This window comes from Tasmannia lanceolata, unplaced genomic scaffold, assembly GCF_043159265.1.
Source record: "Tasmannia lanceolata isolate RefF3 unplaced genomic scaffold, GAP_Taslan_0.1 ptg000008l, whole genome shotgun sequence".
NCBI classification, from domain to species: Eukaryota; Viridiplantae; Streptophyta; class Magnoliopsida; order Canellales; family Winteraceae; genus Tasmannia; species Tasmannia lanceolata.
Window position 1 is genome coordinate 1,465,776 of NW_027518685.1, and position 60,948 is coordinate 1,526,723.

General features: G+C 37.8%; 2 protein-coding genes, 1 non-coding gene and 1 pseudogene across 4 annotated transcripts; 2 read left to right on the top strand and 2 right to left on the bottom strand.

Annotated features, from left to right (window-relative positions):
• The first annotated feature begins 6,451 nt into the window (after positions 1-6,451).
• On the top strand, positions 6,452-16,159 carry LOC143883870 (uncharacterized). Its single transcript, XM_077387190.1, has 9 exons — positions 6,452-6,704; positions 7,069-7,832; positions 7,941-8,129; positions 8,259-8,367; positions 8,489-8,547; positions 8,629-8,803; positions 8,925-8,998; positions 12,130-12,475; positions 15,570-16,159. The coding sequence occupies exons 1-9, from the start codon at positions 6,587-6,589 to the stop codon at positions 15,806-15,808; spliced, it is 2,073 nt and encodes a 690-aa protein (XP_077243305.1). The 5' UTR covers positions 6,452-6,586; the 3' UTR covers positions 15,809-16,159.
• Positions 16,160-17,587: 1,428 nt separating this feature from the next.
• TRNAF-GAA (transfer RNA phenylalanine (anticodon GAA)) lies at positions 17,588-17,660 on the bottom strand. The gene has a single exon. It is a non-coding gene; the product is annotated as a tRNA-Phe (tRNA).
• An 18,422-nt stretch (positions 17,661-36,082) lies between these two features.
• Positions 36,083-36,442, top strand: LOC143885601 (uncharacterized). Its single transcript, XM_077389806.1, has one exon. It carries the CDS (start codon positions 36,083-36,085, stop codon positions 36,440-36,442), a length of 360 nt encoding a protein of 119 aa, XP_077245921.1.
• Positions 36,443-36,964: 522 nt separating this feature from the next.
• On the bottom strand, positions 36,965-60,256 carry LOC143883871 (double-strand break repair protein MRE11-like; annotated as a pseudogene). The gene is made up of 24 exons (XR_013252577.1): positions 60,014-60,256; positions 59,225-59,269; positions 58,742-58,877; positions 57,849-58,005; positions 53,979-54,069; positions 52,547-52,666; positions 52,396-52,464; positions 52,196-52,287; positions 51,978-52,080; positions 51,810-51,896; positions 51,637-51,699; positions 51,496-51,567; positions 51,005-51,082; positions 48,356-48,418; positions 48,195-48,258; positions 45,689-45,771; positions 44,536-44,649; positions 44,225-44,302; positions 44,061-44,132; positions 43,669-43,921; positions 42,707-42,837; positions 40,476-40,661; positions 38,249-38,331; positions 36,965-37,547 (listed from the first exon to the last, which is right to left on the bottom strand). The product of XR_013252577.1 is annotated as a double-strand break repair protein MRE11-like (transcript).
• Between the last annotated feature and the right edge of the window lie 692 nt (positions 60,257-60,948).

A 60,948-nucleotide genomic window follows, 5' to 3' on the forward strand; every position in this document is an offset into this window, starting at 1 on the left:
GCCCCAAAAATCATTTCCATAGCACAACCTATTTACATTATGGCCCATCATATGGACTGTTTGGATCACGCCATACTGCAGGCCGTCCAGCAATTTTTAAAAAATAAGGGACTATAAGGGCTTACACAGTATAAAATCTCCCCACCATTCTATAGAGTGACTCCAACCTGAGAGGGGATATTGCCACGAATCGCATTTCGAGAAAATAATCAATTTTAATCTTGAATTTTATCAACTAGAACCTGGATTTTATAATCCAAGATTATAAAATCACAATTTTGGCTGATTAAATCCAAGTTTTTGCATATAATTTTATAAATTTATACTACGTAAAAGTGATTTGCTTAAAATTCAATTTTTTTAGCTTAAAATCTAGGTTTCGGCGTATAATATTATTATAAATGGGATTTGCTAGGGATCTGCCCTCCTTATGTATAAATCCTTGCTCCGCCACTTCCCATGACTAGGTTGTACTTTCGTGACTCGGTTGTGAATGCCGTTATTTCCTACGTAGTACAGAGACAAAACAGGCAACCGTTTGTTTTATCAGCTGTAACGCAGAGAAAGAGACTTAATAGGAGCCCAAATATGAAGAAATAGGTGCCCCATGCGACACGGGTTAGAGCATAAGCTAGTGATGCTTTCGGCTACCGGTGCTTCACTCTAACCTCGCAGAAATAATATTAGAGTATAAAACTCGGACTTCAGATTAGAACTTGTCTTAGATGAATGATTGATGGAGTTTGACTTTTTCTAAGTATTTCTGTTTGATGGGAACTGGGTGGAGATTCGAAAGCAACAGATGTACTTATACGATATGATCCAACCGTGGAAGGAAGTAGCACTCGGAGGAGAACTGTATAGTGCACAAGGATGGATAAGCAAAGCTTTCGAATGATGAGTTGTACATAAGTTGGCAGTTCCAAGCAATAATTATGTATGATGCCACTATATGAGAAACTCTTCGATGGACTCTGAAGAGGTGAGGTTATGAGACATTACATGTTTCCTATATGAGAAGCTCCGGATACTTCAATGAACACAATACTCAATCACAAGATTGTTTTTCTTTTTATTTTTTCCTTGTACTTCTCCTACGTAGCCCCAGAGATCCCACCCGTTATTTACATTTCCTCGTTTGTTTACATTTCAATGCAATTTACATTTTCAGCATCTTACTCTTCCTCACACACTTATAACCTTTACGGCTTTACGTGTTCGACAACTTTACCTTTCTAGAACAATTTACATTTCCAGCAAAATTTGCTTTTTCTTACCTATTCCAATGACCTAAGCCTACGTTCTACCTCTATTAAAACATTTGTCCTGCAAACTTACTTGGAGTCAAAGGAGGGAAACCCAGACCTCCATAATCACTTGATTCAGACAAGTGACCAAGTCAGCAAATGATGAACCTCGGTTCTAAGTGATCACATGGTTGGTTTGGTGCTTGGAGTCGAAAACTCGAAATTGGCCAAAGATGTGGAACCGTGATTGGTTCTGGCATGCCCATACGCATTGATTGTCAGCCAAAAGAAGTCCTTGGACAAGCTAAATCTCACCAACAGTTTTAAAATCTGGCTTTGAGCTAAAAAACAGCCACAACAAATCTTAGTCAATTTATTGAATAGTATGAGCGAGTACTCAGTTGGCTGGGCCACTACTCATTTGATGCGGTCGTAAGTAACTCGAGAGAGAGTATGGATTTTGGCTCTATAAGGGCCAAGGTAAAAAGAAGTCGACAATAACATTGGAGAGTTTTGAAATTATGCTTTTAATTACTAAAGAAAATCAAATAGTGTTTTAGTTTTACTTCGTGGAGTGAAACTCAGACTCGAATGAGTTCTTGGCCAAGTTTAAATCAAGTCGACTTGGGAAAACTTAAACAGAGTTTTGTGTGAACTCTCACTGATTAGTTAAATGTGCGGCAAGGTAATCCATTGAATTGTAATTCATTAGTGTCAATCCGGCTTGCTGTCAACCTTCGACCTACGCCACAGACAACAGGTTAGGGACCGACCAGAGTCGGAACTCCGGGGGAACCCTCCGACGCTTTAGTGGCTTATAAAGCCTCCGATTCGTCACTTTTTGTGGACCCACATAGGTGGACCCGCTATACGAACCAATGGGAGGCTATATAAGCCACTAAAGCGCAGGGAAGCTCAGCAGCGCACGCTTTTCTCTTTCGAAATGATATACTAGCCCACTTTTATTCCTGAGTCACCCCCTTCTGTTTTTAAGTTCATGGCTAGTGTTTAGTTCTCTGTTGATGGAGTATGATTCCTCTCCCTATTAGTCCCCTTCCTAATAAGGGTGATGAAGGCAACCTCGCAGATCAACGGCCCCTATCATCCACACGTGTGTCCTAAAAGTCTTCCACGTGGCTGATCGACTTAATTCTCCCACGAGCCGGTAGTTAATTAGGAAAAATTATTAAAAAATGCAAAGTTTTACTTATATTGTGAACAAAGGGTAGGGATTTTAAATTTATAAAAGAGGGTCTATCAGGTACGAAATTTTGGGTTTTAGGACAAATATACCACCTTGCTTTTCCCACCACTTTTTGAGCTCTAATCCCTATGTATTCTCACCTTCCCTAAGCTTTTCCAGCGTAAAAACTCCATTGGCAAGTTATCCAAGCTCCATTGCCATTGTAGTTCCCAAAAAAAAACTCCATTGCCAACGTTTCCAAGCTCTATTGCCAACGTGATAAAACTCTGATTTTCGTCGGATTTCTGACGTTTGTTTCGGACTTCCGACTCGGAAGTCCGAACCAACCTTCAGATTTCCGACGAAAACCAGTTGATTTGCCATTTATACTGGCTTTCATTCGGAAGTCCGACCATTGGTTCAAACTTCCGACTCGGAGTTTAAGGCAGGGTTCCCTAGTGGTTCCGGGGTATAAAATGTGGTTCCCTGGTGGTTCCGGGGTATAAAATGTGGCTCCCTAGTGGTTCCGGGGTAGAAAATGTGGTTCCCTAGTGATTCCGGGGTAGAAAATGTGGTTCCCTAGTGGTTTCGAGGTATAAGATGTGGTTCCTTAGCAGTTCCGGGGGATAAAATGTGGTTTCCTATTGGTTCCGGGGTATAAAATGTGGTTCCTTAGTGGTTCCGGGGTAGAAAATGTGGTTCCCTAGTGGTTTCGTGGTATAAGATGTGGTTCCCTAGTGGTTCCGGGGTAGAAAATGTGGTTCCCTAGTGGTTCCGGGGTATAAAATGTGGTTCCCTATTGGTTCCGGGATATAAAATGTGGTTTCCTAGTGGTTCCGGGGTAGAAAATATGGTTCCCTAGTGGTTCCAGGGTATAAAATGTGGTTCCCTAGTGGTTCCATGGTATAAGATGTGGTTCCTTAGTGGTTCCGGGGTATAAAATGTGGTTCCCTAGTGGTTCCGGGGTATAAAATGTGGTTCGTGGCACAAGATGTGGTTCCCTAGTGGTTCTGGGGTATAAAATGTGGTTCCCTAGTGGTTCTGAGGTAGAAAATGTGGTTCCCTAGTGGTTTCGTGGCATAAGATGTGGTTCCCTAATGGTTTTGGGGTATAAAATGTGGTTCCCTAGTAGTTCCGAGGTATAAAATGTAGTTCCCTAGTGGTTTCGGGATATAAAATGTTATTCCCTAGTGGTTCCGGGGTATAAAATGTGATTCGGAAGTCCCCGTCGGACTTTCGAATATTTATTCGGACATCCGAATATAATCCAAAAGCATAACGCATTCTACTGTCTGCGTTCACACTTTCGAATTTTGGTTCAGAAGTCCGAGTCGGACTTCCGAACAATTATTCGAACTTCCGAATTTAAGCCAGAAAGATACCCCATTGTTCTATCTTAGTTCGGACTTCCGAACAATGATTCAGACTTCTGAATCAAAGCAAGAAGAATACCCAATTCAATTGTTTCCCTTCGGACTTCAGACTTTTGGTTCGGAAGTCCGATCGGACTTCCGAGCGAGTTCAAAAATGGCAAAAAATAATTCCCATGTGCTTAAAAACCAATGACACAGTCATAAGCACTTTTACAACTAATTTCATACTATTAGAATACCGGAACCACAAGTAGCACTCTTGGAACCATAATTTAGACTCTTGGAACCACTTAGCACCTCAGAACAACTATAATATGGTTCTGAAGTAGTTTCGGGGCTAATGTAATGGTTCCAAAAGGTTTAAAACACTCATGATCAGTTTCAAAACCAATGTCATACTATTAGAATGTCCCAACCATAAGTAGCACTCTTGGAACCACCATTTAGACTCTTGGAACCACTAAACACCTCGGAACAACTATAATACGGTTCCCAAGTGGTTCCGGAACCTATGTAATGGTTCCAAAAGGTTTAAAACACTCATGATCAGTTTCAAAATACTATTAGAATGTCCCAATCACAAGTAGCACTCTTGGAACCATCATTTAGACTCTTGAAACCACTTAACACCTCGGAACAGCTATAATATGGTTCCCAAGTGGTTCCGGAGCCTATGTAATGGTTCCAAAAGGTTTAAAACACTCATGATCAGTTTCAAAATACTATTAGAATGTCCCAATCACAAGTAGCACTCTTGGAACCATCATTCAGACTCTTGAAACCACTTAACACCTCGGAACAACTATAATATGGCTCCCAAGTAGTTCCAGAGCCTATGTAATGGTTCCAAAAGGTTTCAAACACTCATGATCAATTTCAAAATACTATTAGAATGTCTCAATCACAAGTAGCACTCTTGGAACCATCATTTAGACTCTTGAAACCACTTAACACCTAGGAATAACTATAATATGGTTCCCAAGTGGTTCCAGAACCTATGTAATGGTTCCAAAAGGTTCAAAACACTCATGATCAGTTTCAAATATACTATTAGAATGTCCCAATCACAAGTAGTACTCTTGGAACCATCATTTAGACTCTTGGAACCACTTAACACCTCAGAACAACTATAATATGGTTCCCAAGTGGTTCCGGAGCCTATGTAATGGTTCCAAAAGGTTTAAAACACTCATGATCAGTTTCAAAATACTATTAGAATGTCCCAATCACAAGTAGCACTCTTGGAACCATCATTTAGACTCTTGGAACCACTTAACACCTTAGAACAACTATAATATGGTTCCCAAGTGGTTCCGGAACCTATGTAATGGTTCCCAAGTGGTTCTGGAACCTATGTAATGATTCCAAAAGGTTTAAAACACTCATGATCAGTTTCAAAACCAATTTCATACTATTAGAATGTCCCCATCACAAGTACCACTCTCGGAACTATAATTTAGACTCTTGGAACCACTTAACACCTCAGAACAACTATAATATGGTTCCCAAGTGGTTCCGGAGACTGTGTAATTTTTCCAAAATGTTTAAAACACTCATGATCAATTTTAAAACCAATTTCATACTATTATAATGTCCCAATCACAAGTAGCACTCTTGGAACCACCATTTAGACTCTTGGAACCACTTAACACCTTGGAACAACTATAAAATGGTTCCCAAGTGGTTCCGGAGCCTATGTAATGGTTCCAAAAGGTTTATCAGTTTCAAAATACTATTAGAATGTCCCAATCACAAGTAGCACTCTTGGAACCATCATTTAGACTCTTGGAACCACTTACCACCTCGGAACAACTATAATATGGTTCCCAAGTAGTTCTATGTAATGGTTCCAAAAGGTTTAAGACACTCATGATCAGTTTCAAAACCAATTTCATACTATTAGAATGTCCCCATCAAAAGTACCACTCTTGGAACCATAATTTAGACTCTTGGAACCACTTAAGACCTCGGAACAACTATAATATGGTTCCCAAGTGGTTCCGGAGACTATGAAATTTTTCCAAAATGTTTAAAACACTCATTATCAGTTTTAAAGCCAATTTCATACTATTGTAATGTCCCAATCACAAGTAACACTCTTGGAACCATAATTTAGACTTTTCGAACCACTTAACATCTCGAAACAACTATAATATGGTTCCCTAGTGGTTCCAGGGCCTATGTAATGGTTCGAAAGGTTTAAAACACTCATGATCAGTTTCAAAACCAATTTCATAGTATTAAAATGTCTCCATCACAAGTACCACTCTTGGAACCATAATTTAGACACACTTGGAGCTATGTTTATCACCCAAGTAGTTTAGTAAGTAATGGTATTTTTTTTCCCAAAGAACAATGGCTGTTTTTTACGTTGGCAATGGCTGTTTTTCTCACGTTGAAACTTGCTTGGGGAAGAAGAAAGAAAAGAAAAGGTGGTAGGTGAAATAGCTTTGGGATTAGAGCCTACATGGCTTAGGGAGGTATTTTCGTCCTAAATGGTCTATTTTCGTACCTATGGCCCTATTTTTTATAGATTTGAAATGTCCACCGTTCATAATTTAGTTTCTAAGAGGAAGCTTAAACTTAAGGGAGCCCTTGCAAAAAGAGGTGAAAGGGCTCCCCCATTGGCTGGGGAGCCCTTTCACCTCTTTTTTGGAAGGGCTCCCTTCAGTCTAGAATTCCTCTTTTTAAAATGATTTTCCCTTTATAGATATCGGAGGAAGCTTGCTTAGGCTAAACGTCAGTCTTTCTCTCTCGCTCGTTCCCGCGGACTTCATTTCTCCATGGCTTCGGAGAAGCAACCAGAGGCCAAGAAGGCGAAACTCGGCATTGGCCCCACTAATTCTCAGAAATCCGACCCCAAATCTTGTGTTGGACTCAATCCCGCCGATTGCAATCTAGGTAAACCGATTACTCTTCTTCAACTGGAAATCCCCCATCTAGGGTTTATCTTTTGTTAAATTTCCTTTTGAGTTTTCTCACTTATGCCTTACCTTACTCGAATTCTAGGGTTTCTGAAAGATAGTAACTCCGTTTTTGCGTCTTTTCTTCTGTCTATTGCCTCTGATATTGAGGAGTTTCTTGTTTTTCAATTTATTTTACTAGATTTCAATGTGGAAGGAGATGGTCTCCAAGTTCTTATGCCCTACCCTACCCGTACTTGAATTCTAGGGTTTCGGAAAGATAGGAACTTTCCTTTTTTTGTGGCTTTTCTTCTATTTCCTCTGATATTGATGAGAGTTTTGATTTCAATTCATTTTACTAGATTTCAATGTAGAAGGAAATGGTCTCCAAGGTCGCGCGCTTTGTGATAATGGGTTTGCGTATTGCTGGTCTGGTGCGCGTGGAATTATCGGTATAACCGGAGGGAAGTATTGCTTTGGTTGCAAAGTCATTTCGGAGCAGACCGTTAATATGGAAGATACTCCTGTGGATCAACAACATGTGTGTCGTGTCGGTATCTCGAGAGGGGATGATGAGGTTGGAAACCTTGGAGAAAGCGCCCATAGCTTCGGCTTTGGTGGTACAGGGAAGTTCTCGAATTCGGGGAAATTTTCAGATTACGGTACGAAGTTTGGTGTGGGTGATACAATTGTTTGTGCCGTGGATCTTGAGACTAGGCCATTGGCTTCAATTGGATTTTCGAAGAATGGGAAATGGTTGGGGATTGCTAGACAATTCGATGCAGGGCCACGGGGTCTTGGGGTGGTGAATTGTCCAGTGAGAAAGCTACCATGGGAGTGTGCATTGTTTCCGCATGTTCTGTTGAAAAATGTTGTGGTTCAGGTGCAGTTTGGTGTTGATGATGGATTGGTTCCAGAAGAAGGATATAAGCCTTGGAGTTCAGCAATTGAAGATGGAAATGCGATAATGGGTCCCTCGTTTTCTAGTCCCAAGGATTGTGAAGTATTAATGATGGTCGGTTTGCCTGCTTCTGGCAAAAGTACTTGGGCAGAGAAATGGGTGAAGGAGCACCCCGAAAAACGCTATGTTTTGCTTGGAACAAACCTAGCTCTGGAACAAATGAAGGTTTGTGGTTCTAGAAGTTTATATTATTCTTTGTCATATTCTACAAAATGAACTACTGGTATATATCGATTTTATTTCCCGTATCATCTCTTCTTGTGCTTTCTGCAGGTACCGGGACTGTTGCGTAAGCAGAATTATGGTGAACGTTTTGATCGCTTGATGGATCGAGCCACATTAATATTTAATACGTTATTGGCTAGGGCTGCTAAGACGCCTCGTAATTACATTCTCGATCAAACAAACGTTTATAAGGGTGCTCGTAAACGTAAAATAAAGCCATTTGTAAACTATCAGAAGGTAGCTTCCAAAACTTGATAGCCAGTTTTATATGGGATTTGGTAGCCTTCATCTTTGATAAACTTGTGCGTGTAAATTCCATTTTAGAAACACACAAACTGCTGATTCCCATGATATGATGTATATTAGATTGCAGTGGTTGTTTTTCCGACACCAGATGAGCTGAAGTTTCGAGCAGAAAAAAGATTTAAAGAAATGGGAAAGGAGGTGCCTGCAGATGCAGTGAATGAGATGTTAGGTATCCATTAACATTTCAAAGAACATAGTGCTTGCATTTTTTTATTTTTTATTTTTTTCAGCACAACTTATGTTTTGAGTATTGGGGGTCCTAAATGTGGCCTTTATTCTGTGCTTGTCAGCCAACTATGTCTTGCCAATGAGTAAGGACATGCCTGGTGCAGATGAGTTTTTTGATGAGGTATTTCTTCAAGAACTTAGGCCCCTTGGTTTTATTTCATCAACCCCAATACTTCATTGACACCTGGATCAATATTTTAAGGTCATATTTCCGGAGTTGAACAGGGGAGAGTCACAAAGACATTTGGATGAAATGAAACGTGCACTAGGATCTACTTCCAATTTGAATACAAAGAGCGATTTCTCATTATATTCTCGGGAAAGTTCGGTGCAGTCATTTAATAGCCCTTCAGCCCAGAACCGGGAAGCTTTATCAGGTTTTCTCTCTAGAGTTCATGGTGTTTTAGTTGTGATTAGCTCACCTTCTGGTCTTGTTATCCTTTTTTGCTGTATCAAATGGACGTATGGATGTTCTGACGATTATATCATATGTTGCAGCGGTTGGCAGGCACTGGCAAAATTCGCCTTCATCTCTCCCACCTCCACGATATGATCTTTCCAGTCCCCAACAAGTAAGTGGCAATTGTGGATAGTATCTTAGGTTTTCCATATTTGAGTTATGGAATGGGCTCCTTTTTTCTACTTCGCTTCATTATGGAGGGGGTTCTTGGGATACAATAACTGGTTGGCTAGTAATGATAAGCGATAGTTAGTCCTTTGTTTATTTATTCAAGTTTTACTTCTATAGTGATCCCCTATTCTTTCATTATTTTTTCCTCTTTGTAGCTTGATTCATTTCCCCTTAATTTTCATTGGCTGGAAACACCCCAGATGAAGTTTACACATTTGCTGAACCAACTATTCTGCAGTAGAAGCCAGCCGCAACAGTAACCAAACATGAAATATGTGATATCCTTCATTTTACAACCACTGACTCCTAGAAAATGACCAACCAGAATCACAGATCCACCAACGTCACTAGACATCATGTCATTATGGTTCATGAATATTGCCCAATTAATGTCTTGTAATGAAGGACAGCGGACCATGACCAATTGTTAAGGTGCTCATTTTGTATGTTATTTGACCATCAATCTCAAGTGATCCAAGCAGATGCAAAAATCCATTGTCATTGTATCCCCTAAATTAGGAAATACCCTTGTGGTGCGTACATCTAGGATTAGTGTATGCTTATGACTTATGAGACTGGAAATTTGTGTTATACACCTGCGAAAGAATACAAAGACCTGTACATGTGAATCTAAGCAGAGATCATTCCTTGGAATCGAACAAAGGGAAGCTCGTAATCAAAGAGATTGGATCTGTAGTAATTGCGGGACATGGAAATTTTGTTGGCTGGAGTTCTGTTCTAGGTGCAGGTGACTTTTTCAGGCTTTTGCTCCCAGAAGCGTCCTGGAGATGGTGAAATCTAAACGTGAGAGGTCTAGTGAAGCCGACATAATAAGAGAGTGAGAAAAATGCTACTGAAAAGTAGAGAATGCGCGTGGGAGATTAGATTTACGGGCAATGTCATTTTTCTAGCTTCAGGCGTCATGTGATATGCAATATATATGGTAAGATCTACTCCAAGGTTGCCAGAGCGGGAGTCGAAAGCGGGAATCGAAGGCTCCCGGAATGGTCGGAAGCAGGAATCGTGAAGTCACCGGAGAGTCGTCGGGGAGTCGCTAGAGATTCATCGGGGAGTCGCTGGGGAATCGTTGGGAGTTGGAAATCGCCAAGGAATCTCCAGGGGATCGCCGCAAAATCGCGTTCCACATAACATTAAACCGCGGTTCCCAAAAGTGGGAATCGCGTTTACGGAGAATCATAAACCACGATTCCCAAAAGTGGGAATCGGGTTTCCGGCGAATCCAAACCAGGATTCCCAGTTTTTGGGAATTCGAGAAGAATCCCATTTCGGATTCGAGAATCCGGGGAATCGAGGTTCCCCATTCCCAGGGAAGAATCCTGCTTCCTTGATCTAGTCTAATAGGGATATGAATGCTTCGGGGAGCTTAGTCCAGGACGGGTGTCATTTTGGCAGTTCCTGGGCATTTCCTATAGATCCCCTTCTGAGTCTCATAGATCAGGGTGGAAATAGGGTTGTTCCAAATTCTTCCGCAAAGCAGGGTGAGTTCCATCTCTTCGATTAGTAGATGCCAATCTTGAAACTGAAGAATCTCTGCTCTTGTCTCGTATGGCTATTATGATCATCACACCTACAATTGTAACAGCCACAAACACCTTCCCTTCAACAAAGATTTTCATTAGTTTCATGCCCCTTTGTCCCTTTTCAACTATTTCAGGTGCCCTTTCAACGACCCTTTTCAACCCTTTGCTCCTTTTCAACTATTTCTGGTTCCCTTTCGACCACCCTTTTCTTTCCCCGTTTCCTTCCAATTTACCCAATACCTCACCATTACCTTTCCCTAAGTAAAGCTTCCACTGCACCAGGTATCAAAGCTCTTCCACCACTATGCTATTCAGTGTTACTTAAGAGTTGTCTACATTCCTCCCAAGCAAAACCAAAAGAATATAGGGATTTGCCACACGCCACTTGACGCCCCCCCCCCCCCCTTCTCTCTCTCTCTCTCTCTCTCTCTCTCTCTCTATCTCTCTCTCTCTCTCTCACACACACACACACACACACACACACACACACACACACACAATAGACTCTGAACTGGAGAATCTGAAATTGGGTTTACACCCAAGTTCCCTTAAAACAACACCTGAAATACCCAACAGTTTAGTCTCCTGGATACTGAATATAAAGGGCTTATGAACATAAACAGCTCCTTAGTGTCAGAAATAGTGCTACAACATCATAGGGGCACTAACTATTATGAAGATCTGTCAGGGCCTGTATGTACCACCAAATCATAGAGAAAGAACAGTGTTGCGTTGTCTCCTCTTGTTTCCACTTGAAACATTTATCTTAGGTCTCAGGTAAGAGCCCTACTGCGTTATTACAGGTATCGTTGTTATCTCTAAAATCCAAATGGCGAAGTGCCCATTCTCAACACAGCTACACCAAACCAAATTCCCCCCACCTTATCATAGTTGCTCTTGAGACTTTGATATGAGTGCGTAGATCAAATACCGTAAGGACTTCAGTCCACATCATGCATCTTGCAGATAACTAAACTCGGACATGATAATGGCATCTACTACACCAACATTTATATAGATTAAATTGTGGGAGGCTATTCCATACAAATGCTTGGGGGGAGGCTATTCTCTCCAGCCATTTGATGCTATTTTTTGGAGATCTTATTTATTTTTTGCCTCCCTGTCTCTGTTGGAAAGTCTATGTTTTTATAAAATTAGATTCTTTAAGGCTATGTTTTTATAAAATTAGATTGTTTATTCAGGAAACATTTTAGTTCCAGTAGCATACTGGAAGAGTGATTGGAAGATATAAGGTTCTGTGTAATGTTGTTTCGATATGAAAAAGTAGAATTATGATTTTCTATGAGGTACCTTTAATTTTTTGCTTTGTACTTTGATATTCTTCGTTATTTAAGATACTTTATTTGCTTCAGGTGCTTTAAGTTGGTGCTGAATAGTTTCATTGACTTTTTAAAGAGAATGTTTTATAAAAAAAAGTTGGTTCTGTGGCATACTGGACGATATATTGGGGCAGATCTGTACTTATTACTTTGTAGATTTTGGAAGCTAATGTGTGTCTTGGATGCTGCAGGTGAGTCCAGCATATTCTGGGATTGGTTTATATGGAAAACCTGAAGTTTCTTCTGGCGGGCACCGATCTGTTTCAGGTGACCCTAGTCTGTCCCTCCCAAGGGATGACTCTTATGGGAATTATTCTAATTATGGCAGGAGTTCTCTACCTAGAGATAACCCTGATCCCTATGGGAGCTATGGTGGGTTTGACCGCTACAGCATACGTGACTTTGAAAGTCCAAGGGGTTCTGTCTCATACAACAGTCCTGGTGCACACCTTGGAGATCCTAGAATGAACCGAACTGATCTGCAAGCTCCAACGGAACCTCCATTTGAACATCGTAGTCCTTTCTCAAACACATATGGTGGGTCTTCTAACCTCCTATCCATCTTCTTCTAATTACCGGACCTATTTCAGATTTAACTTTTCATTATTGGCTTATTGCACATGCGACATGCTTGTTTTTTTGCCAGCACTAAATTTCCCTTTCTCTTGTTTGTTTTTTATTAATAAGCATGACTTTCCATATCTGCCGTTAATATCACATTGCTAATTAATGTGTCCCAAAGCATCATGAAGCAAAAATAAGAATATTGTTATCTCGTTCCATTTAGGTTTTCACTTGGAACATTACACCGATCCTCCTTACTGGTCCATATCGTGCCTTTCCAACGCGATGAAGCATCACAATAATGTAATTAATGATTGCAATAATTTAAGTGACATTAGAAACTACTCGTATAACTCCTCGGTAGTCTATCTTCCATTTGCCCCCTGGTTTAATCCATGGCTAATGATAACCTCTTAAGGTAATTTCGAGAATATGATCCCACCATCATATCTAGCATGTCATGTAGTCTGGGGTATCAGAAATCAATATTTAATCATGATCTTAATAATTGCATGCTATCAACACACATGCACCAACTTGCCAACTTCCATCCTCAGGCATATCAGTTGCCAATGTCTCCCCAATAATCTTTGGTAAGAATCCATATCCACAACATCATATAACACTTAATCTTATTCAAGATAGAAAAAGAATCAAGCAACACTTAGAAACCCTTACTACTCCTGTAAGCAATTGCTGGTGGGAAAGGCCGGAAAGGCGCTCCCGTTATCTTTATTAAGAGTCCAGTCCAGACCAGGGGGCATTGCTGGCACAAGGCCTAAGACCACGCGGTCAGCCTCCGACCTGGGTCCAGTAACCGGCCTAGGCGTCAACTCCCTTTCTGAGCCAAGCAACCTTGTAAAGTTAAGTATGTGATTCTGTCTTTAGCTTTGGTTTGTCGACCATGAGCTGCCCTGCCAGACAATATTCGCACAACTTCTGCTATCCATTGTCAAGTCACACGCATTCTGGTTCACTGGCATTGTGTACTAAATATAGTGTCAAAGCTAATCATTAGGTTCCCATGCCTTGTATATGGCTCGCCGAGACCTTCACTTTCTTGTGCATAAGTTGTATCATATTTTAGCATATCCAAGTTATCATTATATATTGTCTTTTCACTAGTTTATTATTCTCCATAACATTCTTTACCTATGTTTAAGAAATTTAAACAAGGGCAATCTGATGACACGTGCCCCAGCTGGTAACACTTGTAGCATATGAGCTTGGGATTATTGTGGTTTAGGAGAGCAATTTAGCTGCTTGCTCCACTTATTTAACCACATCTAAATTAGGAATGAAACTAATGGGTTGACTTGGAGGAGTCTTACGGTCCATAGAAGCTGTGTTCTATCTCCCCGTTTTATGCTTCTTCACCTTAGGCAGCATGATAGGTCTCCAGGCTCTGCCCTATTTTTATTAATGAATCTTTGCCATTAAAAAAAGGATTCTTCCAACTGTGCTTCCATTTTTCTTTGCTAACTGAACTGCATTGGAGACAGTCAAAGACTGGTTGTAACTTGACGAGATTGTTCATGCTCACCACCCCAAAACATAACACGCCATGAGTTGATTTTCAGTTTATCAGATTATAAACTGGGTTTGAATGAGGCAGGAATGACTTGTGTACTCCTTTACGGATTTTTGTCCTTGCCTCGAGGTTTGGGATTATCACTGTTTAAAAACCTGTTTACTCCACAGATTTATCCTCAGATGAATCGTTTACTCACCTGAGTCAATGCTTTTATTTTCCTCCAAGCCTGGTTGTCCTATCAGGTCAATCAAAACTCCTTTGACTCGCTCAAGCTAGATCACCTCAATCATTGATTCATCTTTATTACTGCTGCTGGGTTGTATTTCCCTTTTTTTCTAAGACAACTAGCATGCACGTACAACCAAGTTTTCCAAAATTCTGAACTCCATATGAACTTGATAAAGGCCCAATGTTATTTTGACTCAAAACTTGGTTGAGTATTGCACCAAGTTTTGACTTTAAAAAGCTTGTTGTATTCCAGCTCTTTGAATTCCTTGAATGCTGAGTGTCTACTTGGTCACTTTTTTTTCCGTTTCTTTTCAAGTCTCCAGTGCACTCAAGTGAGTTATCATGAGTTCTGTAAAACGGGTTCTTTATTTCAAACTGACTATCAATGAGTCAACTCAGATAGTTTCAGCCTCCACTATATGGATTACTGTTCTTCAAGCTTGGATGCTTGTGACCCGATGCTTACAAGCCAAAACAATATGCAAAAATGCAGCTAAGCAATGTGATTGGAAGGTTCGAACTTTCCAAATATGTGCATATTGTGGAATATCTCATTGTGGTTTCTTTCCAAATCTGTGCATATTGTAGAAGATCTCATTTTCTTGTTCCTCTTAGTACTCTTACCGGTGGTCCTTACCATTTGGCTGTAGACATTTGTATCTCTTTAGTAATTGATTGAGAGAATATATCGCAATCTAGGGATTGTTATGGTTTCCAGTTTAGTGAGAAGTAGAAATTTACTCTTTGAAGGGGTGCAATGATAGTTTTTTACTCCACGTGTAAGTTTTGTGTCATTAATTACTTCCGTCATTAGATGGATGGGTGGTAGTAGACCTCATCTGTGGATTCGCAAAATTTATTGATGAGATCAAGATAGAGTGGAGAGGCTTTCGATTGCTTTCTGCATGTACGTCGTTCGGCTACTAGTGAGGCTGATCGGCACCAGTGCTGGGGTGAACCGAGGGTCTTTGTAGATTTTTTATTATCTTCCTCTATGATCAGGTATCTAATACAATTTGCACTAGTTCAAAAAACCAAAACACTACTCCCGTTAATTAATCAAAACTTATATTGAAAAAAACATTCATTAACTCGGTTGTCCAAAAAATCTGGGTTTTTTTTTGTACTGGCAAGGCATTCTTTAACCTTCCTGGTTATTACTGTAGAACTCAAGATTCATTTAGTTGGAGTCTGGTTATACCCAGCAGGATTCATTTCTCTACTTGCATATGCGATAATTTCTGTATTGTTATTTCATCCCCAGTAAATCACTCCCTTGGAAATGAAAATCAATGGTTTTTGCAGGTTCTCCACGCGGAGTTACACCCCCAATGTCTTCGCCTTTGTATGGGAACTCCCCGTTCACACTGCCTCCGAGACCTTTGCCTTCGTATAGGGACTCCCAGTTCACACCTCCGAGGCCTTTGCCTTCGTATGGGGACTCCCAATTCACACCTCCAAGACCTTTGCCTCCGTATGGGTACTCTCCAATCAGTGAACGAAGGCAGTCTGATGGATATCCTCCAAGTTCCAGGTATTACTAACTCTACAAATCTTAGCGAGAGGCCGCCTTGTATTGAACTGAAGCTCATATATTCCCTTTTATACGTTCCCAACAACAACCCATAACTGTTTATAATAGTGTTTATGGGGCAAATATCTCATTCTTTGAAAGGGGTAGAATGGTTTGGAGCTGTAGGGTGAGTGGGTGACTAGTGATGGGGATGTGTTTTCAGCATGTTCCGCTTTTGTTGATTAAATATTCGCCCCATACGGAGATCTATTTAAAATAAGGGATTTGCTAGCGTCCATCGCAAAAGGCATTTCCCGGCCGCGAAATGCCTTCTGCGATGGATGCTAACAATTCCCTAAATAGAGGTTTATTTTTCCTTGTACTACTTTGCATCATATTCATATCCTCACTTAGACCTGGCAAACGGGTGGGGTCGGGCCGGGTCAACCCGCGGGTGATGCGGGTGCGGGTCAGGAAATGACCCGCATTTTTGCAGGTCAGAATTTAGGTGACCCGCGCGGACCGCAGGTGAGCCGGGTCAACCCGTGGGTCACCCGCAAATTCAAACAGTTGTTTATTTTGGGAAATGTTATCACTGGATTTTGATGAGGGCGGTATGGCCGGCACCGTGGGATGATCCAAACCGTCCATTAGATGGCCCACAGGCTAAATAGGTGTTGCCCCAAAAATCATTTCAATAGGTTGATCCTAACCTTCCGATCTATAGAGGGTTAGGATCAAGTGATCAACCCTCTAACATTCAAATCGGAGGGTTGGGATCAACCTATGGTGCTAGCCATAACCTATTCAGGCATCAAACCCTTAAAAAATAGATTAGCATGGCAAAATCACCATCATTTGCATTAGAAAAAAAAGCCATCTAACTAGATTAGCATAACAAAATCACCACCCTCAAAATAGCCAAGTGACCGGCGGGTTGACCCGACCCGTGTTTTTGCGGGTTGGGTCACACACGGGTTAGTTTTGACGGGTCACTAAAACTCAGTCCCGTGCCCGTAAATGGGTCGGTTCGACCCACAGGCACGGTTTGCCTTTGCCAGGACTATCCTCACTCATGCCCTCTTAATTCTCCCTCTCCCATTCTCCCTACGCCCCTCTCTCAACACTTGGTAAGCAAATATTCCATGACAAAAAAATTCATGGTTGCAAACATGGCCTAAATCTGAAATCGGTGATCGCAATGCATTACTTGCATTGTGGACGGCCCGTGGAGCTGTATCTCTAGTTTTTTTTAAAAAGGTGCAGCAGGGCCTACATTAATGGATGATCTAAACCAGTAAATTTTTTTATTTTTCGAACCTACTAGACGTGCAACTGTGCAAGATACTGAAAATCGGAGGATCTATATTCTTTTTTTTGGTGATGATCGGGATTTTGATGTGGTGGGCCGCAACAAAAAAAGGTGTAGCAGGGCCCACATGAATGGATGATCTAAACCATTATTCGTTCGCAGCCTATAATGAAAATCAGAGGGTCTAAGATCTTTTTCTTTAATGCCCCAGTCTAAAAAATGAATGGTGATGATCAGGTGGGCCATAAACAAAAAAGGTGTAACAGGGCCCACATTAATGGATGATCTCTAAACCATTGATTTTTTGTAGGTACTAGATAGGCAAGAGAATGAAAACCGAAGGGTCATAGAACAAGGCCTTAAAAATGAAAACAAAATGGGCCTATGGAGTTGGCCCCGTCACAATGGACTAAATAATGAAACTCGTCTAAATAAAGGCCTCAAAAATGAATGGGATCTGGTGGGCCATAGCCGATGCTAATCAATGGTGTCGAAAAATGCGGTGAGCGTGGATCGAACACGCGACCTTCAGATCTTCAGTCTGACGCTCTCCCAACTGAGCTATCCCCGCTTTCATGCTACTCTCACCCATGTTTTAAATTATTACTTTAAAACATTGTTTACTTCTTAAAATGTTGGCTTAATCAACCTGTCCAGGGAGATATCGACCGAATAGAAAGATTGGATTTGGGAATAAAACCAAACTTTAGGAAAGGTTGGGGATATCATTTTCCATGGATTTTTTTAAATAAATTTTTTTCCAAACCTACTAGATTCGTGGACTATTATTTTCCACGAAAATAAATTTCCCTAGATCCAAACACCCCCACCATGTAGGAGAAGCATGATAAGTGTCAGCCTTGTTTTCCTTTCGGAAGGTTTTCTCTTTACCTTTACCCAATCTTATCCTGGAAAGCTGAAAAGGATAACTTTTCGTATCGTCAACTTTTTCCCGAAATGTGTTCGGTGTCTTTTTTAATTCGGTGTTTTTCCGACGTTTGCAAAAGTCCAATACTTTAATGAGATGGTTCATGGTACTAGTTAGAGTACCAATAATTCTGAGCATGTTTCGATGATTCGTATAGCCTCAGCCCTCAGGCTAACGTGGATCCCAAAAGAAATGAACCGTGCATGGTTATTTATAAGCTTGTTTTGAAGATCCCGATATATGTGGCATGTTGGGCCACATCCAATAACGATATATCGGCCAAACTAGAGGAAAATCCAGGCCCTTATATTCCTTATCCAATCTAACGTATGATATCCTGGCACTCGAAGGGAATGTTTTTTATGGAAGTTAACCAGAGTCTGGATCCTTTGGAAGGAGAAAAATGCACGTACCTTGACTAATAGAGCCAAAAAGCACCTATTCTTCATATTCCAGGATCACTTCTCTTGTTATATATCTTGGGTGAGATCTCTTCCTAATTTCACTTTGTTCTCGGCGATAGACATTAAACGTTGTTTGAAGGAAATATGCTCGCGCAAGGTTCGTAAAGAGAAGGTGGCTCCCAGACGAGCTCCCCTGAACCTGGAGAGGTGAAGCTTAACTTTAATGGCTCTAGCTTGTATAATTCGAGTCTGTAGGCATAGGTGGCCTCATAAGAGACAACAAGTCGAGCTTGGTTAAATAGGCCTTCACGGGATAGACAAACTTTTGGCGGATAGGAATATGCATTCTCTCATTGTGGAGGGAGATTCCATGAACGTGATCAGATGGCTGAATAGGAGATCGACTCATCTGGGTCAGCCAACAGAAGCAAATTGGCTTCCTCATGACGGTGTAGCAAGATCAGTTCTAGAGATTATTTTCTTTATCATTTCCACCCTTAATTGATTGTCAATGTTCTTATTTTGTGATCTTGTTTTTTAATCTTTTCTTAATGATCTTCTCGGCCGTAGCTTTGCCTCTTAATAAATTTCTCATCATTTCAAAAAAAAAAAAAAAAAAAGCCTTGATGGTTTGGTTCAAGAGCCTAAGATCATCTGATCATGATCAAGGTGTTCTCAAATGTACCTTTCATATCAACGGATCCAGTTGCATAAACAAGACAGTACTCATTAAGTATCTTTCAGGAAAGGGAGATGATTTTTTCACCCCCGTGCACGATGAGCCCCTCCAACATGAATTGTGGGCAGACTTTAACGCCTTTTGACGTCAAATCACGTTCAAAGGGGGGCACATTATCCTTCTTCTTCTTTTTGTTGGGGAGGGGGGGGGGGGGGGTTGCAGGTTGATAAATTGAGATCGGTCTATCGGTCCATCTCAGCAGTCAAACTTATCATTGGCCAATCTATCTATCTATTAGGCCGCTTCTATGGGTGGGCCATTCCCCCAAAATATCTCACATTAGTCGCGGATCTTCAAGGTCTATGATACGATTGTGTTATGGTTGTCCCCAACAACCCTCTTATTATTGCCTTGTGAGCCTAAACATTGTGTAGCCCACCGCATGTGGTAGATGAAAAATGGGCCGTTGCTTTCAAAAAGTCTATCCACATCAGCAACCACCGTAGTCCCCACTGCATGCTGTTCAACTCTATACTTGTGTCATATCTGGAGCAATGGAGGGGTGGGATTTGCCCTCAGCGACAACACCCACCCCCCATCTCGTTGTCATTTAAGCCTTTGTTTCCTGGCCAACAGGCACCTAAAATGACACTTGGTCATTTCATAGTTTGGCAACTATGAAATGTTTTTCCTCGCATAGAGAGGGATAGGAAGAATGGGAAACGAAGACAAACGAGTAACAAGTGGTGAGAGAGGGGGTAAAAGGAGTAGGAAAGGAAGATAAACGAGAAGCACAAAAAGATGGTCCTAAGTGGCTGAAAAATACGAGATAAAATACTCTGTTTGGATTAGTTCTTCTTTTCCCCATTTTTCGGCCACTCCTCACCCTCCCCTCTCAATTCTCTCCCCCTCCCTCTCTCCTTTTGTAGACTTATAAATGATCAAATTGTTAGGTTTTTTCTATGACTTAAAATTAAAATTGCTTTAATTACCTTTTTCTATTTTCTCTCATTTTTTGGTAAGTTACAAATGGGAGAGATTTTTGGAACGTATGAAACATCCTCTCTTTTAATATCTCTAACGGCTTTCTCTACTGACATATAGATATGTGTGAGAAAGCACGCCTGCTTCTTCCTAATATCTCTTCCCCAAAAATATTAATTTCTCCCTTTGAAAACCCCCCCGATGGATTTTTCCTTTGGATCTTTATCTTTTATTTTTATTGTGTTTGCGATATGGGTGATTGACGAGTTCGTGAGATCAATTCTCTGCACGGAAGAGATCTTGAAGGATGGTTGAATCTTGGGAGCTAAACGCCGGTGAACCCAGTTTAGACGAAGGCGTTTTGACTCTAAAGAGAGCGCCATTTCTGACGTGCCTCAATCCTTTCAAACAGGCTGTTTCTAACAGTTTCTTGATCTATATATTTTAATTAATTTGCTTGATTATGGTTAGATCTAATACTAAATATTAATAGAAAATTCGTTAAAAAAGATTTCTTAACAAATTTCTCCATCAATTAACACTAAATCTATCGGCGTAGGAAGCTTTTAAACACAGGAAAACTTAATTTTTCTTTCCCACGAGCTTAAGCCAAGATCCTAGTTACTAGATTTCGATGGTGACGAATTTAAATTCTAGAGTTTTAGAAAATTTTACCACAAGAATATCTGGAAGATAATTGGGGGTGCAACTTGGGTTGGGTTCAACCAGAAAAAAAATCACAGGTTGGGTTGTGTTTGAGTCGGGTCGGGTTTGGGTTCGGGTTGGGGAAGTTGAACCCGAGGTGCGGTCGGGTAGGGTTCAGGTTGAGGTATCGGGCAATCCGACCCGCATCATAACCCGACATTTAAAAAAAAAAATTACCTTTTTTCAGTTTTGTATTTTTTAGAACATAAAACCTTAGATGGATCTTCTCAATTGGAAGATCTCCTATATGGAGAATACACATTCCAGTTGACCGAGCCTAATTCGAATTGTTTTGTTCCGAAGCAAAGATATCCACGGGGGCCGGTTCGTCCTATTCAGATATTCCCGACCAAGAGGTACTGGATTCTCTTTCGGATAGGCCCTGAAAGGAGAAGGAAGGCTAGGGGAAAGAAATGCAATCACCACTTCAAGCATGATTACCAGCAAGATCTAACCATAACAAGGTCAACCCGACCAGAATTTGGAAATCAGTCGGGTTCGGGTTGAGATATTAATTGTTTAAGTTGGGTTGGGTTAGCTTCCATTAGGTTGAGAGCCGGGTACAGTCGGGTTCGGACGATTTAAAGTTTTGGGTTCGGTTCGGGTTGGCTTCAACCCAACCCAACCCCACCCGACTGCACCCATAACGATAACAATTGCTTGATCCACTTCCCACTTGGTGTTCGATGTTTCTCAAAGTAGTGGCTCGTTGGATTGCATGGACAATGGCAAAGGAAGAAGAACTTTTCTTCTTGATGGAATCCAATCCCAAAGTTCAAAAATCAGATGCTAGAACCTTTGATTTCTAGAGTTTCTACAAACTAGAAGAGAGAGAGAGAGAGTGAGTGATGGAAAACGTTTAAGCACAAAAAAGCTTTTGGAGTAATTGGTTGTTTCACATGGTATGAGAGCTTCTTGCCTTCTTTCCGGTTCAAAAAACCCAACAACTCCTTGATATTAAAAATCCCCGTGAACCCATCAAAAAATAAATCCACGTGCACGGCCAACCTAAAAGAACGGCCACATGTGCCACACGGATAGCCGACCAAAAAATGAGGGGTCATACGTAAGGGGGAATGCTGACCTATAAATGATCAAATAACACCAACTCTAAGAAGATATTTTCTCAAGGCATATACATCTTCCAGATAATTATTCAATTTAATTGATAGTTAACACGTGGATAACACAACTTTAAGGGTGTGCTAGTTGCAGTCCAGTGCGATGCACAGGGCGAAGAAAAATTAGTATTTTAAAAAACTATCTATAACCCTCTCTCTATCTACAGAATTGCAATTTTTTTTTTTATAATTTCGTGTGTATCTATTCATAGAAGTCCAATAGGCATTTCTCTCCATAAATATAGCGTGTATCTAATCTATACACACAACTTCTATGTATTGTCTCTATTAAGAGAGAGAAAAATATACATGCCAGTTCTGTGTATAGACCCTTAATTTTAGGCGATATTTCCATTTCTTGATTTTAGCCTTTTTTTTTTCAAATCCAAAATAAGAAGCGTATTTTACTAATTTAGGAGATTTAATCTGTGGAGAGATATTATTTTAATCAATCCTTGATTTTTGGCGATTTTTCCATTCCTTGATTTTAGGCGTTTTAAATTCCGGGTGCCACATCCCCTTAACACGTTTTTAAATTTTGTTATTAAGGTTACGTGTGATAGAGGAATACGTGTGAAACGGTGTGCCACATCCCCTTAAATCCGTTATTAAATTTCGGAATGCAGTGGGGGTGACACGTGGCGCAGCCTCAGCTTTTCACATTTAGCTTTACATATATAGATATAGATAAGTGATAGCATGTTTTAGCTTTATGGTTTTGTACATTTTTATTGCTATAGAGTTCTTAGCAATTTTATTAGTGGTGCATCTTGGGTCGGGCTCAACCCAAACCCGACGGGTTCAACCTGATTTTGGCTCGGGTTGGGTTGGCATTTCCTCGGGTTGGGTTAGGAAAAGCCAACCCGATTTAATTTCGGGTTGGGTTAGGGTTGAGGCCTCTTGGCAACCCGAGCCCGCCCTCCGCCCTCTAATTTTGTCTTCATTTTCTATGGGTTATTGTGTTTTTCTATTTGCCTGACCCCATTTTGGTTAGATGGGTTGGGTTAGGGTTGAGAAATTTAGAGGCGGGTTGGTTTAGGGTTGACCATCCACAACCCGAGGCTTGGGTTGGATTGGGTTAGGTATGAGGGAATGCTATATCAGGTTGGGTTAGGGTTGGCCTCAACCCGAACCAACCCGGCGCAAGTTGCACCCCTAAATTATACCCATTTTTGCTAACTAGTCGAGTCAACTCAGATGAGTGTTACGTCCTGATAAGTTTTAGAACTACACTCAATAGTGATTGTTCGCTTAGTTGTTCTTTTTCTAAATAAGACAACAAAACGCATGCATTTGTTTGTTAGTAGGGTTGCAACTCGGGTCAAGCGGGTCGGATTTTCAAGAACCCTACACTACCAGAGAAATTATCTTATGTTGGGTCAGGTTGAGTTTTTAGGGGAAAATCCGAGAGTTTTTATGGGGAAAATCTGAGATTTAAGTCATCCAAGACAAAACTACTTTTTCACATCACAAACCTGATGAGCTCAATGAAAAATATATATAAATGTACTAAAAAATAACTTGTCATGTTACTCAAGAGCTAAGAAAGTCATAGTACACCTATAAGAGTTGGGTGTGGTTTCACGTTTTTTTTCTTTAAACCCAACCCAACTTGAGATTAGGTTGGGTTTCTCAACCCCAAATGAACAACCATGATGTCAAATTCAGCTTTAATTCAAAAAACTTACACATTTAATTAACAATGCATGATATTTTGAATTATATGGTGTATGCATGTAGCTGGATGTAATGTGGTAGACAATGAACAACCATGATGTTTTATCAACAACAGAAGCCCACTTTTTAATAGACTGTTGTTCGATCAAATATAAAGGGGGCACTTCGTAACCCTGCACTAGACTTTACGCTCGGGTGCCTCAGCTGTCGAATAAAATATCAAGGGGTACTTCACGCCCTAGCATCATATAAAAACTCATATATCATTCATATTTCTAGTCTTGGGAAGTTTTGCATATGTCAAAGGTACAGTTTAATGGCAGACCCAAAAGTGTCATTCTATAATACATTGACAAGAGGAAATATCTTTCTCCTCTAATCAGGTATACTAGGGAGTTTGCAAAACACACAGAGAAAGTAGTGTGTCCTTTTTCCATTATCAAATGCATGTGAATGGCCATACTAAAATAGTGGGAAGGACTGGCCAGGCAGTACCATTAGGATCAATTCTAAGATCCCACATGGGGACATCTAAGTGCAATCGAGACGGTTGAGGGATCAGTGCCTTGATGGATCAACAGATCAAGGTGTTCGAAACAGCATTGCAAGACTTGTGGCCACCGATCCACGTAGATGTTAGACTTGACTAGTAATTTGTGTTGTGTGTGGAGTGTGGACCACCACAGGTAACTACTTAGGTGTGGGACCCACTAACTTAGAAGCCATTCCTTTTTAATAACGAAAATATCAGAAAAATGTACTTTTTGTCTGAAATTGTTAGAAAAGGGGGCTGATTTCTAAATTACCAACAAACGGAGGAGGGAGAAAACTTAGCCCAACTCAAGACGAAAATACCACATTTCCCTATTGCCAAAGCTACCCATCCAATCATCCCTTTGCACGTTTTTCAACAGTCACCTATACTTTGTTCTCATGATTGCTACCTTTTTAACTTCTTCAACATCTTTTCAAAGCCAAAATAGAGGTTCGTAGTGCTAAATAGTGGTTCTGGCTAAATAGTGGTTACTTAGTACTAAACAGTGCTTGGGAGTATTAAATAGTGGTTCTAATTAACTAAATAGTCATCCTTAGTGTTAAAACAGTTCTTTGAGAGTGTTAAATAGTGGTTCTTGTTGTTAAAATAGTAGTTCTTGTTGTTAAATAATGGTTATTGTGTTAAAACAATGCTTAGGAGTGTTAAATAGTAGTTATAAGATGCTAAATAGTGGTTCTTAGTGTTTAAATAGTGGTTTGGAGGGCTAAATAGGGGTTCTTTATTGATAAAATAGTAGTTTGGAGTGTTAAATAATGGTTCTTTAATGTTAAAACAATGGTACTTTGTATTAAATAGTGGTTCTTTAGTGTTAAAACAGTACTTGGGAGTGTTAAATAGTGGTTCTAATTAACTAAATAATGGTTCTTAGTGTTAAAATAGTTGTTTTGAGTGCCAAATAGTGGTTCTTAGTGTCTAAATAGTAGTTTGGAGTGCTAAATAGGGTTCTTTACTGTTAAAACAATGGTTTGGAGTGTTAAATAATGGTTCTTTAGTGTTCAAACAATGCTTGGGAGTGTTAAATAGTGGTTCTAATTAACTAAATAGTGGTTCTTACTGTTAAAATAGTGATTTTAAATGCCAAATAGTGGTTATTAGTGTTAAATAGTAGTTTTTTCAACGTCTTATGTAATTGAGTGAACATAATCATCAATTTTGACTGTACAGGTTCATTAGTTATGCATGGAGTGAATAAAATTTGCATTTTTCAATAGATGTCTTTGTTATTGATCTATTTTGTAATTGTGTGAATGAGGGGACTGCTATTTTTTTGTTTCGAAAACCAACTTTGAAGAAATTGTAAATGAAAGGAGATGTGGCATCTATTTGTTCTCACAAGATATTGTAAGTGTGTGAAAATGAAAGAATTCACTAACTTGCCATTGTAAATACACAAATGTTTGTGTATGTGGCATCTATTTGTTCTCGATTCAAAACATCCAATTAAGTGGGACATTTCTGTGCGAATGATTTTTTTTTTAAACTAGTCGACCTCTTTGCGTTTCTTCTCAACAACGAGCAAGTGAACTAATTGTTAGAGAAATATTGTCAAATAATCTATCTTTAAGAATTTTCTGTTAATATTTAATATTAGATCTAACCACAATCAATCAAAATAAAAATAATTAAAATATATAGATCAAGAAAAGGTTAGAAATAGCCTGTTTTAATGGATCGAGGCATGTCAGAAATGACGCTCTCTTTAGAGTCAAAACGCCCCTGTCTGCACTGTGTTCACCGGCATTTGGCTCCCAAGATTCAACCATCATTCAGGGTTGTTTCTGTGCAGTGAAATGCTCTCACGAACTCGAATCACCCGTATCGCAAAAAACAATAAAAGATATAAACTAAGAAAAACCAAAAACAAAGATGTGGGGGGTTTTCTACATAACTGATTGTTTTGGGAAGAGATCATTCGAAGAAGGCATGCTTTCTCACACTTATCTATATCAGTAGAGAAAGCCGTTAGAGATATTAAAAGAGTGGATGTTTCATACGTTCCTAAAATCTCTCCCACTCCCCAAAATATCTCATAACGTTTTACAGCTTGTAACTTCCCTAATAAATAGGAAAAGATAAAAACAAACTTGATTTATTAAATTTTAAATCACTAAAAATTCCAACACTAAACAAGTCGACCTACTTATTTAGTCGACCTATAGGTCGACTTGTTAGCATCTGTTATCAACAGAGACTAAAAAAGTCGACCTACAGGTTGACCTGCATTCCAGTTTTTTTTTTTTTTTTAAATTGCGTGAAACCCTTAAAACCGGTGTAATCAAAGGGAGTGTAGAGATGGAATTGATCAAGGGACCCAAAGTCGATGCAATCGGAGTACAATAAGGAGGGACGCCAAGATTTATACGGGCCACAAAATTACTTCCTCCAACTCTATACTCTTTATACAGGCCCAGAGAATTAATCACATTATTGTCAAAAAGCATCATCACCAGCTCAAGGTCATCATCATTTTCAATATCATATAGAATGATTTGAAATGAGTCTAGGATATACCAACATTTTATAGACAATGAAACTTTAGTTCATATAGTCCCAATTTTGTTGTGATTAGGGTCACTAATTCTAAGAATTTAATTTTTTTTATTCACTATCAGAGGCATCTTTTCCCTCTCAATGTATTTGAATGATATTGCATCCTTCAAGTATCCATCAACGTGTAGGATAAAGGAAGCCCTTCCCTCTACCATATTTACAAACCTTGAAAGGCTAAGATAAGAATGAATGAACCACTATTTTAACACTAAGAACCACTATTTAGTTACTTTGATCCAATATTTGTTACTTTGAACCAATATTTTAACACTAATAACCATTATTTAACAATCCCAAGCAATGTTTTAACACTAAAAACCACTGTTTTAACCATAAGTACCACTATTTTAACACTAAGAACCATTATTTAGCACTCCAAACCACTATTTAAACACTAAAAACCACTATTTAACACTCCAAACCACTGTTTTAACACTAAAGAACCTCTATTTATCACTTCAAACCACTATTTAAACACTAAGAACCACTATTTACCACTCAAACCACTATTTTAAAACTAAAAATCACTATTTAGTTAATTAGAACCACTATTTAACACTCCCAAGCACTATTTTAACTCTAAAGAAATACAATTCAACACTAAGCATCACTATTTAAACACTTAAAACCATTATTTAGCACTCAAAGCCACTATTTTAACACTAAGAACCACTATTTAGCTAATTAGACCCACTATTTAATACTTCCAAGCACTATTCTAATACTAAAGAAGCACTATTTAACACAAAGAATCATTGTTTTACTCTCCAAACCACTGTTTTAACAGTAAAGAACCCCTATTTAGCACTCCAAACTACTATTTAAACACTAAGAACCACTATTTAGCACTCAAAACCACTATACTAAGAACCATTATTTAGTTAATTAAAACCACAATTCAACACTCCCAAGCATGGTTTTAACACTGAAGAACCACTGTTTTAACACTAAAGAACCACTATTTAACACTCCAAACTACTATTTTAATACTAAAGAACCCCTATTTACCACTCCAAACCACTATTTAAACACTAAGAACCACTATTTAGCATCTTATAACCACTATTTAACACTCCCAAGCATTATTTTAGCACTAAAGAACCACTATTTAACACTGAGAACCACTATTTTAACAACAAGAACCACTATTTAACACTCCCAAAGAACTGTTTTAACACTAAGGACTACTATTTATTTAGTTAGAACCACTATTTAACACTCCCGAGCACTGTTTTAACATTAAGGAACCACTATGTAGCACTCCGAATCACTATTTGAACAATAAGAACCACTGTTTAGCACTATGAACCTCTATTTTGGCTTTGAGAAGATGTTGAAGAAGTTAAAAAGGTAGCAATCATGAATACAAGGTAGAGGTGACTGTTGGAAAACGTGCAAAGGGATGATTAAATGGGTAACTTTGGCAAGAGGGAAAGGGGGTATTTTTGTCCTCAATTGGGCTAAGTTTTCTCTCTCCTCCCTTCTTTGGTAATTTAGAAAACAGCCTCCTTTTCTGACAATTTCAGACAAAAGGTACATTTTTCTAATCATTTTCCCTTTTTAATAATAAATAATTTTTAATAATAAATAATAGGGAAAATTCTAAAAAAGGGGATTTTTAACTGAAAATCTCAAAAAAAGGTTGAGTTGGCTAAATTCTCAAAAAGGGGTGAAACGCATCCCAAGGCATGTTTTAAGACAAGAATGCCCTTGAGTTGCTTTCCCCTCCACCTTTTTGAGAAATGGATCCCAATGCATTTCACAAACCCTATTCACCTTTTCTTAGCTTCTTCTTCCCCACGCCAAATGTTGAAACTCAATTGCCTTTAGTAAAACTCCAATGTATAGCCCCCTTCTAGGATGAATTCAGCCCATATTTTTCAAAATGGACTATACAGTCCATACCATAGGATGATCCAAACCGCCCAATTGACGGGCCACAACGTAAATAGGTTGTGCCCCAAAAATCATTTCCATAGGATGATTCTAACCATCCGATCTAAAGAGGGACTAAGATTATGGAAACTTCTATAGATTGGACGGTTGGGATCATCTATGGAAATAATTTTTGGGGCAGAACCTATTTATGTTGTGGCCCATCAATTGGGCGGTTTGTATCATCCTATGGTGTGGACTGTACAGTCCATTTTTAAAAATACGAGGTGAATTTATCACTACCCTTCTAGAAATTGTGTTCATCTACATAAATACGCTTGGCTTTTGACTTGGTGGTAGGGAAGACCTATTGTTTCTTCATGAGAAAGAGTTTTCATATGGTGTAAACCCATATACTCCAGCATTTTTCAAAAAAGTATTGTACGGGTCACACCATAGGATGATCCAAACCTTCCATTAGATGGGCCACAATGCAAATAAGTTGTGCCTAAAAAATCATTTCCATAGGGTGATCCTAGCCCTCCAATCCATAGAGGAAATTCAAATTATGGAAACCTCTGTAGATTGAAGGGCGAGGATCAGCCTATGGAAAACATACTCAAAACTTCAAACAACATTTCATGTTATGTATTTTTGTTTGGATAAAAATTGTCCATTCTCTCGAGTTTCTTTCCACTTTCTCTTGATCCCTAACTCTAAGCGCTAACTATGTACAATATAAGTACGACTTACAACACTTTGATGGATGGTTCCCACTTGACTCAAAATAACTTGTGACCCGGACTCAGAAACTAAGATCCGAAAAGCACTCCAAAAAGGATAATGGATATAATGAAATACTAATAGAATGTATGAGCCACTATTTATACCCTGGAACAACTATTTATACCTCAAAACTACTACATAGTGGTAAATAGTGGTTCCGAGGTATAAATAGTGGTTCTCAGTGTATAATTAGTGATTTTGAGTGTTTAAACCAATATGTATACACTCATTCTCACTTTTTATAGTGGTTTTGACTATAGTTGTGGTTCGTAGGAATCTTGAAACCACATTTAGTGCTTGGAAGGATTTAATTGTTGTTCCTTTCATCTAAATGTGGTTCTGAGTGTTTAAACCACTGTTTATAAATTCATGACAACTTTGAGACCCAATGAAATACTATTAGAATGTATGAACCAATATTTATACTCATGAACCACTATTTATACCTCAGAACCACTACATAGTGGTAAATAGTGGTTCCTAGGTATAATTAGTGGTTCTGAGTGTTTAATCTCCTATTTATACACTGATTCTCACTTTTTATACTGGTTTTGGCTGCATAACCTTTTATTCTCACTATTTATACTCTCGGAACCACTATATAGTGGTTCAGAGGTCTACATGGTGGTTAGGACAGTATAAATAGATTACCTAAATGTTTAAATAGTGGTTCTGATCTTCTACATATGGTCCTCATTGTATTTCCACATTCAGGACCACTATTCAAACCATTGGAACCACTACTTAGTGGTTGAGAGGACCAAATACTGGTTCCCACATATCAACAGTGGTCCCGAGAACAAAATATTGCTTCTACACATTTAAATAATGGTTTTAATTGTATGGACATGAGTTTCATCCTGGTTTACTCTAAATAGAAGGGCAATAGAGAGATAGAGAGATGATGACAATACACCATAGCATTGTAAAGAGGATGATGACAATAACAAATGCCTAACAAGACCATAACAAATAAACAAGATGATAACAATACACCATAGCATTGTAAGGAACATGTTAAACCTAAGAATATGTATGACAATGAACCTACCAGAGAACCTTAGGTTTCATAGCCAAAGAAAATAAAGAGATCCAATAAAAATCTAGATGTTCTCAAGGGGAGTTTCACCGGTCTGCAATGGAATTAATTTCAATGGAGTTTTACAACAGGCAATGGAGTTTCAGCAGTTGGCTTGGGGAAGAAGAAGGTGAGATCCAATAAAATCTAGATGTTCTCAAGGGGAGTATCACCGGTCTGCAATAGAATTTCAATGGAGTTTTACAACAGGCAATGGAGTTTCAGCAGTTGGCTTGGGGAAGAAGAAGGTAAAAAGGTAGAAAGCGTAGGTGAAATGCATTGTGATCCGTTTCTTACCTTCTTGGAAGGGAAAGCAACTCAAGGGCATTTTTGTCTTAAAACATGCCTCGAGATGCGTTTCACCCCTTTTTTAGGATTTAACCAACTCAACCCTTTTTTGAGATTTTCAGTTAAAAATCACATTTTTTTTAAGAATTTTCCCTAAATAATATGGATTTGCTAGGGCATTTCTCGGCAGACTTTTGCTACTTACGTGTGGGACCCTGTGTAGCTGTTCTCTCTGCAAAAGTTAGCCGTGTGTAGCTGTTCTCTCTGCAAAAGTAAGCCGTGAAATGCCTTTCCGTGAAGTTCCCTAGCAAATCCCTAATTAAAAATATCTCTTTCTTTCCTTCATCTTCTAGACAAATAAAGCAGTCTGGGTCCTCAAAATATGTATGAAGGCCCATATTGCCAAACAATAATATACATCTACCACATGCATCTTAGTATTATCTAATTAAATAATTGGTCCTAGCAAGAGGCAAGTTACTAGATTTTATTCCTCCCTTGAACTTCAACCTTCTTTTCCCATTTTTTAAATAAAGAGTGAGAAGATTCCCCGACCATCACGAAGTGGAGGAAATTTAGAGGGGGAAAAAAAAAAGGGAAATGCTATCAGCACTACTGTATTTTGATGAGGGCACTCCTCACTTTATTAAAAGTATGGTATGGATCCCACCATAGGATGATCCAAACCGTCCATTAGATGGGCCACATCCTAAATAGGTTGTGTCTCAAAAATCATTTCCATATGTTGATCCTAACCCTCCGATCTGAATGTTAGAAGGTTGATCCTAACACTCTATAGATCGGAGGGTTAGGATCAACCTATGGAAATAATTTTTGGGTCACTGCCTATTTAGGCTGTGGTCCATCTAATGGGCGGTTTGGATCATCTTATGGTGTGGGTCATACCGTACTTATAATAAAGTGAGGAGTGCCCTCATCAACATACAGTAGTGCTGGTAACATTTCCCAAAAAGAATTTCCAAGGAAAAATGGCATTCTATGAAAAAAATTAATTTCTAGAGTGTAGGATTTCAATTGGGAAATGATTTCAACACTGCAGTGTTTTTATATGGAGCGAAAGTAGAATGTCGTTTTGCTTTTTAATTGGGATTCTCAGAGCTTTTGGGGAACTGTGAAAACCTTTTGACTGCCCATTGAAAGGAAAACGACAAGCTACTTTCGCGTTAAAATCATTTCCCTTTCAAATTTCCTATAAAAATAGCTAATTTCGTTTTATTTTAGAAAGTAGAGGTTTTTGCAAATGAGGTCTTCGAATTTACTTTATTGCAAAAAGATAGTTCCACAATTTTCAAACAATCACTTTTGCGTGGATTTTGCAAATCAGGTGAATACATCAATTTATGACCAAAATACCCGTCGTAGATTTTATTTTTTTTTATTTTTATTTTTTTACTCTTGACAAGCCCCAAAATGTCCTTACATCTGAGATGAAATTATCTTTTAAAAAGACCAAAATACCCATGATGCTCACGGATATGTTTTGATAGGGCAGGTCACACCAAGTCAACTCAAACCCATGCATCAGGTGGGGCCCACCAATTTTCCTTATGTTCTTATGGGGTAGAGCCTATGTATAGAGTAGGGTTCACAATTTAAAAGCATATGTTGTGATAGGGTGCGCTGGTTGTTTTTACACCTATGCATCGCATGCATAGGCAAATAATGCTATGATTGGGTAGGTCCCACGATCTCCACCCGAGCCCATGCATAGAGTAGGGCCCGTAATTTTTGTCGTTTCATGTATAAGAATGCTAGTATATACATAAGGGCATTTTGGTCTTTTTAAATACAAGGACATTTTGGTCTTTTTATGAGTAAAGAAATCTACAATGGGCATTTTGGTCACAAACCAATGACATGATCTGATTTGTAAAGTTCTCTCAAACGTTACGACTCTATTTGCAAATAAAATGAAGTAGAAGACTTCTTTTGCAAAAACCCCTAGAAAGTATTCTTCATCTAAAATGAATTGGAAAACTCATTTTTCAAGGAAAAAATTTTCCCACTTCCAAACACCCGTAGTGATAACATTTTACAAGTGACACCGACATTTAATGATTGCGTTTTTTAATTTTCTTTTTAAGGAGGATTAAGTATTTGCAAGTCCTATGTAGGGTCTCCGACATTTCCATAGCGATAGCATTCTATGAGTGAGTAAAATGATCAATTTCTCTAGATCCATGTTGATTCAATTCAACTCTAGGATGAACGATAAAATCTTTGCGGCCTCAAATCATGTAAGACACCCTTATAGGCCGTTTGGATACTTTATAATCCAGGATTGTAAAAACCTAAATTTTATAAGTTAAAACCTGGATTTTACGTTCCTAATTAAAAATGTGCGGTTTTATATTATAAAATACAGATTTTAGCTTGTCAAATCTAAGACTTTACAATCCTGGATTATTAATCTTTGTATCTAAACGGCCCCTTAAGTTCCTATGTTTTATAACTTAAACCTCATATCCAGGGGCGATGCCAGAAATTTTGCACATGGGGAGCAAAAATTATAGTAATTTTTTATCTATCTTGAAATTAAGATGGAAAAAATTTCTATCTGAAATTTTGCACAAGGGGGCAAAAACTATAGTAAATTTTGCACAAAAAAAGGAGATAAAAATGGTAAAATTAAAATTTTAAACTTATTTTCTGTCTTAGGGATGATTGGAAAGGGGGGCATATTTTTAAAAAAAGCGGTTAAGTATTAAAAAATTATTAAAAAATAAAGGCATATTTTTTTTTTCCAAAAAAATAAGGGGGGCAATTGCCCCCCTTTCCTCTCATGTGGCATCGCCCCTGCTCATATCGGCTAGTACACAATCTCTGAAACTTAAGGGCTGTTTGGATATGTGGATTTTAGAATCCAGGTTTTAGTTTGAAGGCGGTATAAAATTCTGGATTTTACAATCCATTATCCTGGATTTTAAGTAAGAAATCCAAGTTTTAGAAATCTCTCCCCCATCTTGAGATTTCTAAAACCTGGAAACATGGGACGATCTCCTACTCTACTCTCTCGCTCGACGAAAAGAGGAACGAGAAATCAAAATATGACGGACGGTCTCCTTCTTCTCTCATCTCCCATCCAGGATTTTGAGGAAATCCAAGATTTTAAAATATTGATATACAAACGGCCCCTTAAGGCCTTAAATACTCTATTTAACCTAAACCTTTAGCCATTATCCTTACTATAAATCTCATTGTTAGAAACTTAGTATTGAAATCTATGGTTTTTTTACTATACCTTTGACCTTAATGTTATAGAACCTTTTTTTGAAAACTAGGCTTTATGGAGGTCTAATGATAAAGTCCTTAATCTGCTACATAAATCTTTATGAAACATTTAAATACTATTCATCAAATCCTTTATCTTTCAATGTTCTAGAATTAATGGTGTCAACAGGCCATACCAAGATATAAGCTAATAATTCGGAGCAGATAACACGTCTTTACAAACCGCTGAGAAAGAACCCATTATTATTAATCTTTTACTTTGCTTGAATTCAACTTCTTACACCATTGTCTAGATGTCCAAGTCCTAAGCCCATGATATCAACCCAAATACCCAAAACGTTTACCCTTAAATTGAAAATTCAATGTAGTGTTATAAATTTGCATAGTAGCTTATTCTCAAAGTTTCAAGTTGCCAATATCTCAAGGCACCCTCCATATCCCTTACTTTTTCTCTTAGCATGAGTCAAATTCATGGCCCATTTGCTGTTGTACACAAAAAGGAGTGGGGGAAGCTAAAAGGAAATGGCCATCCCATGTTGTTAAAGGGATCTTGACGGGAAGATATTGGGAAATAAACATGACTAGATAGAGATATTCCCAAAAGCAAAATATTCCAGCGATGATGATAGTGCCCCGAGTCACCCGCACTAATATTACTATAAAAATGCCCTAGCATTTCCATCTGAGTTACCAAATTGCCACCCATATGCTTCTTAGACTGGGGTTACAGACATAAAAGTTTTGATAGAAAGTCATGGGTCTTATAAGAAAACATATGCTAATAGGTTTGAAAAGATACACATTTAAATCAGGACGCAAATAGAAAGTTGAGGTTTAAGATAATTCAAACTCATCGAGCACCTTAACAATAGCATATATTCAGGTTTTAGCTTATAAAATCTAGTTTTTAGCATATAAAATCCAGTTTTTAGTTTGTAAAATTCAGGATTTTACAATCCTGGATTATAAAATCCTTGTGTCCAAACGGCCCCCTTTATGTCGGAAGATCTATGAATCTATGATGCATGGGAATGGGCGATAACATGATTCGTACATTTTAATTAAAATTTACTATTTGTTCTAAATAGAGATTAATCAAGTCAATATTTTCAATCTATGAAAATATAGTTGGTTGGGATAGTGGAAGTTATTCCGACCCATGTGATACAAAAATAAGCCATGAATGTTGGCTCTTAAGCATTTATAAAATAGGTAAGAGAATTGGAATCTACACCCATAAATTTAATACAACTCAACTCAACTCAACTCAACTAAGCCTTTGTCCAAACTAGTTGTGTTCGGCTAATGAATCCTTTAAATAAATTTCATGAAGAAAGTGAATGGATCCACCGGGTTTTAATTGACTAAGTCTGATCCTGACACTAGTTGGGTTCGTCTGCATGGATCATTTTCTTCTATTCTATGCTATCCAAGGTCATGTTCTCTGTTCTGTTATGTCTGAGAATAAACTAATTAGTAGTGTCTGAGGATTCTCTTGAGAATGCTAACATGAGCCAAAAACAACATTAACCTATTTTTAGTAAATCTTATTTAAAAGGAAGGGCATTTCTGTCTTTCGCTCGAAATAATCACGACCTCCTTTCTCCTCTTATATGCCCACCCTCGAACCCTTTTGCACCCAAGAAACCAAAGCCCTCCTCTGTTTCACACAATCTTTACTCTATTCTCCTCTCTTCCTTCTTTCGACAGAATGGGTTCCATCTTTAAGGCCATTTCTCTAAAAAATTGGCCTTTAAACATCTCATTCTTCTTCATTGAAGGTGAAGTTCGAGCAAATTGGGAGAAGAAGATAGCCTCTGTTTTCCATAAGGTTTTAATCGAAACCGTTGGATTTCTCACAACAATATGTCTCTCTCTATCCCCTCTCACTTCAAACCCTCTCTTCTCTATTTTTGTCGCACTCTCCTTTTTAATCCTTCTCTATTTCCCTCATCTCTTTCTTAGCCTCGTCTTTTCACCCGTCTTAATTTCTACCGGATTTCTCTTAGCCATCCTTCTCCGTTTCGGAACTGCCCAAAAGAACAACACCCAGATTATTTTTCGGCCACAAGTCCAAGAAATCGGTTCAAAATGCGAAACCGAAACCGATATGAAGAGGCATTTTTCCGATACGTTGATGGAATGGAATCGAAGAGGGCCGTTGGAAGTAATATACGAAGAGTACGAGGGAGAGGAGGAGGAGGGAGAGTCGCCGGAATGGGAAAAACGGAGAGTGGGAATCGCAATTTATTACCCGGATTCCGATTCCGGGAGTTCGTGGGACGGTGAAGAATTCCCGTTGGATTTTCCAGTAATTGAGGGGTGGGATTCGCCGGAGAATCTCTGCTTCGTGTGGGAAGAAGAAAAAGAGGGTTTGATTGAGATTCCTTTGGGAGGGAAAGGGAAGGTAGGGTTTGAAGTGGAGGAGGAGAATCTGATCGAGATCGATCTTTTTTCCGTCGGAAATTAGGGTATCTCCGGCGTTACACCGGCGAGTTTTAGAGAGAGAGAGAGAGAGAGGGGGGATGTACTTGGGTTTGTCTTTTTCCGAGACAGGATCGACCAGATGAGAAAGTTAGGGTTTTTTGGACGCTTATGTATTGGATTTTGAGGGGTTTGTTTTAATTTTGTTTATATCGGTGTTGATTATATCAATGTTCATGTATACATCATTCAAAGATTAAGGATCTGATTAAGACAGTAATCTCTGATTTAAGTATTAAATAATTAACTCATGTAAAGTCTCCCTTAGATGCACTGACTATGACAGTGATTTGGCTATTCTTGTTGAATAATATTATTCTCTTCAAATAATTTATATGTTATGTTATTATGATGATTGGTGTGCCCGGGGGCCATACCAGACTATCAACTTAGTGGGCCCTATTTAGATTAAAAATGGCCTAAATTCAGATTTGATTTAATCCTAACCATCAGATCGAGATGTTGAAAATGAAAAATCAAACAAAAAATAAAAAGTATCTTGACATGATTATGATAGCCAAACTTCCCAATCAGGTATTTTACAATATAAAATGTCAAAACAAGGGGGGTCAAAATATCATCTCCCATGGGCAGTTGTAGGTAACTGACGTTCCGGAAGATGTGAACTAGAGAGTTTCAGACCTCAAAAATATTTGAACAGTTAAATCAAGTTTATGGCCGAGGAGCAAACATCCTTTAGATCATCAGATAGGAGACATTTGTGTTGTATCGAGAATCAACGAACGGTGGCGATCATACTACCATCACGTAGCATAAAAAAAAAACACACACACACACACGCACGACTGCTCGCCCTGGCGTAATTACCATGAACATAGTTGTCCCATCATCGTCTTTCCTTCTGGATTCAGCTTGAAGATTGGGATGCAAACCTCTCGAAAGGGGTTTGTGTTTGAAGGAGAAAAAGAAGAAAGGAAATGATTCTGAATGAAGGGAAATAGACGACGATTTCAGAGAAAAAGCAGCATCGAACCCACTGATAAGACCGGGGTTTTCTGGTAAACTTATGTTTCCTTTGATCAAAGTCAAGAAAGTAGATTTGTCCATTTGCCCCGTCCCTATAACCTTCCCTGTATTGGAAGAAAATGAAACAAAACAATTATTTTTCTAGTAACTGGAATATGAAAAGAAAATTTGCAGCTAAATTAAGAACAACTAAAACATCTCTTTGGGATAAGAAAGGATTAAGAGAAATTAAAAGAAAAATAGAGGCATGGGTAAGGATTACAACTAGCAGTAACTATTTTTCTGATGACCAAAGTACTCCGTGATAGAGTACTCTTAGTAAAACTCTAGCCATATGGTTAAAGACATCAAATCCAAACAGCATAAAGAAGACAACTAAGTAGAACTACCAGAGAAACCCATACCATAAAGATGTATGATCAGTAGTAGTAGTAGTAGTAGTAGTAGTAGTGGTAGTAGATTACAAATATGACCTTAACTAACAAGTGTATACAATAACAAAAGGGCATAATAGAAAAATTATCTTACGAGATATTGACAAATAACTGGGGATAATATGCCCACTTTGCCTAGTAATATTGGCAGCTTGTAGAATTGATATGTTACCGAAAGCTCAAAATTAACTGTACGACTACAGAAATAAAATATCAATAGGTCACTGCATTCTCTAAACAGAGTATTGTATAGTAACCACAGAAAAATTGCACGCATCAGTTCCGATAGCTTGCTTTACTACAAATGATCCTACTATAGAATCTTAGAAAACCTTTCTACAAAGGTTCCATGTATGTGACATATAAAGTACCTGAAGGCTAGTGTTTTCTGACAGCAGGCGAAACCAGTCAGCCATCATCTGTTCCTCAGAAGAGAACCATAATTTCGGGTTACCTACAAGTTTAGAAAGCAAGCTAATCAGGTCCAATGACACAGTAGGCAGCACAAGAGCTCTTGTGAACAAGTGAATGTTTTTTCCAGCTACGTAACAAGGGAATCCAATTAAGCACCTGTTTGGAATTTGGATTGCAGGAATTTTTCGGAAATTTTGGAACACATGAAACAATACTTGAGCCTAGGTGCTTCAAGTTTTATATAGAGGGACCTTCAATATATGATGATATCCCTCTAAATAAATCAGTCATATCATTTTTCTCTAAATTATGTAAAGGAAAAAAATCTCAGGAAAAATATAATGTATCATTTTTCCAATTCTTAGGTAATATGAACACTTCTATTTAGCCTATACATTTTAAGTTTATAGTATACTTTTATAGACTCAACTCAACTAAGCCTTTGTCCCAAACTAGTTGGGGTCAGCTAATGAATCCTTTAAAAAAATTTCATGAAGAAGGTGAATAGAACTACGCGGCTCAAATTGACTAAGTCTAATCCTGACACTAGTTGGATTCGTCTACATGGATCATTTTCTTCCATTCTATCCTATCCAAGGTCATGTACTCATATAAATGATTCGATTCAATATTGTCATGTAATGGTACAGACATGTCAGAGTGTGGAGCTCGACGGGGTCCATATCTAACATTTCATGTCTGCCAGACACCGAAATGTCCAAGTTACATGGGTTTTAAAAACATGTGTAGCATACGAAATTGTACGAATTCCCACTCTTCAAGTAATATTTTGGTTATGCCAACTGAAATCTATATTTAAATTGGGTCTTTTGAACCCAAATTACAGTAACACTTCGGTTATTTTTCAAAAAATATATATATAGGAAAGCTGTTCATCAAGGAGTGAACAACTTCTCGCACAAAGAAACAAAAATTAATTTAAGAAAATGGTGTTGGTCCCCAAAATGTGAGCTGCATTCTACATTGGCTCTAAATTATTTCGAGAAAGCCGATGGTCATTCAAATTGGAGATAATAGAGGTCTTTTTCTTTCTTTTAAACAGAAACATAAATTTATCAAACTAAACAACGATTAAGAAAAGGCGATGCAGTCAAGATGAACGATCTGCTCATCAAAGAAGTGGTAAGATAACATGGGTTACCGAAGATGATTACACCATTTACATATACCAAATTCGTGAGTTCCTTCTGGAACTCTGAGTGTGTGGGATTCTAGGAGCCACCTTAAAGTTTAGAAGCTCATATCATCCTCAAACAGATGACCAAACAGAAGTGGCGAACCGAACATTACGAAATATGCTGCAATCTCAGTTGAAAGTAATAAAAAATTGGGATTTGGCCCATTAAAAGATTGAATTTGAGTTCAATTGTTCCAAGAATTATACCATAGGGTTCTTGCAATTCTAGTTTGTTAGTAGAAATCTGCAGGGACCACTTGATCTTATACTTATTCCTAGTCTTGGGAAGGTAAATATGAAAGTGGAGGAGATGATTGAAGATTTGGTCGTTATTCACCAAAAAGTGCGGCCTAATATTGAGGCTAGCTGCGTGAAGTACAAGGAGCTTTCCAATCATCATCATCAAGAACCCAAACTACCATGATTAGGTATTCAAAATAAACTACCATGATTGCGTATTCTAGATTTAGAAGGTATGGCCATTTTTACTTTTTATTTATTTATAATGAAGTGGAAGGTAGGGCCACCCCCAAGAAATTCTATATTCATAAACTTACCCTCAGATACTGTGCTCATCAACATGCAAACTGTGGCATAGCTAGTTAGTTCCAAAATGAAATGCAACAAAGAGTAAGAACAGGCAAGGTGGGAGTGGCATTCTCAGAAAAAATAAGGAAGCAAGACTAAATAGAAGGGATCCACAGAAGAACTTTGACTTTGAATGACAAATGTATCCAAAGAGAAACAATAAGGGTTCTCTTAGTAGTGGACTTGAAGGGGTACAGGTATTAGTAGTCCATGGAGAGAGTGACAGATGGTTCTCTTAAAGAAGCTGGAATGACCGTGAAATTCTAGAGCAGGAGCAGCACCTTGGATAAAATATTTCTCAAGGTTGAAGAACAATGAAAAGAAAAGACAGAAAGAAATGTAAAAAGTGTTTCACTTACCTATCATTCAAAAATAATAATAATAAAGGTTTCAATTACCCGAGGTTGAGCTTTCGTAGATTTGTTTGACATGTTGGCATCATCATCGTCATCTTTGTTCATGAACATGCTTTGGATTAAAGAGTTACCCGATGTCCTTCCCCGTTTTGTGGATGTTGAAGAGCCTCTGCCCCTTCCCCTTGCAGTTCTTTTGCGTCCTTTATTTTGTGGAATATCTTCGGGTTCCTGTGATACAAAATGAAAAAGGAAAACAAAAATAAATAAATTTTGAAATGCTAATAGCACACAAACTAAGAAAAAGACAAGCACTTTAAAGATCAAAAATGAAAAACATGCAGAAGGGCAACGAGTGGCATTTTCTGTGAGTAACAGTATTCCTGGCCCATGAGATGCATGGTGTAAAATGGTGGGCCCACCCTATGCATGGGTTTAGGTGAAGATGGTGGGACCCACCCTATCAAAACATGTGTAAAATTGTGGGGCCCACCCTATACATGGGCTTGGGGTGACGATGGCAGGACCCACGAATCAAAACATGAGGTGTAAAATAGTGGTCCCCATGCTATGCATGGGTTTGGGTAGATATAGTGCACCCACTCATGGGTGTAAAATGGTGGCCCTGCCCCATCAAAACATGAGGAGTAAACGGTGGGCCCCACCCCATCGAAAACATCAGCTGTAAAAGGTATGCACCCACTCATGGGTGTAAAATGGTGGCCCTGCCCCATCAAAACATGAGGAGTAAATGGTGGGCCCCACCCCATCAAAACATCAGCTGTAAAAGGTATGCATGAGTGTAAAATGGTGGGCCACGGCCCCATCAAAACACAAGGTGTAAAATGCTGGGTCGCAACTATGCTATGCATCTACAACTCAACTCAACTAAGCCTTTGTCCCAAACTAGTAGGGGTCGGCTAATGAATCCTTTAGAAAATTTCCATGAAGAAGGTGAAAGGATCTACCCGACTCAAATTGACTAAGTCTAATCCTGACACTAGTTGGGTTCGTCTACATGTGTCCAATTCTTCCATTTCTATCCTATCCAAGCTCATGTTCTCTATTATGTTCCTAGCCCTCAAGTCTTTCCTCACTGTTTCTACCCAAGTTGTTTTCGGTCTGCCCCTACCTCTTTTTACTCCATCAACTTGGCACGAGTCAATTCTTCTCACTGGAGCATCCAAAGTCCTATGTTGGATATGCCCAAACCATCTTAGGCGGTGCTCTCTCATCTTCTCCTCAATTGGTGCCACTCCCACCTTTTTACGGATGTCTTCATTTTTAATTCGATCTAACCTTGTGTGGCCGCACATCCATCTAAGCACTCGCATCTCTGCTACACTCATCTTATGCACAAGATGCTTCTTGGTGGCCCAACATTCCGAGCCATACAGCATGGCTGGCCTCACAGCTGTCTTATAAAACTTTCCCTTCAACTTGGTAGGTATTTTACGATTGCACAGAATTCCTGAAGCATGCTTCCACTTCAAATGAAGTAACGACATGCCCGTATGTCACCAAGACATGCGTGCATTTGAAATGCATGACATGCCCGGAAAACATAGAACGATAAGTGGATGATTTGAAGTTAGCATGAAGTTTCTTTAAAGAATTGCTTTGGAAAGTTAGCAAATTAGTAAATAAAGTCACCGTAATTCAAACTGCTGACATGCCCGCATGTCAAATGCATGACATACTGTAAAGAACAGTTTCTTTTGAAAGTTAGCAAATTAGTATATAAAGTGGATCCCTTCCCGCATCACAAGGGATCACTGTGATTCAAACTGCCGGTGAATTCCGTAACGACATGCCCGTATGTCACCATAATGACATACCCGCATGTCAAATGCATGACAAGGGATCACTGTGATTACTGACAGTGAATTTCATAATGACATTCCTGTATGTCACCATAATGACATGCCCGCAAACATTTAAACAAATAAGGGTACAAATCAATGCAAAAAAAAATGCAGGTGATACTATCCCAGAGTTCAAATCGTGTGACTATAACTTATGAAAGTTACAAATAGCACATGTTAGATATTCTTAGTTTCTCACCATCATGTATTCATGGAGACTTGGTTACACATGATCTCCAAAAGCAGTGTCACTCCAACCAAAACAATTAACGCTAGAATAACTTATGTGCCCCAACACGCACCATGTCTAATTTCACCATGTTACCTTTAAGTTTAACTCTTTAAGACATGTTAATTATAATGGTTAATGCCAAGAAATATTGATATTTATCCCTATAGGACAATTCATACCGAATTATCAACTTCCTTTAACTCATATTTCTCTGATCTATCACTTGAGGCGGAATCCACATTCTCTCCATCATCTGCAATACTTTGAACAGAAGCAGATGCAGCAACTGATGCAGGCCTGCAAAAAAGAACTGTATGAAGAATAATGCTGGATTTAAGTTACAGTAAAGCAGTTTATATATTCCTCACATAAGGTCTGCATGCAAAATTCATAGAGGCAGCTGCACACAATGTCCAACAAATAAGCTTACTGGAAGAGGTTTAGATGCACACTGAAAACAAAAGGCCAAATAAAAAATAATTTATTGATATTAAACTGCAAAGTATAGATGTGAAGTGATCTAATTCAATGGCCAAAAAAGCAATTGAAGATATCGTTAAAAACAATTGATTTTTAGGGCTATGGGAAATCCAAGGGGGGCACATGAATGTTTCATATCAATCAAGGTTGGCCTCGTATGTGTGATAGATGGAAGCATGGTAATACCCCACATAGCATTGAATCATTCCCCGTAATAAGTGGGGAAATAATATGGTGTACACCCCTATTTTCCTAAAGAACAACAAGGGCGGATATAAGTATAGGTATATGGACCAATTTTTCAATGATCCAAACCATTCACTTGACAGTTGGCATGGCTGTGCCCAAAAATCCGTGTCCATCTGACAATACCAACCAATATTATTGTGGGGTGTAACAATGGAATGCTCAGAAAATTTAAAAAAAAACAGTGGTAAATAAATCTTAAAAAATTGAGGGGTTAGGATTGTCGATGCATGAGATTTTTGGTCTATGATTCATTCATTCTAGGGCCCACCAGATGAATGGTTAGGATCACCAAACTGCTGGACCTTACATGTACTTCTGCTGCCAGTATTTTTCCTTGTAAAAATGAGCACGGAGATCATATAGCTTCTTAGAACTAATTCAGGTTAAATTCAAAAAGAATACACATACAAACCTCTTAGATTGGCAACTTGCATAGTTGCATCAAGTGTCGTTTGCTTTAAACTACCATAACCTCTCCCCCTGCCTCTCCTTCAATCTCCGGTTCTACTAGGTTCAGATGGATCACGAGAGGACTTAGATGTTGCATATGAACCTTTTCTGCCTTGACCGGCGGACTTCGAGCTTGAGAAGACCTGCCTTGTATCTTCGTCGTCACTAAATGAACGAGAACTTCCACGACCTGTTGTATTTTTACCTCTGCTATCCTAGATAAAATTGCATACAGAAGTTCAGAACATAGCATTGGAACGTAATATGGAAGAAGAAAAAAACAAGGAGGTGAGAAACAATTTCTCTAGACATACAGATAGATCTCTAATGCAATCTCTATAGAACTGAATTCACCTGTAAGATCTGTGAACTGGATGCAACTTGCAGGGTTTCCTTAGAGTGCACTGACCTTTCATTTACACGTTCCTGTGGAAGGGAGAACTCAACTCTTTGAAGGATATATTTAGAAACTAGTCCACATGTAAGGTAAATGCAAATCATTATCAAAAGCTCCTTGCCTGCATGTATTTTTCCACTTTAACAATAAGATCTTCGGCTTCAAATTTTGCAGTATCTGACTCCTTATAAATTTTATTCTGTTTAGTATGAGAGAAACAAATGGTCAGCATAGGCGAGAAACTCACCTTATCACCGAAAGTGGCATGTGGGATAACTCAAAATTATCGGAATATAGAAATTTTAACAGGAAAACTAACAGTTACTATAGACAGAGAATTTGCCTTCTCTCTGATAGTGGCATTTTGAATAACTCAAATAAACTATCTGAATAATTTCACAGAAATTTTAACAGAAAGCAACAAAAACTCACACGTGTTTCCTCAAGATTGTACTGCAAGCAAGAGTAGAAAGCCATTTTGTCGTCCTTGTTAACAAATTCATGCAATGCAACATCTAAATCATTAACTGGAAGGATCTCCATTTTCTGCAAAAGAATGGAAGAACAGTACAATGAAAGTATTATTTTGTTGGGTGCTATTTTTTTAATCATAAGAAATAGAAAGTATCATAGCCCACACTTCATCTCATTAAGATAAGGTTCACTCTTCATCTCACAATTATTTTAGAATAAAATCTGAAACAGTGAAAAATTATATAGTGAGTAACATCAGATGCAATATCCAGTGATAACTTATTGATCCTTCTCACGGAAGGCACACCGCAGACAGATGGGTCTCAAACTGTATTTTTATTGAAATTGGACTGACGTGGTATTGTCCTTCTAATTACTAAAAAAATATAAGAACCTAAATTGTGTGTGGACACTGAGGGATAAAATGTGGATGCATGTAATTAACAAAAGATTTCAATCATAGGAAGAATCGTAGCTGAAGTATAAGAAAGGTTTCAATCATTAAAGACAATTGGTATTTAAGCATTCCTCCATGGGTGAAATGGAAGCCACAATCAGGGTTTCATTATGGTCAGAAGTCAGAACAGGTGGATGGTGGATGGGTAAATGTGATTGATACTTTTGACATAAACAGGGTCAGAAAAAAGTAGTATAAGAAAAAAAAACCATTTATAGTCCAGAAAAACAAGGCATCATGTAATTTGGGAAAGGAAAGGAAGTATGCATGTATCGAGGTTCAACAGATAGCATATTTGGTTTCTAACACTTTCATCAAGAAACAAACTACCACAAAAGACAAGCTGGAAAATAAAGGAGTGCATTCCCCAAGGAAAGGAAGTATGCGTGTATTTCTAAATAATAATGATATGTACTTCAGACCTTGGTGCATTCATGGCCTTCTGGCTGCGGGTTTATCTTATATTATCTTCTTCTCTCGAGTATATTACCAAAAAAAGCATTAAAATATTTTTAACACCAGAAAACAAGGAAAACTATATTATTGCAAGTTGCAACTGCAGTTGATCAGACTGTTGTTCAAAAAGAACAGATAACAAGCATGTCCAAAGAAATGATAAAACTATAGAAAACAGGAAATTTTGAAATAGATTACCAAATTACTTTCAACAACTAAAGCCTCTATATTTTGTTGATTTAATTCTTCTAGACGAAGCCATTCTGAATCGTCAAGCTTATCTACAGTCCAGAAAGAAACAATTCAAGCATCATCTCTCATTAATCAAGATGGATTAATAACAATAACAGGATTATATACGCATTAAAAATGCAAATAATTCTAATTGTGTGAGAGTCCATTATGTCCTAAAAGATAGCTAGCTCCCCTCAAAATGGTTATCTCCTCACCAATTAAAACCATAAAGAAAACTAGCACTAAATTCCTTAAAAATCCAACATCAGCAACTCCAACAATATCAGAAGGTAACATAGGCTCTATACTGTATCTAATTTGCTTCTGGAATAAAAACTATATTGAAAAGAAATAATGGAATATTAAACTTTTAATTGTTTTCCTTAATCAATAAAAAATATAAATATTAATGCTAATCATGATAATTATTTGAATATAATTTTATTATAGTTTAGAAATTTCTATTTCAATGCACTTCCTTTCTTCTGGTGAGACAGTATCATTAAACATTCAAATTCAAAGCCAAATCAAAATTTTAGTTGAAAACGGACGTTGCATTGCAAGATCCATATTCCCTCATCAATTACCATTGCTAACTTTCCACCAATACGGAAAATTTTCTTTTTTCAAGATACAGAGAAGACAGAAAATGTGATTTTGGTTTCACTAAAGGCAAGAAATATACACACTTGCTTATAAGGTATTTCAAGTGAGGATGTGCAGCATGTGATTGAGAAATCCATGTGTATGCGAGGGTCTTGACAAATACCGTTAGCCACCAGACCTAATCAAGGCAGTCAGGGAAGTGGTATACAACTACAAATCAGAGCACCGAGGAGGATCAAAAGTACAATTGCTCTTCCTAAGAAAGAAGTGATATCAAGCATCCATGAAAGGGACCTGATAGCAAAAGGAAAATTGAAGGAAAATCATGAATGTGTTGAATTGTAGCTTCATCCATTCAGGTACACCCAAAGAAGATAACCCGTTTTTAAACCATTTTTCTCATAGCTTGATCAATTTGGACTTTAAGTAGTCTCAGAAAGTGACACGGAAATGAATCCGAGGGGGAGGGGGAGGATGAAGAATCTCTATCGGCAGAATGTAACATGAAAAATCGCAAATCTGTTGAATTGTAGCGTCATCCATTCAGGTACACCCAAAGAAGATAACCTGTTCTTAAACCATTTTGCTCATAGCTTGATTAATTTGGACACCAAGTAGTCTCAGAAAGTGACAGGGAAATGAATTCGAGGAGGAGGGGGAGGAAGGGGGGACGAATAATTCTCTATCAACGGAATTTAACGTATATCAAATTCTTCATCATCGGACAGTTTCTAGTTGACTATGATACGTATTAGATCCAACTACGCAGATAGTAGAATGGAAAATAGAAATTTGGTAAATGAAAAAGAAGGGGAAAACATCAGAGGATAGAAGATGCATAAAGTTAGGTGAGTTGCACATTATATAAGATTAATAAAGTACTCGAAAACTTACTCTTCAAAGTAGCAGTTAGATTTAAACCATGATTGTTGCGTAGGTCCAAAAGTGAACAAAGTTAGAGTATACCACAAACCAATTCCTAATTTCAACCATTTTTTTCTTCGCTCACACCATGTTTATATCTTTCTGGCTGAATATCAACATAGCAAATGCAATTTCATTGTCATGGAATCTTATTTAACCTTAGTTCCATACAAGTGGCCATGGTTCAGTTAATTCATACTTAGGATCAATAGACAAATAGTATTGGTTGATTGAATTAGTCTTTTACTTTTTGAGATCGTGTTCTTTAGGGAGAAGAAATGCTCTTAAATCCACGAGAATATGCAACTGATCTGCAGTTTCTTGTGCGCATGTAACTTCCAAGCACTTAGTCAAACAACATGAACAAGAATTGTTCGTGAGCTCTTTCATAGCACAATGAATAAAATAATCATAGAACCTTAGAAGAAGGAATCATGGGTGTTGGATGCCACTTCCACACCCGAACCACGATTCTGCCCTCCATAGGTAAGAGCAACTAAGGAGCTTTTCAAACGGTCAAACCCTACCGATGATGTCATTCTCTCCATACCACCTGCTCTTATTATTCTATTAGTTCCACCATTACCAACTTCCTTGCATTAAACTACTCCAACTCTTCAAAGTAGTTCATTAGAGAAAGTACAAAAATGTCTTCAGAAGGCACGAGGAAAGAGGGCATGAAAATGAAAATGGTTAGAAATTACTACATTTTGATGTACTTCTTTAAAAGATATATATATATATATATATATATATATATATATGAAGATTGTTAGAAATTACTATTTTTTGATGTACTTGAATGTTGAAAATAACCTAGTCCTCTCCATTGAAGGCATTACTATTTTGGTAAATGCAAATCTTATACATTCAATGAAGCATGATCAAGCAAATGCTATAGATAAAGAGTAGTAGTAACCAAATAAATGGCTTCGATTACCTTCAGCAGACTGACGATTTTTTGTGGCCTTTGAAAAAATAAGAATGTCCTGTGGGTTTGCAACCTACAGAGTTTAAGCATATTCATCCAATTTAGTATCGTAGCCTTAAAATATTTACACCAGCTCCCTCCACTACTGTTCAAGGATAGAACGGAGGTACCTTCCCCACATACTTTTGGCCAAACCTTTGAGGATATATTGCCATAAATCCAGAGTAGTCTACCTGCCAAATCAAATAGAAAAGCTGTATTCATGTAACCAGGGCACTAAAATTTGGCAATTGTGTACAAAATTCTTTACTGTAGTACATTAAGCTATGTATGCTACAGGTGAAAAAATAAGCATGACTATCTGGGAAGTTAGAGAAAGATGTTTTCATGCCACCAACAATAAAATGAGAATAAGATCAATGCATGGGCTTGACTAATTGACTCAGCAATAAATTCAAAGTGTCTGCTAAATCATAGCTAATTGCTATCGGAGCATTAGCTAACAAAAATGGCATCGCTTTCTTAATGGTAATAATGGCATTGTATTTTCTGGGGTATTAGGCTCCGGGAGTAGTTTAAGAAATGAACTCAAAGAACTCCCAAAGGAGAGCATGTCAAACAGTGGAAGCAATAAAGGATCCACAAATACAATGACCTTACATTAATGAAGGAAAAACTATTAAAAGGTTGAATGAACTGGAATGGCTGAAGCGTAAACAGCTTGGTAGTGTACGTAAGGAACTAATCAAATAATGGCGGAAGCCTAAACAGCTTGGTAATGTACTTAAGAAACTAATCAAATAAACCATTCAAAAAAAAAAAAAAACTAATCAAATAAACAAGATTGCATTAACTCTTGTTCTTCTTCTCTATGCATTTAGCTTTGTACTTTGACCACCTCGGTCGCCTTATTTTATAAAATTGGCTATTAGTTTCAAAAAAAAAAAAAACAAGAATACATTAACACTCCAAGTTAATAATGAAGTCCCGCCCAATATGTAACAGCAATGCCCACAACAATAGTAGTGTAAAAATTACTTTTAAGATTAATAGAGCAGGAAGATAAAGACCGGTGCAATTCTTTGCTTTCATTAAATTCAAAATAATGTTTACAATGACTTTTATATTGATCGTGGTCGAATGGACAAAATGCCCATGCTAAAACAATTTATCTATTTTCAACAATCCCCCTCAAGTTGATGTGTTTTGTAGAGCATGTTCATTCTGTCAACCAAATAGCAATGATAATATGCTATAAGGCCCTTTGGGGGCGTTTGGATTGTCGGAATCAAGAATGGGTATCGATATCACATTCCATTCCTATTCCAATTCCCTCTATAAATGGAATAGCAATTGCAATTCTAATGTTTGGGTAACCTTCGGAATTCAACGAGGGAATTAGTTGTGATTCCGATTCAAACGTTTGGTAGCGTCTAGACAAATGTTGGAATGGAAAAAAATTTATGGTTGCTAGAGGTGGAAATATCAAATCTCAGCCCCCTAACACCTACCCTCTCTCACCACTTGCAAAGACTAATCTATGAAGAAAGGGGAGCGATTAGGGCATGTACATCACACCTCCTACGGTGGTTGCCAAAGCTCCGAGTGAACCCGAAATAGGCCATGGACTTGCTGATCAAGGTGAATAAATTCTCCTCCCTCGATAATTTCTTTCAATTACCAAAAGGAGCGTGATAGGGGCGCCACTTATAGCACTTTTTTGAAGTGCTTCAGGAAGAATCGCGCGCCTTACAATCTATACTAATAGGGGGGGGGGGGGGGGGGGGGGTGTTTGCACTTTGGAGTTTGATTCCATCAGACAAAGCAGGCCTAAAACTAATAGGCTTGTAGCTTGCTTCCATCTCGCTTAGCTTCTCATGGGACTCTTGTGCCCTCCGCATTTCTTTGAGTGCACCAAAATCCAATTCTCGGCTCGTAGGATCCTCACACCATTGGCAGTAAGGTGTGCCAAATGGTGGTAGATTCAGGTAGTTGTGAGAATCTGGTGGGGGGCAATTATACTAATGTGAATAAACTTGAGAAGTAACTGATAAAGTTACACTAAAAAGTTTTTTTTTTTTAAATGTAAGCCTATACTAAATTCTTTAACATATGCCATCAAAAAAAATTCGTTAACATACTATAAATTCTTGTTCATATATTTTTTTAAATTAATAAAGATATAACTGAACTTAAAAAACTGAAAGAAATAAGTGGCAAAATCAACCATATTTTAACATTTTGCATCAAATTTGGATAGTTCCCAACATTCCATGGAATTTCGATATAGGGCTGAGAGGTTTATACTTGTCCATAGAAGTATTGTTCTTACGTCCTTGGGTCGTTTGGTAACTTTATTTTAATTCAGTTCTTAATTAGGCCTTAAGTGAGGGCATTATTATCACTTTCTGTGTATCATTTATGCAAGAAATTAAGAGGGTAAGTATAGTTCTCACTTGATCTCTTTCTCAAAATCTTCAAAAACCAAGAACAAAGTTCACAGACTAAATCAGTGTAGAAGATACAACACAAGATACTAAAGGGTTTTTGAGGGAACTGAAAGTGCTTAAGATACGACTAAATCAGTAGTCGTATTTTTGACACAAGGAATTAGTCATGTATTCTGACATTATCTTCTGATGCAGGTCCAACATCATCAAGAAGACCTTAATTTATTAAGTCGTTGGAGCGAGTGTATTACAAGTTAGTAATAGAGACGATCAAGAATTTACAAATTAAAAAAGTAGAAAGACCAACAAGTACATCACCAAAAGCATCCATGAAAAGACAAAACGGTAGAAATTGAACGAAAGAATCACCTTTATTCGAACTAGTGGAAGCTTGAGCTCAGATATATTGACAGCCTTTTTGCTAGCTCTGTCAATCAGATTTCTTACCTGAAGCAATCTGAACATATTAAGATGCAAATAATAATACATAGCCACGAATTATATCATCAAGACGCTATTGAAGTATGGCAGTTGAGGTCTATGTGAAACAACCAATTACTCCAGAAGCTTAAGCTGTTGGAGATGGCGTTATTTAATCTTCTATACTTTAACACTCCCCCTCAGGTGGGCCCCTCTTTTTTAGGGTTGGCCTACACATGGCACATGTTGCCCCTCTTTTTGGGTTTGCCATTGCATGTGGATTTTTTTACTATCAAGGAGTTTTGAACACGTTACCTTTGCTCTAATACCATGTGAAACAATCAATTACTCCAAAAGCTTAAGCTGTTGTAGATGGCGTTATTTAAGCTTTTATACTTTAACAGTCTGTAGTACCCTAAAAGAGTGAAAACAAGTCTTACAACTTTGTCCAGATACTCAAGAATAGATGTTTGATCATTGGGGTCAATGTCGGCCTCATCCTTTAACACGACCTACAAAGCAGGTATTGCACGTTTTTTTAAAATACCCACTAAGAGAACAATTATGCCAGACTTCCTTACCTCATCATATTCAAAAGGTCTCACGGACTTCAAAGGAATTTTAGTTGGGCGATATTGACTTCCCTATAAAGAAAGCATCATTTGTATTACACTTGTATGACCATTAATGAAAAAGATTACAAGATATAAAAAATGTTCTTGCAGGGAAACAAACTTAATTCTAAAAGAAGCACATGTTTGTCCTTTGCTTCCCCATCAATTAATGATGTTGCAACAGAAGAGCCTGGCTGAGTGATATGAAAACCCATACCTGGAACTTCCTGTGAAATAAAAAGGTACCTTCAATAGGATGCTTCAAAAAAGAATTTTAATTCATGGACAAAAACCAATTTCTGTGACACCTGTGGGTCAACAAGGCATTCATGTTCATGCCCCCACACAATAAAATCCAGGAACCATGGCAAGAAATGTTCATTTATCGCATTTTTGGCATTTGTCTTGATTCTAAATAACATAAAAGAAGGATAATCCACTATGAGTCACATAGCTGAGGAAATGGAATTGTTGCTATTGCTATTTATTGGTTCTCTAAATTCATCTTTCACAGAGAATAAATAACCTGTTTTGATGAAGTACTAGAATGTTGAACCAGTCCGACACATGACAGCCATCTTGGGCTTCAGAGCGCATCCATTGTACCGCATGCGGTGTCTGAGAAACAAAAAGCAAAATCCAATAAATATGCAATTAATAGAACCTGAAAATCCTTCCACAAACATTTATCAATATATCCATTTGAGATATCAGACCAGAAAAAACCTGAAACATTCTGTTGAGCCGTTCATCTCTGATGTTACCAAGGCCATACAAAGCCACTGATGTTGAGCCCTGGAGTCAAATTTATATGATTTCGAGATCATGCCATAAAGAAGAAAAACGATGCTACTTTTACTAGAAAAAACTAATTGACCTTCCTGATAAGTATTGGATAAAGAGTAATCTGACCAACACCAGAGCCACCAAGAACCATTTTTCCAAAATAGTTCACAAGATTGCATGCAGAAAGAATATCAATTGCTGATAGGTCATCCTGTCCCCAAAGTATAGAACACAATATCAATAAGTAAGAACTTTATAGGTAGAGAGCAAATAGTAAATGGCGTTTTAAACAAGACTACTAAAAATTTGAAGAGGCATTTGGTCTATTTTATGACATCGGGTATTTACTAACATTTTGAAACTAAAGATGCTGAGTGCACAGATTACAACAATCAGGACCACTCCACAATTTGCAAGATGAGAGTATATAGTTTCATCGGGAAACCACTTTTGAACAATTAAAACTGACAAAAGGCACCAGCTCCTCATTATTTTGCCCATTTTCTTCCACCATTCACCATTCATTTGAAAGTTGAAACATAGATAACAAATGAAAGAATTCACTGAACTTCTCTAGTGAATCGTCATATTTACTAAAATGGCAGTAGTATTCTTATCACTTCATATTTTAATGGATCTCTATTAGCATCAAATGCATAAAATAATAGAAATCTAGGAAAGTGTTGAAAGCTAACAAAAAAAATTCAAGAAGAAATTCTAGAAGCCATCATTGTTGTCACACCCACGAAGTCTCAAACAGAAACCAACACTTTCACATGTCCAAGTAATTCATGTAGCTTTTAACCTCATCACCAATTCCTACAAGTGAATAATCACATTGCAACTCAGATCCAATAAGACAAAAAGAGAAAGTCAAACAAGGACGTGTCTCTGTTCATTGCTAGTGGTTTTGAAATGCAGAAACCAAATCCTTGACTTCAAACCTTGCAATCCTAATTTAGTCATTTTTCAAGTTAGAGCATTTTCATATCTATATCCTCTGAAATATAAACTTCTTCACGCATGCATTTTTGAAACATGCACTAGGGCCTCATAAGACTTACTACTGGCAGTGCCAACCATAAAGGCTCATAATATATACCAAATTTTAAAAAGTTCCGCAAAAGAACATAAACATTAGATAAATATAAGTATAGTAATCATTAAGTATATAGCTGGGAAACAACCTCGGGGGAGCTTCCATAATTTTGAGCTAATTTAATTTGAAGCCAGATTATTATTTCCACTAATTTTCAATAGAACTTATAATTTCTGCTGAAGATGATTTCAAAAGTTTTCAATGACAATAATCTGATATCACCTCAATGAATTGAAAATTAATGAAATCTGCATACTATGTAGAATATTCATTGATATGTAGGCAAAAGTTATTAAAACTGTTTCAAGGAAAATATATAAATCATGAAAGATGGATAAATATCAATGCTATCATCAAAAAATGGATAAATATCAATGTAATCAAATCAACATAAAGGCATAATAATTTCAATCCTTCACCATACCACTCCAGCAGGATCATCATGATTGCCATGAATACTGAATACTGGCAAACCAACATTAAAGTGCGGATCTTCATAGTTCACAAGACCAAATCTGGAGCATGAAAACAAGTAAAATAAAAAATCAGGCTTGATAAAGGAAAACTCAACTAATACAGGTGGCATGCTGCTGAATAAATTTCGAATTAAAATAGGCATAAATGTTAAAAGATGATAGAGCAAGTCAGTAAATCACTAAAAAGACACACTCCTGGTGAGCTTAATATGAAAATAGAAATCTTTAAGCGCCCATTTGGATGACGAGAAGATTTTGATTTGGATTTCTCACATTTGCAGCCCATTTTGCATTGTGATTTGGATCCGGATCAAATCCTTGGATTTCCAAATCAGCGACTGACAGTGAAAAAATCAGAATTCCAAATATGCTATGGAAATAAGTAATTGGAAATCCTCTGGCAGTTTCCTTCACCCACTTTGCTCCTCAACCTCTCCCCTCGAGCAGGAAGTACCCCCTTCCCTCTCTGTCTCCCTCAACATGAGCTGGCGGATCTATTCATTTTGTATTCAAAACTCAATTCCAAATCCAAATACAAAATATCAGGTATCCAAACGGGCCCTAAATGAAACCAAATTATACTAATCTTTCCGGTGATCTCAATATTAAAATAGAAATCTTTAACTGAAATCAAATTATACTAATCTAACAAGCATGCATTAATCTGTTTTTTATTTTGAGAGATGATAAATTCACACCACCTGTAGGATGATTCACACTCCTTATAACGTGAATTGTGTTGTGGCAAACTTTTAACGCTTTTTGACGTCAAATCATGTTATAAGGGGTGCGAATCATCCTACAGGGGGTGCGAACATATCATCACCCTTTATTTTTTAGGGTTTTTTGCAAATGAAGTCTTCTACTTTGCTTTATTTGCAAAAAGAGTCTTCTAGTTCCACAATTTGCAAATACAGTCATCACTTTTGCGTGGATTTTGCAAATCAGGTCATGCCATCAATTTATGACCAAAATAGCCATCGTAGATTTTTTTTACTCTTAACAAGCCTAAAATGTCCTTACATCTGAAAAGATGAAATCATCTTTTAAAAAGACCAAAATACCCATGATGCTCACGGATATGTTTTGATAGGGCAGGTCACACCAAGTCAACTCAAACACATGCATCAGTCGGGCCCACCAATTTTCCTTTTGTTTTTATGGGGTAGAGACAATGTATAGGGCAGGGTTTACAATTTTACAGCATATGTTGTGATAGGGTGGGCTCATTTTTTTTACACCTATGCATAGCATAGGCCAAGAATGCTATGATTGGGTAGGTCCCACGATCTCCACCCGAGCCCGTGTATAGAGTAGGGCCCGTAATTTTTGTCTTTTCATGTATAAGAATGCTAGTATATACATAAGGAATTTTGGTCATTTTGTAAGGTAGTTTGTCTTTTTAAATACAAGGACATTTTGGTCTTTTTGTGAGTTAAGAAATCTACCATGGGCATTTTGGTCACAAACCAATGGCATGACCTGATTTGCAAAATTCTCACAAACATTACGACTCTATTTGCAAATTGTCAAACAAGAAGACTCTTTTTGCAAATAAAACAAAGTAGAAGACTTCTTTTGCAAAAACCCCTATTTTTTATGCACTAATTTGGAGAACTAAATGCAAGAAGAGACAACAGCATAACAAGGTCTGACTCACTCATCATCAAGGTCCTACTCAAACATAACACTTGGTTGAATTACATTCACGATGTGACAAAGAAAAAATTTGATCTACGTTGAACCTAGCATTGATAATGACAATTGGGGGGAGCAAGCAACTCTACTTTTTTTTTTTTTTTAATCGTAAAATTTAAATTAAAGAAAACAACCGAGGAGGTCAATACAAGAGAAGAGAAGTATATACAATGAGAAAACAAGAGAAAAGATAAAAAAATAAAATAAAGAAGAAGAAGAAGAAGACTATCACGGGGGAAGGAAACAAAATGCTCCATTTCACCTCTCGGAACACCCTCTCTAGCCAAACTATCGGCCACCTCATTAGCTGAACAAAGGACATGGATGAAAGACACATGAGCATCACTGAGCCTATCTTGAATCTCATCGAGGAAAGAAGCAAATCTCCAAGGAGCCGAGTGCGAACCCTTAAGCCATCTTATCACATTTATAGAATCTCCTTCGATGGCCAACTTATCAAGGTCAATATTTTGAAGGAACTTTACTCCTTGAAGAACCGCTCGCACTTCCGCTTCATTAAAATCAGCTAACTGCTATACCAATGGGACATGAAAAGGCCCATCTAACCGCCCCAGCCTCATCTCCTAGGAACTCCCAATGACATACAGGCCCAGGTTGCCTAGGCAAGATCCATCAAAATTTACTTAAGAAACCCGGGCTCAGGGGTTTCTTAAGTTAAATTTCTTAAGTTAAATTTCTAGTACTTGGTTCAATGGGGCGAGGTCTAGAGTCAAACATGTACCAGTTGAATACCAAATATGTGCATGAGGAGTCAACTTAACTGAGTCTCCAAACCATGATCTGTGCAGAATACTTTATATCCAAAGAGAACAAGATGTAGGACAGCATTGGGGAAAAGATTGAAGAACAAAGGGGATGACACTGTTCTAAGGGTTTAAGTTTGATTTAGGGAGTTTGATTAAGGACCTTTGAATGGGGTTTTAAAGGCTCAAGAATCAAGAATCAGATTAAGGAAGCAAAGAAAATTAAAAGATTAATTTTCAGATTTCGAAAAAGTTTCAAAAATAAAGACTAGCCCAGGTAATCGTGAGAGATCTGACCGTTGGATCAGTTACAAACTAGGTGTGGGATAGGGGATGATGAAAGAAAGGTTATACCTAAAAATTAGAAAGAGATCCTTGCTCAAAGAGATCTTTCCATTCAAAGTTTTCTGCAGGTTTGAATTTTCAGAAAACTGAGTTTCTGGTGAGATTAATCTATAGGATGATTTTTCAAAGGATCTAAGTATATAATTTTAAATTCAAGTGTCTAGAAATCAATCACTCCAGTGACACTTGAATTTCGATAACCAAAAGGGTCCAGATTTATGGCTCAAAACCCCATAAAAACTGGGAAGATAAAAAAGAAAATTACGAGGAAAAGAAGTTGGAGAGGGATAGAGTAAGGACAGAAGATGCCATTTCAAAAAAAAAACCAAAAAAAAAAAAAGAGTAAGGACAGAAGATAGAAGATTTTTATTTTTTTTTGTTTTTTGTGGGGGGTGTTATTTTTAATTGAAATGAGAGAGAATACATCACACTTCGTTCAAAAGAATTACTCTTCATATCTTCAATGGAAACACACCATAATTGCACAACGCATCACACCTTTATGAATTTTAAGCATCACACTATGAAGAGAGGGTAAGCATCACACCCAAAATGCTCTGTTTCTCATTCATTCCATCATTGTGAAATAATGTACAAAGAACCTTTTTTACTAGAAGAGGAGACTGGAGAGATGAATAGTCACATAACTACATGGGTGCTCTCCTTTAATGAAAGATAGACATGGCATGAGAAGAGTAGAAATGGATATAACTACCTGGGTGCTCTCCTTTCATGAGAGTTGGACATATGAAAAAAGGAGATGATAGATGGGTATAACTACCTGGATACTCTCCTTTAATGAGTGCTTGACACATAGCACTCCTACCACATTATAACACATAATTACAAGGGTACATAAGCATAATAAAATTAAAATACACAAGACACAATTAAAACACACATAATTCATGAAGTTTGTTCCCCACAAGAACAAATGTTGTAACATGTTCTTGCCATTTAAAAAATGTAGTAACATTCCAAAGCAAGAGATGAGTGCATGAGGGAGATTACGTGTTTGTGAAGTTCACTGTTTGATCACTAACAACTTGGAATGCACTGGTCAATGATTGAGACAGTAGCGACGAAGGATCTCAATGGCTTTTACTAAGGTCGACCTTGAAGGCTTATTCTCATGGAAAAGATCACCACCAAGAAGTAAGAAATCTACCTGTACCCAGATTAAAAAGAAGTAAATGTAAGGTTGCTCAAATGAGAATTCCCTAACACAAAAGATAATTAGTACTTTATTAATAAATTGCATCTTAAAAGATATGGACTAAAAACAGGTTACTCGGTCACTCCCAAAACCTGTCTGTTCTGGATTTGTTGATGTTTATATGGCAACTTAAAGGACATAAGAATCTATTATTAGTTATCACGTAAAATTGAAACAAATTAGAACTTGTGGCATAAGTTATTAGCTGTCAGCTGAAGTCAAGTGAGATTTAAAATATTTTTATTGTGTGTCACCAGGCCGCAAAACTCTTTCCACACCCCCAAGTAGCATTCATATAAATCCTAACATCGCTTGGAGTCAACCTATGAGAAGTGACCTGACCTAGTGCAAGAGACTGGGACAGCTGAGGACATTTCATTTGCACTATGGTGGATATGAGAGAGAGAGAGTAGGTTGCAGAATTCAGAAATTTCGTAGATAATCCTCGCTAGTCTCCACAGGCTGATGGACTTCTTTGGTCAAGAGATTACATTTGTAATGGGCCTCTAAGATCCAAAAATATGGAAAACCAATGGAAACCGTGACATTTCAGAACAGTGATGTAGAAATATATGTGAGCAGAATATGTCCCAAAATTGATGATATTGATTTCAACTCTCAAAAATTAGAATTTAGCTTTCTGCTGCTACACTGGAGTATTTTAAAGAGAATGCAACCTACATATTACCTGTTTTTGCTCTGCTAGTGAGCATATCTCTTCAAATGCCTGAAATGAATCAAATCGTCGTATTTCATCCTTCTCCATATAACCCAGATGGCAATCAGTTGCAACAAGCACTCTAAGTGTGTTGCTGGAACCATCTCTGAAATTTTCTTTAGTTAGTCGAAAGATAAAATTGTAACAATGCTTGCCCAATAAAAAATGACCAACCTATATCTAACTGCCGATTAGATGTATCTTTCCAAGCCTTTTGGCACCGGCACTGTGAAGTATATAATGTTGATAAACAGAGCTAATCTTGTGGGACATTCAATATAAAGTTTGAGCAATAAAACGTACTACAGACATTTTCAAGGCACCAAAAATGGGTTTCCTTTCTCTCTCAAAAAAAAAAAAAATGTTCCTCCCAGAGGTAAAAAGGTCCGGGTAACGTAAATAAAATAGAAAAGACAATTCTTTCTGCAGAATTCAGGATAAAATGGGCTTGACCTGGAGGATTCATCCATGTCCAGCGAACCTCCACACCAGAATCGGCTGCACACATAGCAAGACTATAATATAAGTTTTTTTTTTTAGAACTTTAAGGCCATAATATATGTTTTCACTTGAAATCTTCAATTTTACAATGTCGGTTGAAAAATGAGCATGTGAAGTAGTGTGAGAAGTCCCTAAATGTCTTCTCCATGCTTTCCTCAAGCTTCTAAATATTAAGTGTACCATTACCCAAAACCCACTCAACAGAGAAGATGAATTATCATAATTTATTTCTTCTGATGCCATTTTCATCCAAAATAACAATGAGATCAATTCAGTTTACACGACATAAGCATACTCAATAATTGCATTACTTACTGTGCTCGATTAGGGAAAAAAAACAAATAAAAACATAAAAGATAACAATTCATAAAAAGGGTTCATTTACCATCAAGAATTCATCCTCAGAAACACTCAAACATGACAAGTGTGGGAACAATGGGAGTGAGGCGAAGTGGCGAACAACTAAGTAAAATGTGTGCAGAGAGTATGGACTATGGAGGTTTATAAAAACAAAAACAATAAGCATTGAAACAAAAAAAACGAAGTTAGGTAAATGACTTCAGAAAAAGAAACGTGAAAGCAAGTAAAGATTCAAACAAAAATTGACAGCTACAATAACCAAACCCTAGTATATACGAGACAGAGAAGGACTGAGCGAAAAAAAGGGCAAAATGACAGCAATGAGGGGAAATTCAGGAACAGAGAGACTTATAGATTGAGAAAGTTCTAAGCAGATCTTACCTTTTTTTTAAAAAATTTTCTCTGGCAGGTGAAGATTTTCTGCAACGGCAGGGTTTAAGGGTTTAAGGGGAGGAACATTTGTGTATGTGTGCCAAAAAGCGTCATCAGCAAGGAACATGACTTGGCTCCATAGTGCATAGTGTAATGTTCTGTTTTGGAGGGGTAAAAGATTCGAACTCTGATGAAGAATTGTGTGGTCCATTACAACTGCTGATATAAGTAGAACTAGAACCAATGTGTGTCTGATTGATGACTTCATTATTGCATGATCCTAGTCCCTAAACCATTGGATTTGTAGTCCTTTTATCATATTAGAATGGGACATCCGTTTGGGAATGGGATCAGAACCATATGAGTCCGTCTACGAGTTCTATAGTCTCTATTACATATGTTCCGTTTGGGACCCACAAGATAAAACGGTATCGATTATTTCTGGTCTCAAATGAGGGTTCAATCGCATTGAGGGGCACATGAGTGAATCGAATATGTGTTGGTCTTTTACTTAGGCCATATTGTCATTTCTCAAGGCGTTGTGGAGGCAAGTTCTGTTCCTCATGAAGTATGTAAAAAACCTACTTTTGGGTCCTACGAGAGGAGCACAAGAATACGGATAATACGGCGCTTGGAAGAGAGACTTAATTAATCTCGCGTCAGGAGAGATAACTTCAAGAATGACAGAAGTATAAGGGAAGACGAAGATTATTTTTCATTCATTGATATCTTGAAAATGACAATTACATGCTTAATAAAATATATCTTTTACAGCACTTTCCTACTAAAAGAGAATCGTAATAAAGCTAAATAAATAAATAGCTAATAACAATGAAGATTCTTACTAAATCTCTAAATATTAAATGATTATTAAATAGTAACCAATAGATATTATTAGAGGATTAAATAGTAACTATCAGATTATTGCTAATTATTAAATAAGA

What these genes read in the sequence shown, in the direction of transcription:
- LOC143883870 (XM_077387190.1), top strand. Translation starts at nt 6,587, where the DNA reads ATGGCTTCGGAGAAGCAACCAGAGGCCAAGAAGGCGAAACTCGGCATT. An exon ending in CAGATGAGTTTTTTGATGAG is followed by an intron (nt 8,548 to 8,628) that starts GTATTTCTTCAA and finishes CAATATTTTAAG; the next exon opens with GTCATATTTCCGGAGTTGAA. An exon ending in GAACCGGGAAGCTTTATCAG is followed by an intron (nt 8,804 to 8,924) that starts GTTTTCTCTCTA and finishes CATATGTTGCAG; the next exon opens with CGGTTGGCAGGCACTGGCAA.
- LOC143885601 (XM_077389806.1), top strand. Translation starts at nt 36,083, where the DNA reads ATGAAGAGGCATTTTTCCGATACGTTGATGGAATGGAATCGAAGAGGG.